This window comes from Cupressus sempervirens, chromosome 1 (genome assembly GCF_028749045.1).
Source record: "Cupressus sempervirens isolate cs-2001-9-10 chromosome 1, ASM2874904v1, whole genome shotgun sequence".
Lineage (NCBI taxonomy): Eukaryota > Viridiplantae > Streptophyta > Pinopsida > Cupressales > Cupressaceae > Cupressus > Cupressus sempervirens.
Window position 1 is genome coordinate 584820825 of NC_143118.1, and position 72089 is coordinate 584892913.

At 36.3% G+C, this 72089-nt stretch overlaps 1 protein-coding gene and 1 long non-coding RNA gene across 3 annotated transcripts; one reads left to right on the plus strand and one right to left on the minus strand.

Moving 5' to 3' along the window:
* Nucleotides 1-10816: 10816 nt before the first annotated feature.
* Nucleotides 10817-41574, plus strand: LOC149578767 (uncharacterized). 2 transcript variants are annotated; one of them, XR_016364799.1, is made up of 3 exons: nt 10817-11193; nt 40952-41203; nt 41301-41574. It is a non-coding gene; the product is annotated as an uncharacterized LOC149578767 (long non-coding RNA). The 2 variants fall into 2 exon arrangements; XR_016364800.1 differs by lacking the exon at nt 10817-11193 and adding an exon at nt 24970-25115.
* On the minus strand, nt 24372-42789 carry LOC149578768 (NADPH:quinone oxidoreductase-like). The gene is made up of 3 exons (XM_089831460.1): nt 42582-42789; nt 42309-42500; nt 24372-24976 (listed from the first exon to the last, which is right to left on the minus strand). The coding sequence occupies exons 1-3, from the start codon at nt 42787-42789 to the stop codon at nt 24675-24677; spliced, it is 702 nt and encodes a 233-aa protein (XP_089687586.1). The 3' UTR covers nt 24372-24674.
* Nucleotides 42790-72089: the final 29300 nt, after the last annotated feature.

The following is a 72089-nucleotide window of genomic DNA, read 5'->3' on the forward strand; positions in this document are numbered from 1 at the left end:
TAGAGTGCAAGATAGTGTTGGTCAATATATCTGAAGAATGAGGGAAGAGACTGACACTCTCCGAACAAAAAATATAATCTCCCTCAAATCTCATAGGAAATGGGACAACAAAAAATAAAGTGAGACTAGGTCTCAACCTCCTCGAGGTGACAAAGTTGACAGCTCCTATCCTCCCTGCCGATCTGGTGATTAGTTTGAATATGTAGTTGGTGAGATCCCACTCTAAAAGATCCCAAGGAGATGTGAAGAGCATGAGTCCAATGACGAGTGAGGTACCAAGGGCATATGATGATCTTATCTTGGATATCAAGGAAATGCTCAACATAGAAGGCCATAAGTGGGCAGAGCCCACCAAAGGGTTTCCTCCATGCCATCATAACATAATGTCTATAGATGTCAAGTCTAACATGCTTATTCAACTCCAGCTGAGGTGGAAGAAGATGGGATGGAGTGTCTAGAGAAAATTGAAAGGGGGGAAGATGATCCAAACTAGTACCAATCTAACCCAAGAGGGTAGAGACCTGGGTGTACCAACAACGAGACCTATGTCTAGAGTATGAACTCACAACCTCCATAGAGGAATAGTAAGCCAAGTAGGAATATTTGTGATGACCATCAAAGGAAAGTGAAATATCTAAAGTGATATCTCTAATTCCAAACTAGGGTGAGGAGTTACTCCCACCAAAATTGCAAATACAAAATAGGAATGATCTTGTACCTTCAAAAGTGCAACATCCCAACTCGAATTCCCAAATATGAGAAAAATAAAATTCACCATGCCCACTAACTATGATAAACTTGGCCTTATAAATGAGATCTGTGAAGTTTCATGAAGGGTTACAAACAGGTCAACATGACCAAACTTATAACTAACTAATAAAGAAAAGGGCCCCTAAATATATTACTATTAAGGCCATATGCAAAATATTTCTAATTGAACTATTATATTATCATTTTAAGTAGCCAAATTAATTAATTAAAGAATTTCTTTATAATATTATTTATTTTTTGGTGCCACTTAATCAATTAATTTTATTATGTTACTTTTATAAAATTGGCAACGCTACAAATTTTGCCACTCAAAGATTCCTTTCTCTCAATAAACCCACTATCAAACCATTTACCCACTACAAGGCTCTAGAATCTCAAACTAAAAATGAACATTGTTAGTCATATTTGTCAAAATCTTTATGTATCAACATGATTGCACACAAAAAATTTGATGTAGGTGAGATGAGTAAATCATTGTCAAGCTTCCATTGTGCCACTATGATATTAACATTGTCATGTTTAGAGTTAGAATCCCATTGAAGCCAATCATCAAACACATCAATTCTCAAATCCAAAGCTTTCGTACTATCAATCTCTTTTGGAATCTCATAACTTAGGTAGATCTTGTTATTTCCATGAGGAAACCCCTCACGTGGAGAGATTGTAATCATGTATGCCTCATTCTCCTTTGAATGATAAGCTCCATAATCAACTAATTGTAGTTATTCTTGCAAGAGATCATGGATTATATCTTCATAAATTTGATCAACCACTAGTAGAGCATGATCATTCAAAGTGTCATCAATAGAACTTGAATTTCCATCAAGTTTATTGTTGGGCTCTAGTTCGATGAAATTTGGGCAAGAACCTTCTTCCCCTTTTTAATTGTCTTGAATATTTGGATGTATTACATTTGAAGGGAAAATTTCCAACTCCTGTGTTTGTAATGTAGGCATAACTTTATCCTTTGTAGGGCTTGCATTTCTAAGTACCACATTGTTGATCTATCGATTGAAATTGATGTTGTAGATTCTATCTCCTTCAAAGGATTGACACCTCAAACTTAGGTCTATAGTCCTTTAAGGATGTGTTTATCTATCATCCACCATCAACCCAATCCTACTTGATCCTCAGAGGGAAAATCAACAACGTCAGTCTTGTATTGGTCTGAGGTGTGCATGGCATGTTTCCCTTCATTCTTTTATTTTTCGTGTACTTATGTATTTTTCCAATTTTCTTCTGTTCTCTTACTACAATCTATAATAACTTCTTTTGACTTCTTAACTCCATCAATGCATCTTCAAATCTATCATTTTGTGCCATGATTCAATCTAAATTTCTTGATGTGTTGGCAAGATCACCAACCCTAATACCACTATAATGTACTTGACAACATGGTATCCAAATTTCCATTGCACATCATGATATACCAAGGGCAAGTATCCTAGGGTATTACCTAAGGGAAGGACCTGAGTGCAAAGTATTGAGGGAAGTACTAGGGGGAAAGAAACTCAAGGGAAGTACTTGGGGGAGACACTCGAGAGAAAAGCACTCAAGAGAAGTACTTGAGGGAAAAGAACTTGAGGAAATACTAGAGAGACGTACTTGAGAACAATGTACCTAAGAGAAATTTTCAAGGAAAAAGTACTCGAGGAAAGTACTTGAGAGAAATACTTGAGGGAAACACTTGAGAGGAGAACCCAAGGGAAGTACTTGAGAGAAAGTAGATGAGGGAAATACCTGAGGGAAGTACCTAATGTAAAAGTACATTCAATACCTTTAACGGTCAACAATGATACTTGACACCCTTCGATGCACTTCCAAATACTTTGTATGACAATGTTATTTCCACTAAAGGATCCAATCATAGATAATGCCCCCATCATAAGATTATTGCAGATACAGGAATAAATCAACATAGAGTATACATGAACAACATTGAATGACCAAGAGGTAGATATTTGTAATTATATTTATACATGATAGAGATAGATCCAAAAATGAAGTACAAGGTGAAATATTTGAATCAATCTCCAATAACATCCTAGGGTGAGGAGTTTCACCAAAATTGCATATATGAAATAAGGAGGATCTTGCACCTCCAAAATTGCAAAAGTGTTGAACTCCAACTGGGATTCACAAATACAAGAAAACATCATATTCACCATATCCACTACTATGCCAAACTCAAACTTATAAATGAGCTTAGGTAAGTAAGTCAAAGGGTTACAAACAAACTGACACGACCAAACTTATAACTACAAATAAAAAATGATCGAAAAGATATTATTATTAAGTTTTAGGGCCATACAAAATTTAATTTTAATTTAACTATTATATTATTATTTTGACCCTCTTTTACTTTGTAGCTAAATTAATTAATTAAAGAAGTTCTTTATAATATTATTTATTATAGGACCACTTGATTAATTAATTTAATTAAGCCACTTTAATAAAATTGGAGACCCTTTAGATCCAATGGGTGTTAAGTGTTCTATTTATTCTCACAACAGATGGATTCGTGTGAATCACTACTCATGAAAAATGAGTCAATGAGTTTGACTCAAAACTACAGAGTTAAATCCTAATAGCAATATCACAATTTGAGTTGCTGTGGAAAAATATCTCCTACTTATCAATTCATGAGCTTAAGGGGCTTTCTAATGAATGGTTTATAAGGCACAATACTTGGTGAAGGTTTTGCGAATGGGGTTGCAAGTAGAGTGAGTCAAGCATGGAGGAAACTCCATAGCTAAATGCACTCGAGCTAGAGTAGTACTGGGATGGGTGACCTCCTGAGAAGCCTTGATGCCTCACCTAAGTATCACCTAGATCCAATAAGTTCTAAGTGTTCCATTTATTCCCATGAGGGATGGATTTGTGTGAATCACTGCCCATGCAACATGAGTCAATGAGTTTGACTAAAAAAATCTTGATAGCAATATCATAAAAATTGGAGAAACTACATTATCACCCTTGCTATGGTTGACTTAGCTCTTTTAATTGGGAAAGCATTGTTTGGTCAACCATAAAGATATTAAGTTGTATTAAAGTTCACACCCACACAAAATATTAGCAACAGCTTAAGGAGCAAGGTCTACAATCCACAAATGGGTCGAAGCCTAATTTTTTGTTGTTGAGTTAATTATAATTTTATGTTAAGCTTGAGTAATTTTGAACCCAAGACCTCTTTGATGAGAAGCTCAAAAGTTACTGTTGTGTTATAGGCTCTTGTCTAACTACAAAAAAAAAAAAGTTTATCATCAAATGTAATAATTTAAAGATATATATTATAATACAAAATAATTAAATGTATTAATAATTATAAATATATAATTACTATTATGCTTCAAAACCTTTGTTTGATAAATTGAAGATTTAAAATTGATATGATCACTTAGACATTTTTTATGAAATTCAATCAAACTTTTAAAAATACTATAAATTTATAAATAAAATAAAATAAACCATCATAATTTATATAAAACAAATTATATATATATATAGTAAAACATGTTAACACAATGATAATTTCTGAGCTTCTCATGTGAGAGTGGTTCAAATCTACCTTGCTTAACATATAATAATAATTAATTCAACAAATAATAATTTTTTAAAAAAACATGTCTTCTCTCAAATAGAGAGGAGTGAAAATATTTTAAATAAACCATCATAATTTATTTAAACTCACTTATATATATATTTTTATTTATAGTAAAACAGGTCTCAATATTTTGAGAACAATTTCAGATAGAGAGGAGTGATATGATATGATATGATAGATTTTAATGATGTCCACGAGACTAAAGTAGTCTATGGGACCCATGCAATCGCCCTCCCGAGTCAGGAGCCAAACTAGTCAGTTGCAAACCAACTCTTCTTCTCTGAATTTTGATAATCAACTCCGCTGTTCTCTTCACTTGATCTTCCTCAAATAAATAGTCGAAGTCCTTGTTCTGCAAAATTTTTGTATAATCAGATCTGATGTCGTTGTAAGCCAAGCATTCCATGACAAAGTGTTGCTCTGTCTCCACTGTTCCCATATTGCAAAATAAACATGTTCTGTCTGCCCACTCTTCCTTTGGAACTTGCCATCTACCAGTTTCACATCGCAGCTGATGTGAACTAGTTCTAATTTGTGCCATCAACATTTTTGCTTTCCAGTTAATAGGTGCCCTTATATAGGCCTTTTCATCATGACTAGAAGTGGGATTAAATTCTTTAATGTAATAAGATTTTTTCCTCCCTATGTGTCTTGTCCACAGAATATTGCAAAATTTTTCATTGACAAACTTTTTTATTTCTTTAATGTTATCCGGGCAAGCTTGGATGTTGATATCCCATTTTTGCATCCATTTGTCATTTTGTTTCATCCATGTGCTTTTTCGCCTCACAAGTTTTTCCTCTATTACCAACTTGGGCCAACGATGTGTTTCTAGACCTTGGGTTTTCTTTAAATAGCTTAGCATTCGGGTCAATGCGACGGCTTCTAATGGAAAGGAACCCACCTCCGCCAAAAGGATTTCATACAGAACTGTGGTCTTGACTTTAAGATTGCATGTGATAAAGTGTTTTTGAATTCTTTCTACTTGCCGCCATTTCTGTTTGGACATACTACCGCCCCACACTTCACATCCGTATAGAATAACCGGAGTGACCAGCAAACCAAACAGAGTTTTCATGGTCGTCCAATCCCATAATTTTGCATTCCTGCACTTGTTTTGTAAAGAGTATAACGCCTTCCAGCCCCCTTGGATTCTTTTCGATCTACAAGTATCCCAGTTGAGTTTGTTATGAAAATCGATGCCCAAGTATTTGTACTCTTCCACAATCTCAAGGGGGCTATTTTCAAACAGAAACTTGTCTTGTATGCCCCTATTCTTCTTTAGTGAGAAGATCATAATTTTGGTTTTGCTAGTGTTAACTTGCATTCCTACATCATGGCAAAAAAATTCTAGTGCTTTCAAGTGCTCTTTCAAACCTTTAGCTGTTCTAGCAAGAATTATGAGATCATCTGCATATAAGAGCAATCTTATCACGAAGTGGGCCAGCTGCACCCCCTCACCATTGGTCTTGTTTATCCACTCTTCTAACTTGTTAATATAAAGCCCGAATAGTGTGGGAGAAAGCGGACACCCTTGCTTAACCCCGATGTTGCTATCAAAATCTTCTGATAACCCTTCTGTCGTTCTGATTTTAGCTTTGACCTGCTCATATAATCTGTAAACCGCTGACGTAAGTTCTTTAGGGACATCCAGCTCTACCATTCTATCCCATAGTTTATTACGTGGCACTGTGTCGAAAGCTTTTTTAAAGTCCACGAAACAACAAAAAGCCTCGTTCCTCGGAGTGTCCCAAAATTTCTCTATCAAATGCCTGAGAGTGATGTCGTGATCTATAGTAGAGTGTTTTGGTCTAAAGCCTGCTTGCCCTTTTGCACGTTTGCCTTCTGTTTCAGCCCAGTTGCTGATTTTTTGTTCTACCAAACTACCAAATAACTTGCCAAATAGTGGATTGATCATGATGGTTCGGTAATTAGAAGGATTGTTTATATCTCCACTTTTGTGGAGTGGGATCACCACACTTGTAGTCCATTTTACAGGGAAACCCTCTCTATTGACACTGTTGAAAATCTTAGTGATGTGTGGTGTGAGGATTTCAGCACCCCATTTTAAGTATTCCGCTTGTAGCCCATCTATATCTTGCGCTTTACCAACAGCTAACCTTTTGATGCCTTGAATAATATCATTTTCACTGAATAACTCCCCTGTAGTCTCTGTTTCCATGATACTATGCTCTCTTAGATCACATTCGTAGAGAGTCTTGGCATATTCCAGCCATTTGGTTCCTGTTATGTTATTCACTATCTGAGTTTTTCTCTGCTAAAGCCCTTTCCAAAATTTCCTGGGGTTGTTTTTACCAAGATTAATCAACTCTATTCTTCTCTTGTTCACATACTCTTCTTTCTTCTTTTTAATCAGTTGATTATACTCTTTTCTACTTTCTTTGTTCATGTTCTTTTTCCAATTCCTTTTTGCCATTTTGCACTCCTCATCAAACCAAGGATTGGCCGGAAAAGTGTTCTTGGCTTCTTTTGTGGCCCTAGATCTTTTACACTCCTCCAATGCTTTAATGATAGTAAGAACAAGATTATCCTTGTCCATGAAATGTTGTTTTTCAGACTCTAGATGGTTTCCTGAAACCCTAGACAGCCGCAAAAGAGAGTCTTGAAAAGTATCATGGTTTTCTTGTGTCATTAAAACTTTGCCAGTCGGAATCATCTTCCTCTTCTGTAAAAGTTTTGGGACAATATGTTGATCTTTGAAGTGAGTAGTCACCCTTATCAAGATGGGGTTATGATCAGATTTTAACTCCATGGGGCAATCTTCTATGTCAAAGTTAATTATCTTTACGACATAGTCTTGCGAGCATATAACATAATCAACAACACTCTGTCCATTGTGTCTTTTGCATGTGATGCCTCCTGATTTAGGCCACTTTTCCATACCATTGCATATAACCATGTTGTATAGGCAGCATAAGCCTAGTAATTCAGCACCAAAATGATTAATCTTTCCCATGCTATCCTGTGAAGATCTTTCCCATTTTTGTGTCCCTTCTTCTTCGAGCCAAACTGGATCTCTGCTTTCATTGTAACTCTCCTTAAGATTGAGAGTTTGGTTGTTTGCTGTTCTAGCATTGAAATCCCCTATTAACATTATTTCCCCTAAAGAGCTAAAGGCTGTTATGTCTTTTTTTAGCGCAACAAACGGATCTTCTCGATCCAACCTATGTTTTTTATATATTTTTGAGCCTTTTGGAGCGAAGTAACATATAGCCACCCTTGTAGAAATCTGATTCTCTGTTATTTTTATCCAAATATACTGCTTGTTTACATCTTCTTTCTCTAAGTTTACAAATCTGCTCCAAGTTTCTTTTATTAGAACGGTGATGCCTCCATACCCCTTACCATTATCTATCTTTTCATTCCACAGTGATACCTTCTTATATCCTTCAAAATCTGGAACTCTACATCCATCATGCTCATGAGTCTTGGTAAGCATAATGATGTCATTATCTTTAGCTATCGGCCCTAACCCAGGTCCTCTTCTCCAAGGATAACCTCTACAGTTCCAGCTAACTATAGTTAAATGTTCCTGGGTGGGCCCGAGTTCCTATTTATTGCGTGTGATTTTGTCACTGATTTGGGCTTTGCCATCTTGTAACCACGCCCACTTGCCTTTTCCTCTTGCTGTTTTCACTTTTTCCCATTCCTTCCTCCTTTCTTCTTGCTGAGTTACGGTGAGATCATCATCAAGATATATGCGTGTGCCTCTAAGAAACTTCCTCTTGCTGAAAATGTTATTTTTATCTCCTATATTCTTCATTGTCACTCTAACATGTCTATCTTTGCCTCCTCTAATCCATTTTCCGATTCTTTGAGCTTGTATGGTTGTTCCATGCCAATCTAATTGGTCTTTAAAGAAGTCTTTAACTAAATCCGTTGTTTTCTCCTGTTCTCCATAGTCTCGTAGCCCTTTGACAACGATATTTGTTGCTTTCTCATTTCTTTCTTTTTCCTCTCTAATTTGTCTCTGAACTTGTTTTTCTATGTTGTCAATAGGAGTGTTTGCTGGCCCCTTTACTATGTTGGCCCATGATCTAACTTCTTCAATCTGTTCTCTAAGTTGATTCTCTTTTATTTCCATATTGGCCATGGCATCTTGTATATTTTTCATTTGCGAGTTTTTGTCTGCTTCTGTAGCCTCTCCTTCTCCCATAGTACTTGCTGCTGTCCTCTTTTCCCCTACTTCTTTCTTCAACAATATTAATTCATACTCTCCTTTTTCCATATTAAATTGCAATTTTTGAATTTGTTCTCTAAGTGACTTGACCTCCGCTGCCAGCTTCCAGTTATCTTTAGTAACTCTTTTCATTGTGATACTTTCTATTTGGTTCCTCTCCTCAAGTGCCCACACCCTTTCCTTCATAGCTACTAAATCATTCACAAAAATGTCTGGATACCACGTCATAGGTGTCCTTGTGGGACTGTAATTATTCGGTAGCCCATCCTCCACCATGTCTATCACCTAAGAATTATCTGGCTTCCCTTTACCGTTAATATCTCTGATATTATCAAACTGCTTAATTGTTTTAGAGATTTCAGTAGGCCTCAGACTTTGTTCTCCCTCCCTTGTGCTGTTTGGGGTTTGTGGAATCGGTTTCGGAAGTAAAGCTGCTAACTTCCCTCTTTTTGCATTTTTAAACTTTCGTATCTTTCTCCGCCTAATTATTCTTTTATATTGTTTGGCATTCACATAGATGCAGTTGCCTCCTGTGAGTGGTCCGCTGGCTTGTGATAAGCTCAAAGTGTTTGTGGGTAAATTACCATTTGTCCCTCCAAGATTGAATGAACTCGTGTGTCCGGCTGAGGGTTCTGGAATAATGAGGAAGCTCCCTTGATTCCACTTGATGATGCTGCTGTGCATTAAACTATCTCCGTATGTCAGGACCAAGCCACTATTGCCAGAGATGTCGTGTTTCGTAGCTTCTTTCAAACTAGTTTGTTGTTCTGCTGTTATGGGTGCCCTGACTATCTGATTCTCTGCCACCCTGTTACTATCAGATCCTGTGTTATGTAAGGTGGACCCATCGAGTTCTGACTATTCCTCTCTTATCTTAGGTTGATCAGTCAATAATACTTTTACAAGTATCCTATCTGCAGATGTATCTGTGATTTCCCCGTTTGTTCCGTCCATGAGGACCATATCATTCCCACCGGTGCCTTGTTTATATGTTTTTAATAGTGTTTTATTGTTGTAAACTTACCAATGCCAGGAGAAGAAACAAAGGGAGCCTGAACAGGTGCAAAATCATATGCAAGATAAAGGGAAAAGGCGTACCTGGGATCTGCCTGTCCGCCTATTGGAGGCACATATTGTTGTCTTCAAATGGAACCGAGCTGGAGCCCACTGAAAGAGAGGGACACCATATCAAGTAAAATCATCATCTGGAAGCCCGCCAATATCAAAGTCTTTAGTACTGGATGGTCCCACCGGTTGCTAAGACTACCGACCAAACCCTTAAATCTGCCCCTGCACTGATCCCGTGTCTTGTGGACCCCTCAATCAGAATGCTGGACCCCTCAAATTTGTATGTAGACCTTGTTACGTGGCAATTCCAATCCCCACAAAAATAAACAAATCGCCAGTTTGGCTCACACCCGTTCTGTTCTATTCCACGCTCACGAACCTGCAATGACGTGGAATACCTCTTACCTCTTGCTCTGAAAATGCGGATTGATCACGTGAAGAACCTCCCGTGCAAGGTATCTCGAGCATATTACTTCACCATCACAGGAAATCGATCTTCCCGTGAAAGAATCGAACCCCTAACCTGTTGACCCGCTTCGTTACCTCCTACGTTTCCTTACCTGTGGACGCTGTTTTGGACTGTAACAGCTGGAGCAAACCCAACATGCGTGGCTTAAAGGGAAACACCACCTCTACCTGTTTGATTGATATCCATTTCAATGATTTTTAGTCTTGGATAGTTCAAATTTTGATGGTCATGACTCATGGGGTCTTGGATCATTTTTAATTATTTTTAGCTGGTTGGTTTGATTGTTGACCCCATTCAATGATGCCCTACACCATTTTTCCAACCCCGGATGGCAAAAATCTCTTTTCCTCCAGATGTCATCTACTATAGTCCCCCTTCTTTCTCCCAAGCTTCCCACTACTGTCGTACTTTTTCTCCTTAGTGAATCACAATGGAAGGAGAGATGTCAACAAACAATCAGAATTCACAGAGTGAATCATAATGGAAGGAGAGACTACAATCAAACAATCAGAGTTACATATAAAATCAGTAATTTGCTTTGACAGGCAGAGTCGAGTGTCATATTTAGGTCGAAAATGGGTTAAACATCCTTAGGGAAAATTATTTCCACATCTGCTGTTCGTCACTGTTAACTTAGTACTACTTGTTTTGAATTCTGCGAGTAAAGGCAGACAACGAGAGCAGTAGTTCTTTCATCTGCTCCTTTATTTTATCATCAATAAGATTTCCATCACTGTCAAATTTTGCGGGAGGCGTGAATGCTCTGACGCGAAACTCAGGTTTGTTGATAAAATGCAAATTAAGGTAAACCCCAATTTGCCTCAAATGGTATTGAGCTAGTCCGCCGCCATATCCTCCCCCAGCACTCATAATAGGTGCAGGCTTGTCGGCCCAAGCATTGGGAGGTCTAGATGCCCAGTCAATGGCATTCTTCGATGAGCCTGCAATTATGGAGTCATATACAATAGACATTAGATTTCGGTAATTCAAACACGAAACTAGGGCACGGGAGACTGCAACTGTTGCTGAACAGATGGAACTGGATGAGGTCGAGCATAAGAAACAAAGAAGCTGCTTCAGGTATGCATATTTCATATTTATACAAATGTGTTAAAATTTTGCGTATCACAATGCAGATATTATACAGATAGTACTTCTGTTAAATGAGGAAATAGGGATTCAAAAACATGGAGAAGGGAAAAGAAAATGCTAATTAGTTTCTTTTAGCGTCCTGCTGAATCGTGGACTGCAGGCATTGGCTAAATTTTTCAGGTATTGAGATATTGCAAAGTTATCACTTAGACGTAGAGGATTCTCCCTTGATTTGACTCAGTGGTCTTTTCATATCCTTTCACCCCCACTGTACCGCTCTGCCCCATCTAGGACATCTTTTCAGTTATGCTAGTTTATTCCTTTTGCAGTCGCCGAAGAATGTGATTATCATGTGAGTTTGTAGCCCGATCGGATTAGCTGTTAACTTTCATCATCCATGATTGTTTTAACCCTCAAACCAGTGTCTGTTTTATGCAACTAGCTCTTGAGAATTGAAAGCGATCGATAACCCCATTAAACTATGCTGTAATTCGAGGCTTATGGCCTTTGATGAACCAATCAAGGTAGAAGGCGTAAGGTTAATGCTGATGAAAAGCCACAAGATTGTAATAAGGGCGGTCATTAGGGTTTTGGGAGATCACTATATCAATCGCCCAAATTGATGGAGATCAAATTGTGACATCGTGACAATGTTTGCACCCATAGCTTGCCATGTTTATTGAGATAATGATACGCTTGTGTAGCTGTGTTCTAAGATTTTCATCCTAAGTATTCAAGTTGGTCTTGAAAAAGCATTATGGAATATAAGGGAAGACTTAACCATCCCATTAGCTGCCAACTACGGGATGCTGTATATCAAAGGAGTAGAAGTCCCTACATATCCAATCATCTTCGTAGAAGATGAAGATAGTTTCTCGGCAACTCGACCCATCTTTGGAAGAAATCTGAGCTTCTTGGCCCATTACCATGGGGTCTTTGAACCAAACAATCTCAACTGGGTAGAAGATTACATAGCAGCGGACGAGTTTTTGGCAGATGAAGCAATCCAGGATCAGCGAGAGGAGCTTGAGGAAGATTTAGAGTAGTTATACCCACTAACACAGCTATATCTCTGACTAGGATTTACAAATTTAAGCTTTGTTCTTAGTTTTTAAACAATCTTTCAGTTTAAATGTCCTCCCATTTTGTTTTGTTATTAGGGAGTACAACATATTGTTTTATATCAGCGGCCACTATAAAACTTAAATTAATATATTTCAAATGCAATCATCATAGGTAAAGATATATTTCTATATAAGGATAATATGTTTGTGAAGATTGTTATTGGCTACCTACTTTCTAACCAAAGAGATAGATTTGCAGTCGAGGAAGGGTCTGACATAACAAAAAGGTAAATTGAGGAAGTTGTCATAATCTTTAGATGGATACGATATTTATGATCTTCTTTGGCAGGAACTAATGTATTTTTTGCAGTATAGCAGTGTTTTCCTTCAAACTTGTAGTTCACTGTCAGAGGTATAACTTGTTAATTATTGTTAGTTGGACAGCTGTTATTTCTGACCCGGAAATAGCAGCACTATTTATGGGTAGCTTGGACAGCTGTTCGTCCTTATCTATGAATAGCGGTTGTATTTATGGGTGGTTTGGACAGCTGTTTGTCCACTTGCCAAAAATTAGTAAATGGTTATTATTTACTAATTTTAGAGATTCCCTTTTGGACACCTTGCAACCAATTCTATTATTGGCTGTTGAGTTGTCTTAATCTTAGCCGTTGGTTTGATTTAATCTCGGTCATTGGTTTACCAACGAGAGTAGTATAAAAAGGGGTCTAGGGGGCAATATCAGTGACTGCAATAGTTTGATTTTTCACATAACTAAGCATCGGCTTCAGTAATCTCTCCTACTCATTTGTCGACATTTTTGGGTTTAGTCATTCTCTCCTCAAGAGGATCTCTCTTCAGAACAGTATGCAGTACAATATTCATCTTGTAACCTTTCTATCATTAATATTCAAAATGATAGATTTTATAGTTATATGTATTAGAGGTGTAAAGATTTCTACGGCTGAAACTTTATAAACTGGGGAATGCCCCTTTTAATCCTATTATAATACTGGACTACGGTCCCAGGCAAGACTAGAAGTTTTCTTCCTCGTTCTTTCCTACCAGTGTCCGTTTGAACAGATGCTTCTATATGCAATTTTTTAAATTATAAATATATAATTTAATGGCTTTGGCCTTTTATCAATAAAAAAAAAATAAAAAAAAAATTAAGCCACTTTAATAAATTTGGAGACCCTCTAGATCCAATGATTGCTAAGTGTTCCATTTATTCTCATGAGAGATGGATTTATGCAAATCACTACTCATGAAACACGAGTCAATGAGTTTGACTCAAAAACTATGAATTTAAATCCTTAACAATATCATAATTTGACTTGCCATGGAAAAATGTCTCCTACTTATCAATTGATGAGCTTAAGGGGCTTTCTAATGAATTCAAAAGGCACAATACTTGGCGAAGGTTTTGCGAATGGGGTTGCAAGCAGAGTTTTTGGGTGCTTCACCATTGTGAGTATCACCTAGATCTAATGAGTTTTAAGTAAATTCCATTTTTTCTCACGAGGGATGGAGGGATAGATTTGTGTGAATCAATACCCATGCAACATGAGGCCAAATGTGAATAATGAAATATGACCTAAAATATTGATAACAAATAGGTCAAAGCCTAAATTTATTATTATTATTTTTATGGCATAGGCATTCCCAATATGAAGTGGAGGAGCTGATTTTGAAAATCGATGGTTGGAAATCCAGGACGACCATCAAAGAAATCTCAGTCGTTCAACCATCATAAATGAAAATGCAGAAATTTATTCACATCTTGGGCCTAGGTGAGAGATGTCTACATCATAGCAACTTCCATCGAAGTGTTTCGCCAATTTCCCATTCCATGAAGAGCAAGTTTTCTCCTACTTCTACTCCATTCTTTCTTGGGCATCAGTTTTTTCCACTCACAGTGCTCTGCAAAACCCTCCATCTTTTGCTAAAGCTGATCTCAATCTGAGGCCCTATCATTGGCAAAGACAGCTGTGAAGAATTAACCTACTAGAGTCAAATGTGGAGAGCATGAAGAGCAAGATCGTGAAGAGAAAGATTGAAGCACAAATTGAGATTGTGGATTTCACACTCTTGGTGAGGTTGCATCTGGATGCTTTCTCGTCAAAGAAGAACAAGAGCCTCAAAACATGTCTGGCTCCAATGCTGCTTGATCTCTCTAACATGGCGTATGTAATGTCCCCATTTTAGCAGTTGACCAAGTGTGTGTGCGTTAGCCTTGTTCTACATGGTCCCGAGGGCTAACGAAGGGTTTAATGGGATCTTGGAGTGTTTTGGCCTAGTCATTTCCAGTTTGGGCCAAAATGAAGTTGATTTACTCAGTTTCAGGCATACTTACTATTTTTAGTAAGTCGGCAGGACATAGTGCAGGTCAATTTTGGTGATTGGATTCGATACTCCTCGGTGAGAGCTTTCCGATGAGCTATCACTCGCATTATTCGGAGCCCGATTGCTAATACATTTTAATGCCTGAAGTTTTATTAAAGTAACGTCTAATTTAATTGTAAAATATTAAAGTGTTACTTTAATATTTATTTTATGGTGATGTGTACCCAAGGGAGACATAAGGGATATTTTAATATATGTTTTATATTACACATCTTTATCCCACATTGCCCATATGAGTTGAGCGGACCCGTGGGAATAGAATAAAAGGAAGCATTTGTAGCTTCATTAGACAGGTTGAATATGAGAAGAAATTGGTGTGTGAGTTGCAGCTTTGTTCTTGGCATTTGAGGACGTCTATCCTCTCTTGTAACATTCTAGACGTCATTCCCTTGGGGTTTGGCCTTTGGAATTCTTTCTTATTGGCTTCATTATCAAGCAGTTTAGTTGCATTTTCGGCTACAGGCAGATTTGATATTTTGCTCATATCTTCTTCACTACTTGTCCGACGCTTATGCCGCTTGGAGGGAATGGTATTATGAAGGTAGTGGACTGATTGGAGGACAAAGTATTGTAGCAGCAAGTTCGTAAGCATGGGCTGGAGTATTATGACAATATTGCTGAAGTAATTAGTGAGTTGATAAATCTGCCATGTATTTGGTTTTATGAATTCTGAAAATAACATTTTATTAGCAGCAGTTCATTTCCACTTTGCATATTATTGTAGTTTCTTTCTTGTTTATGTTGTATGATACCAATTCCATGCACGAAACACAACAAACAAATAAACGTTTGATTTCCAGAGTTATAAGGGGTTTAAAGAAGTTGAATGCAAAGTGTTTGACATAATTCCTTTCAGCAATTTGGTTTAGTTTTTGGGACATCCAGGGGTGCCCATTACAGTGGTATCAGAGCTATAAGTCCTGCCATCCTATGGAGGTCTTATAGGGAATTTGGAACAGCTGGATAGAGGGAAAAAGTAAGTAAAAAACATAGGCTAAGCATTTATGTTTGAGCATGTGACAGGGGTCTTATAATTTCCGCGATACCAGAGCAAGACAAAATAGGATTTCAGACTTGCAAAGCAAACAGTCTAGTACATCCGTGCAGGGGGACATTGAATTCAACCATACAAACACAGAGGAGATATTCTGTGATCAGGACAATAATATGGGTGATTGAGATGACAAGAATACAGGATTAGGCAGAGGCCGAAATGCTGGTCCAGATTAGGGGGAGTACTATTCCGACAGTTACTGGATACATTAGAGCAGGGGCAGCGTATGCAGTAGGAGCAGAATAGGCGAATGGACATGATGTTGCAGCTCATGGCGAGACAGATGGGTGTCAATATTAATCCAAGTGATGCCAACAACAGAAACAATAACAACGAGGGAAACAATAACAACGGGGGAAACAATAACCATGAAGGCCAAGGCAACAACAATGGTCCTGAGAATAACATTAATGGTAATAATGGACACGGAAACAATGGGAATGAGGCTGATAACTTTAGACACGTTGCACGCCCAACATGGACTGCGAGCTCGAGACCTCTTCTACCCACTTTTCCACCCAGAGATCCGGTTCAACCAGTAAACGAACCACAGATTACCGAGTTACAGGATCAGTTCAGGAGGGACTGGGAGGCTAGTGGACCAGAGTTTCAGGCGGATATTTCTCTTAGAGATTATATGGACTTGAGGATGAGACACATGCCTAAAGCAGGAGGGAGGAATCAAAACTTTGAGCTGAGGAAGAAAGTGGGAAAACTTTCTTTACCTTATTATGATGCTTCAGGGAAGATGACTACACGAGCTTGGGTGCAAAAGGTAGATACATACTTGCAGCTAAATCCTATGCCTGAGGAGGAGGCTATCAAGTATGCGGCTATGCACTTGGATGGCGTTGCACATGAATGGTGGCATCATGGCATGGTGACTTTGGGGCATAATCATATTACATCTTATGAGGAATTCACCGAAACATTGATTGGGAGATTTGACACTAAGGATCCCGAGTTACATTTCAAGGAGCTAGCACAGTTAAAACAGTCAGGTTCTGTGGATGCTTACCTTGCCGAGTTTCAGCGCTTGTCTGTACTTGTTACTGATATCTCTCCTAGGAGATTGGTGGTGTTATTTTGTGATGGTCTTGCTGATCCATTACGAGGTTGGGTGAAGGGACATGATCCACTCACGTTAGCTGAAGCAACTAAAAAGGCACGAGATTTAGCCCCTTCAGTATACAAAGGAAAAAACCATTCAACAGATTCTTCCTACCGCAAGGACAAAGACAAAAAATCATTTCAGAAAGAGTATAGCAAACCCAAAGAAGGATCAAAAGGACTAGACAATGAAACCTTGAATGAACTTCGAAAGAAGAAGTTGTGCTTCCATTGTAGAGAGCCTTGGGACTTATCTCATAAATGTTCTCTCAAGGCTAAGGCAAATCAAATGGAGTATTTTTCAGCAGAAGAGTCAGAGTCAGAAGGGGAGGATCAACACTCCAATTCAGATGAGGGTAATACTATAGAGGAGAGCAACATTCCTAAGGATGATAGATCGTTGGCACGCTTGACAGGGGCCCAAAAGGCAATCACATTTAAGGTCAGGGGTACTATCCAGGGGCAGAAAGTGATATCTCTTATTGACACTGGGGCTACACATAACTTCATAGATGCACAGTTGGTAGCCAGGAGAGGGTTACAGACAGAGGAGCATGATGGGTTTAGAGTCATGGTGGCTAACGGTGATAAGTTATTATGCACTTGGAAGATATCTAATCTTCGCATCAGGTTTGGAGATGGCTACGAGTTGGAGGATGAGTTCTATGTTGTGGACATGGGAGATTATGATGTCATCCTCGACATGACATGGATGGCTTCACTAGTTGAGTTCACACTCAATCTAGCAAAATTGGAGATGAGATTCCAGCATGAGGGCAAAACTGTGGTACTTAGAGGGCTTTCAGATGGAGGTTGCAGAGTAGTGTCCTTGAGGAGAAAGCAGAGACTTTTTCGTCATGATGACATAGAGTGGGCGACAGAGTGCCACATTATGCCAACTTCACCAGAGCCACAAGAAAAGAGTCATCCACTAGATGTCCAGAAGATACTTGATAGACACGCTAAAGTATTTAGCGATATTCCTTATGGGGTTCCTCCTGACAGAGGGATGGAACATGTTATTGAGCTCGAGGAGGGAGCCAAACCAGTTATGATTACTCCCTATCGTCATCCTAAGAAACACAAGGATGAGATAGAGAAGGCGATTAAGGATTTGTTGGAGATGGGGCATATCAGGCCCAGTAAGAGCCCTTTTGCTTCAGCAATAGTATTGGTAAAGAAGAAGGATGGGACGATGCGCATGTGCATTGATTACAGGGCACTGAATAAGAAAACAATTAAAAACAGGTATCCCATTCCTAGGATTGATGAGCTGATTGATGAGTTGCATGGGGCATGCTTCTTCACCAAAATTGATTTGCGATCCGGATACCATCAGATCAGGATGAGAGCAAAGGACATTGAGAAAACAACCTTCCGATGTCACTATGGCCACTTTGAGTTCATGGTTATGCCATTTGGTCTAACCAATGCACCTGCTACATTTCAAAGTTGTATGAACCAGGTATTCAGGAAGCAGCTGAGGAGATTTGTCTTGATCTTCTTTGATGACATCTTGGTCTTCAGTAAGACCTGGGAGGAGCACTTACATCATCTAGAGGAGGTGTTATCTATTCTGGAGAGAGAGTCATTGTATGCCAAGGAATCTAAATGTGAGTTTGGCATGACTGAGCTCCTTTACCTGGGGCATATCATTAGTGCAGATGGCGTTCGGGTTGATCCCGAAAAGATTAGAGCTATTGTAGAATGGCCTACTCCCACAAACCTTACACAGCTTAAGGGATTCTTTGGTTTATGTGGTTTTTATAGGAGGTTTGTTAAGGGATTCTCACAGATTGCTACACCCTTGACAGATCTTACCAGGAAAGGAGCCTTCGTGTGGACAGGGGCAGCACAGAGGTGTTTTGAGCATTTCAAGCAGGTAATGTCTTCATGTCCAGTTCTAGCTCTACCGGATTTCACGAAGCCTTTTGAGCTTCATTGTGATGCATCAGGTGATGGGATTGGAGCAGTATTGATGCAGGAGAAGCATCCCATTGCATTCGAGAGTAGGAAGCTCCGAGGAGTTGAGAAAAGTTATTTTGTCTATGACCGGGAGATGTTGGCCATAATGCATGCATTGGCCAAATTTCGATCATATTTGGTAGGTGGACGTTTTGTGATCAAGACTGATCACAACAGTATTAAATACTTCATGAGCCAGCGTGATCTTAATGACCAGCAACAAAAATGGGTGACTAAATTGCAGGCTTATGACTTTGACATAGAGTTTGTCAAAGGTAAGAAAAATGTGGTGGCTGATGCCTTATCTCGGAGACCTCACTTATATGCTCTGGCAGAGATTTCAGGAGATTGGAGAGATCGGATTATAGCAAAGTATGTTGGAGATGCTTGGGCTTCTGGATTGATTTCAGGTACCATACAGGATGATCGCTATGAGGTGATAGATGGATTGATCAGAGTTCAGGATAGGGTTTATTTGATTTCGTCATCACATTTGAGAGAGGCGATACTGAAGGCATTTCATGATGCACCCACAGCTGGACATCTGGGGGTCTTCAAGACCTATAGGCAGATCCGAGAGTGGTTTTCATGGAAAGGGCTCAAGGATGATGTTCAGAGGTATGTCAGGGAGTGTGTGGTTTGTCAACAGAATAAGGGAGAACACACATTTCCTGCAGGTTTATTACAACCCTTGCCCATTCCTGATAGGAAATGGAAAAGTATTTCGATGGACTTCATCACTGGTTTACCACGAGTGCAGGGAAGGGATTGCATCTATGTGGTGGTGGACCGCTTGACGAAGTTTGCTCACTTCATTGCTATTCCGTCCACTTACACAGCAACACAGGTGGCAGATCTTTTCTTTAAAGAGATATTCAGGTTACATGGGTTGCCCAGATTCATTGTCAGCGACCGGGATAGTAAGTTTATGAGTGTTTTTTGGCAAGAGTTGTTTAGGTTGTGTGGTGCAGATCTTACACCTAGCACTAGTTATCATCCGCAAACAGATGGGCAAACAGAGATTGTGAATAAATGGGCGGAAGGATATTTGAGGAACTATGTAACTACACAACAAAAGGCTTGGATCAGATGGTTGCATATGGGAGAGTATTGTTATAACACCACTTATCATATGTCCATCAAGATGACTCCTTTCATGGCACTCTATGGTTATGAAGCACCTAGCTTCATGGATTTAGTTTTGGGGGACAATAGAGTGCCCAAAGCCAAAAACTTATTGCAGGATAGTCAGGAATCCTGAAAGTGCTCAAAGAGAATATACAACAGGCCCAGAATCAATAGAAATTGTATGCTGATCAGCACCGAATAGAGCGCAGTTTCGAGGTAGGGGATATGGTTTACTTGAGGCTACAACCATATAGACAGTCATCGCTCAAGAAGAGCGGAGCTAAAAAGTTGAAACCTAGATTTTATGGTCCCTACAGGGTGATTCACAAAGTGGGAAAAGTCGCCTATGAGCTTGAGCTTCTAGAGGGAAATCGAGTGCACAATGTGTTTCATGTGTCTAGGCTTAAGAAAGCCATTGGTCAGAGTGTAGTGCCTTCTGCAGATTTACCCCCTTTGGATGAGGAGGGGAAGCTTGTGTTAGTACCTGAGGCTATTCTGGATACCAGAGAGAGGAAGCTTAGAAATAGGATAGTGAAGGAGTATTTGGTCAGATGGAAAGATCTGCCGGAGGAAGATTCTACATGGGAGAGTGAGCAGGTTATTCAGCAGGCTGGACTGAGATTGCTTGAGGACAAGCAATTTCAAGGGGGGCGGACTGTAATGTCCCCATTTTAGCAGTTGACCAAGTGTGTGTGCGTTAGCCTTGTTCTACATGGTCCCGAGGGCTAACAAAGGGTTTAATGGGATCTTGGAGTGTTTTGGCCTAGTCATTTCCAGTTTGGGCCAAAACGAAGTTGATTTACTCAGTTTCAGGCATACTTACTATTTTTAGTAAGTCGGCAGGACACAGTGCAGGTCAATTTTGGTGATTGGATTCGATACTCCTCGGTGAGAGCTTTCTGATGAGCTATCACTCGCATTATTCGGAGTCCGATTGCTAATACATTTTAATGCCTGAAGTTTTATTAAAGTAACGTCTAATTTAATTGTAAAATATTAAAGTGTTACTTTAATATTTATTTTATGGTGATGTGTACCCAAGGGAGACATAAGGGGCATTTTAATATATGTTTTATATTACACATCTTTATCCCACATTGCCCATATGAGTTGAGCGGACCCGTGGGAATAGAATAAAAGGAAGCATTTGTAGCTTCATTAGACAGGTTGAATATGAGAAGAAATTGGTGTGTGAGTTGCAGCTTTGTTCTTGGCATTTGAGGACGTCTATCCTCTCTTGTAACATTCTAGACGTCATTCCCTTGGGGTTTGGCCTTTGGAATTCTTTCTTATTGGCTTCATTATCAGGCAGTTTAGTTGCATTTCCGGCTATAGGCAGATTTGATATTTTGCTCATATCTTCTTCACTACTTGTCCGACGCTTATGCCGCTTGGAGGGAATGGTATTATGAAGGTAGTGGACTGATTGGAGGACAAAGTATTGTAGCAGCAAGTTCGTAAGCATGGGCTGGAGTATTATGACAATATTGCTGAAGTAATTAGTGAGTTGATAAATCTGCCATGTATTTGGTTTTATGAATTCTGAAAATAACATTTTATTAGCAGCAGTTCATTTCCACTTTGCATATTATTGTAGTTTCTTTCTTGTTTATGTTGTATGATACCAATTCCATGCACGAAACACAACAAACAAATAAACGTTTGATTTCCAGAGTTATAAGGGGTTTTAAGAAGTTGAATGCAAACTGTTTGACATAATTCCTTTCAGCAATTTGGTTTAGTTTTTGGGACATCCAGGGGTGCCCATTACAGCGTAAGAAGATCTATTTCTTGTAGCCCAATTCATTGTGCAAGGATGAATTATTTGGGCAAAAAGAAAAAGAATGGAAAGAAAGCCGATTTCAATCACATAATGAGAACCCTGTTGCAAAGCTGTGATGAGCGGAGTAGAGGAAGAAGAGGAAATGGACAATAATTAAGTGGGATCATAGCTACAAAGAGTCACAATTAGTCTGACAGATCAATATTTTTTGAGGCTTGAAGCATGATTGTAACACGTGATCTAGGATAGAATTTTGTGCTCAACTCAAATGCAGCAGGTGGAAAGATGTATGATTGTGCTTAGAAAACTCCATATGAAACTCCACTCTTGATTTCTCTTATTTCCTCTCTCATTCAAAACTTCAATCTTGATTTCCCCTATTTTTGTCGTCACATTGCAATCCACAACCCCATTTTTTCCCCAAATTCAAGCAATGGCTTCAGACGATCTATTCCAATCATACATTCAAAGAACACTTCCCAAATCAGCAGATGCTCTGGAAGAGAAAGATCTGGTAGAGATGGTGAAGAAATGTGAGACCAAAGTAGCTCTGACCACCATATACTACCTCTCAAGGGACATTACAGTCCGTGTGAAGCTAGTAAAGGGTGGAGCAATCCCTCTTGTGTTAGAATGCCTGGCAGAAGCAGATAAAAACATATGCGAAAGAGGATGGGCGGCCATAGATCTCCTGTGCTCTTGCTCCGAAGGCCGAGCTGCCGCATATGAACATGCCCTGACTGTTCCTATTGTTGTGAAGAAGATTCTCAGAGTTTCAAACTTTGGCAACTAATTTTGCAATTTCTGTTCTTTGGATACTTGGCCGAAATTCATTGATTGACTCAGCTATGTTGGATGCACTTCAATCAGGAGCTTTTCAGAAGATTTTGGTGGCCATTCAGTTGGGTTGCTTTGAGAAAACTGGGAAAAAATTGACACAATTGTTCAGCCACTACAGATATGAGTGGGAATGTATAAAGACTGTCGATTTCAAGGATGTAAAGAGATCTTTCTAATTGTTTCGCCTTTGATCGCGATTGTATCTTTGTTTTGCCAGTTGAATTTCGTGTTTTTTGAATGGGAATTTGGTATCACCAACTACAAATTTATGCTGAATTCAATATAATAAATACTACGCCTTTTATTTTTGTAATATATTATTTATTTAATAGAATAAAGATAATAAATATTATAATTATAATTTTTTTAATATAATTAATATATATTTAATAAATATTTATTTTTATTTTAAATTAATAAATAATAAATAATATCTAATACTATTATATAGGAGAATATTGATACAATTATATAAATACTATGTTAGTATTATTAGAGTTTTATTTTATACTATTCATATGACATAATTTAATATTAATATTATAATAATGAAAATATTAATGATAGTATTGTTATTAATTTATTTTAAACATATAAAATATATAGATATAGAGATATCATAAGATAATAATAGAAATATTTATAGAAATTAATGTAATGATAAGTAATATTAATTATAATATAATGATACGATAATGAGATTATAATAAAAATAAAAATATAATAATGATAAGGTACATACTTCAAAATTTATATTTATTATCAACTTTCAATATTAATTTATTAAATATTTGGTTCAAAGGGAAGAGATATCTCAAAGAGATATCTAATAAAACCATCTTTCATTATATATTGTGATCAAATAGATATCTAATTGTAAATCTCTTTTTTTGGCACACTGAAAGAGAAAGTAGACAACATTTGTTTAGATAACTTGTGCATATTCTATGATCGTAGAAAGAAAAACATTGTGGGGAAAATAATTTTCTCCCACTTAATTTCATCACTTTGAATTTAGGTTAGAGCAATACCTATTATATTAAAGTTGACAATATGAATTGTCTCATTACTCTCTCCATTGAGTTGAATGCATGTTACAAAGCTTCATTACTTCTTGCCCAAAACAAATAATTGGTGGAATCCTTTTTTGTCATTAATGTATCACTAAGAACCTCACTAAGTGGATATGTAGGTAAACCATGCAACGTAGACTCATTTTTCCAGAAGTATTTGTACTGAGCTATGTTAGCTTATACATTTTGAATTTAAATTGATACAAATTTATGGTAACACCAATAGACCATTTTAACTCTAAATCAAATTATACTAAATGACTCTCACCAAAATTGATTTTATGCATAAATACAATTCTAAATCAAAATTAAGTTTTTTGAAATTGATACATTATTTAATTAGTTTAAAGTGCATTATTTCACACCTTTACTGCATAGCACACTAAATGCAATTGCTTTAGTTAATTATAATTATGTGTTAAGATTGAATAGACCTCTTTGATGAGAGACTCACAAATTAACATTGTGTTATAGACACTTGTCTAACTAAATTTTTTACTTTATCCTTTTAAAAAGTTATAAAAATCTTATATAGAAAAAAGTTTACCATCAAATGTAATAATTAAAAAATATATATAATAATTAAAAATATTAAATGTATTAATAATTATAAATATATAATTAAAATTGATAAATACATGATCACACATTTTCTATGAAATTCAATCAAACTTTTGAAAACACAATAAATTTTTAAAAATATTTTAAATAAACCATCATTATTATTTATTATTTATATAAAATCATTTCAATAGAAACTCACTTATATATATATTTTTATTTATAGTAAAACATGTCTCAATATTTTCAGAACAATTTCAAATAGAGAGGAGTGAATCATAAGGGAAGTATAGATTTCAAACAAACAATCAGATTCATAGATTGAATCATAATGGAAGGAGAGATTACAAACAAACAATCAGATTCATATGAAATCAGTAATTTGCTTTGACAGGCAGAGTCGGGTGTCATATTTTGGTAGAAAATGGATTAAACATCCTTAGGGAAAACTTTTTCCACATCTGCCGTTCGTCACTGTTAACTCAGTACTACTTGTTTTGAATTCTGCGAGTAAAGGCAGACAACGAAAGCAGCAGTTCTTTCATCTGCTTCTTTATTTTATCATCAATAAGATTTCCATCACTGTCAAATTTTGCGGGAGGCTCAAATGCTCTGACGCGAAACTCAGGTTTGTTGATAAAATGCAAATCAAGGTAAACCCCAATTTGCCTCAAATGGTATTGAGCGAGTCCGCCGCCATATCCTCCCCCAGCACTCATAATTGCTGCAGGCTTGTCGGCCCAAGCATTGGGATGTCTAGATGCCCAGTCAATGGCATTCTTCAATGGACCTGCAATAATGGAGTCATATACAATAGACATTAGATTTCGGTAAGTCAAACACGAAAATAGGGCTTGGGAGACTGCAATTGTTGCTGAACAGAAGGAACTGGATGGGGTCGAGCATAAGAAACAAAGAAACTGTTTCAGGTATGCATGTTTCATATTTATACAAATGTGTCAAAACTTTTCGTATCACAATGCAGACATTATACAGATAGTACTAAATGAGAAAATAGGGATTCAAAAAGATGCGAAAAGAAAATGCTATTTGGGTTCGTTCTAGCGTCCTGCTGAATCGTGGATTGCAGGCATTGACTAAATTTTTCATGTTCAACCCCCTGCTTGCCAAGTAATACTTTTATTGCTGTTACTCTTAATCATTGGCCTTCAATTGTTCGGTTTTTCCTGAAAAAGGAAAGCCAGAGACCAAGTATTTGTTATCAATAGTACTTAAAACCAATTCACGGTTTGCTCAAATTTTCACTTTGCATTCAATATCGTCTTAAAAGAATTGACTATCCGACATTCCCACCATTATATTATTGTATTCTCAAGGAAATGAGCCCAAAATGTGGGGGGTTACAGTAGCGTTTGTGATATATTTCTGGATATTGAGTAATAGAAAAAAAATGATATGAAAAGATGTTTTTCATTGCAGAGGGGTTGCAAACCGTAGGATGTGAGCTCACGCCCCCTCACGTTTCTTGCAACCCAGGGATCTGCAAAGAGCTGATAAATGATGCTCACTCAACTATATAGAAAGGGATTTTGGCAAAGGTCTGACATTTAAAGGAAAGTAGAAACTCCCAAGGAATGGATGGGATTAGAAAAGGGTAAGTGACGTAGTATCCCTAAGAGATTGCAATGCTATGTGCCAAACACATTTCCCAGGGAAATTGCAACTTGTAATCATCATCTGAGGACTATTATTGTACATGCCATCCGAAACATGCAAGTAACCTTGAAAGGAGGTTTCTTTGTTGACCTCTATTAACATATCTTTGTCATAAAAACCTGCATCCAAGTCACATGATACTTGATTGTGGCATTAAGCTTGGTGACACTGGAGATAATTTACATGACAGAGATTAGTGCAATTGAATCGGAGGGCAATGAAAACTCACAAGCCCATGTTGGAGATTACCTTTTGAAAGTTGGGTTTGCAGGTAAAAACATCAAATGAAGAACTTTAATTTGAATCCTCTGGAATTTGATCCTTTCTTGATACCGCTCATATAATTATAGGAAATCCTATGAGAAATATAGATTACCTCTCTTGATGAGTAAAAAAGAATTAGTGGTGTTGTTTTCATCATTTTAAGATCAGTTTGAATTATATGTCAATTTCTTTTTCCTAACCATTACTTCTTAGTTGAGGGTGATTCATTACAATGAATGCATTTGATGTAAGCTGAACTTATGATGCAAGAAAATATAGTCTATTTTTAAGAATAATATATTACGAATCTTCAATTTATGATTTTATCTTAAACACATGGATTTTACATTTAAGTTAAAGATTGATTACATATTATTTGACTTGGACAAAACTGGGATGGAATTATCTTTACATAGATGCGAAGAAAAACTGAAAATGGAGTACAGTATTGTCTTCAGCAAAGTGAAGCTTAAACTAAGATTCAAAAAGAAGAAAAGATGAGTAAACCCTACCCTTGGACCAAAAAACCTTAAAAATGAACAAAAAAGCTTTAATGTTAGAGGCTTATGTATTCATTCAAAAGAAAAATTTCATTATCTCAATAATCGTAGCATGTGGTATAATTTAATCAGCAATGAGTAGACAAGGCAACTGACATTTCAAGCAAGTAACAAGCATATATGGGTAATTTAAAAACTATGTTTTGCATTCCAATCTTCAGACCACTGGTCCAGATGGTTTAAATATTGTTCTGGAACATGGTAAAAACTTTGGGAAAGTCGTCCACCTTAATGGCCAAAAGATGTCAAGAAGAAATGGTAGAAGAAAAAAAAAAAGTAACTTTGCAAGATAATTATAAAAATTAAGAAAAGTATATCAAGGGCACAGATATATGGCGAGAATGTTAAAAGTATTTCAAGATTTGGAACTTACCATTGACAAATATGGTTTGTATTTCAATTATTATGATATAGCAATGGATGGCATAGATATTGTTCTTGGATAGACTTGGTTCAACTTAAAAACTTCTAGAATTGTCAATTTGATGTGCAAAAGTTCATGAGGTATGCGATAAGAAGAAGAAAGTGAAAGAGGTAAGGGGAAAATGCTGAAAGTCAGTCCAATAAAGCAGAAAACGTAAACTGAGTAATCATGGAACGCCACACGATATTTTCCCAAATAAATCACCATTTTTTTAAAGCTATTGTGATCGAGACATTTTGACCAATGTTTACTATCAAACAGCAATTAAAAGACATTTAAATCCTCTGAATTATATTTACTACAAATTTAACTGATTTTCCATTTTTCTACTGTTTCACTAAGTTACCGGTTCAGGATTGGTTCCAAATTTTAAGTTCAAGAACCGGTTTGCAAGTTCGTCAAGATTTTGTAAAGATGTTTAGGTTCATTTGGGTTCGTTAGTACACAAACATGTAAAAATAATTACACACACACACACACACACACACACACATATGAAGCATGAGTTAAGATTAGATTGTAGAATAGTAGCATAAACACATTTAAACAACAAAAACACCATAAACTTATAATCATAGTGATCATACCATCATATAGTTCAATCAACTTCAACATCAAAGATTCAAAACATAAAAAATACCAAGTTCAAGTATCATTGTTTCACGTTCTTTGTTGAACTAATGGAATGAAAATCTATTAACAATCTAAGTTCTTTAATCTTCATCTTCTTCTTCTTCTTCTACTTCTTCATCTTCTTCTTCTCCGATATTACTTGAGCTAAGGCCAATGGGATTAGTAGTAGAAGCAACAATGGTATTGGCATCTAAGTTATCAAAATCATCCACCCTAAGCCGAGCAGTGGAAGCATCCAAGTCCACAATCTTTGCATCCATATCCCACTTCTTTGTCTCCCCCTTCTTTGTATTCTTTAGTCTAGTGCGAAAGAAGGCACAAGTTGTAGTTTTGCCCAAAAAATATTAAATTTTTTCCCAAAAAACAACCTTCCAGCCGTCTGCGGGGCCCAGTTCACTGTGGGTTCAAACTTCTTTTGGTCTGGGGGGAGGTACCATGGTAGCTTAGCTGTTTCATGTTTTTTTTGCTGGTTGAGGGCTTTGGAAGTCCTATATTATTTGTCAAGATGCATTTTGATTTGTTTGTTTTGTGTTTTGAAACTTTTCGACAGATTCAGAAGTGGGTTAGGACAGATATTGGTGGCACTGAATTCTTGCTTCATTTTCTTGTAACTTTAGCTATATCTGGCACGTTTGCTATTAGACACAAACTGAAATAAAGCAACAGGCCTCGATTTATAGTTTTGGTTTTCTTTGTCCCATATGTACACATTCCAAATATAGGCGTTTTTCAAGCAATCTGCAGTCTTATTTGAAGAACTCAAATTGTTTCCATGGTTGCTTTCATTTGTCAATTCACTGATTTGAGCGTTAAAGACCACAAAACATTGAGTTATAAGCCTTATGATGCTGACCATTAAACATACAATTATGGTTTCAATTAGGGAGTTATCTCGTGGTCACCTTTTTAAGGGAATGAATCAATGAGGATCTCATTGATTGATAATTAACATGAGATGAAGAAAATATGTTAACAATTTTTTCTGTTGTGATGTGAATATCAGGATTTAACTGTGTGATTTTGAGTCAAACTCATTGACCCATGTTTCATGAGTAGTGATTCAACATGAATCCATCTCTCATGAGAATAAATGGAACACTTAGCACTCATTGGATCTAGGTGATGCTCACAGGGGTGAAGCACTGGGACTTCCCGTGAGGTCACCCATCCCAGTACTACTCCAGCCTGAGCGCGCTTAACTACATGATTTCCTCCATACTACACCAGCCTGAGTCTCCTACTTATCAATTTTTTTTGTTGTCAAGCATTTTGAACAGAAATAGTTCATTTGTTGTTGGTAGTTGTTCTTGGCCATTTTATTTACTGAGAGACTAGAATTTGTTATTGTCCTTTTAAAAACTATTATATTCAGTTATTATTGCTTGCTCTTGATCCTCTCTATTTACCTAGAGAAAGTAGTTTGTTATTGTCCTAAAAACTGCTTATTCACCTATAACTAGCTATTTTGACCTTAACTTGTTAATGTCCTAAGAATTGTTATATTTAACTCTTGCTTTAATTATTTTGATCATTTTAACTATTTAAACCTAATTGTTTAATTGATAAGTCACCAATAGAATCCTATAATTTTTTATTCTTAGACAGTCATCCTTTAGATGAGGTAGTTGGTGCACAAGAGAGTTTGTAGGAGCCTCAATCAACTCCTAATTCTACAACCAACCCAAACACAAGTGAAGAAACATTCTTTCTTTGCACAGTGTACTATGCCAAGATTGCAAACTTTCTAGTCTAGTTGTCGTTCTATGTCACGAAGTCTCCATCTTGGCAATGACAAATGGATGATATTGCAGCTTTAGGTCCTAGTTTCAAAGTGCTATCATATATGAGTATGCTCAATGGTGCCATATGTTAGCATTAATGCTGATGGTATTCCTATGGGGGAGTATCCTAGTAGTGCTGGAGACATGATTTAGAGGTTGTGTGTTGCATTCATGATAGAGTTTGTCATTGATGTCAACATACTGGTTATTCTGTGAAAACTGATAGAGCAGCAGGTAGAGTTTGACTTCACGCAGTTTGAGGAATGAATATCAACTTATGCACACTTGGGATTATGATCTAGAGTATGTCTAGATGCTATAGTTAAGAGCGCGTACAAAAATATGAAGACTAGACAAAGTTATGATGTATTTAGTGGAGACAACTTTCAAACTAAGTTTCTAGAAAGTGGGTACTAATGTTTTGATTGTATCTCCTAATATAAATAGAATCTGTTGAGCAAGCTTAGACAAAGGTTGAAGACATATTGAAGATGTTGTGGTCAACACACATTCAGATGATCAGTGAGTGGAAAGTTATGAAGACTGTGAGCCGTCAGATTGTTTGTAACAGTGAGAAGATGTAATATTGTAATGTAACATGTAAATGTAATATCTTTAGTTGGTCCTATATTATTATTGTAAATTGGGAAGTATCAAGACCGACACAATAATTTATTCTAGGACTTGTTACAAAGGAAAGGTCATTTCCTCGTGGTAGAGTGTGATATGCGGTCATATCTATGTATTGTATTGTGCGAGCTTACATGCAAATATTTTTTGGATCAGAGAAGTGATTGGTGCAGTTTAGGCACAGTGAGCTTACAAAGAACTATATTTGGCAAGAGAAGTTGTCGTTGGACAGTTGTTGATGTACACTTGTAATATTCAATGAGGATGGTATTGAAGTTGTTTGGACAGTGGGTCCTTTTGTCTTCCTATCAACTCCTATCAAGGTTGGCACAACTCTGAACACGGTTAGAATCTCCTAATAGGGACTCAGATGTACTGAATGTATTTCATTGACTACTAAAAGGGTCCATCCTTTCACAAGGAACATTTATATTAATACATCATCTTGTGTGTACTATCCCCATTGAGGTTTTACCTTTGATCAAGGGTTTCCCTAGTTAACAAATCTGGTGTTATTGTGTATGGTTATCTTTCTGTGGTTGTTGCATCTACTGTTTACATGTTTCATAATTCATAAGGATATTGAGAGTTGTTTTAATTGCAATACTGATTCCCCGCCTCTTAGTTATCTTGGTGGACTTTACTTTGTAACACCATATAGGATGTTGTTAACACATTAATTAGAGTGGGCAAAGACTAAATGCACCATAATATTAGATGCGTGGACAAAGCAAAAGAATCAAACTATCAAACTTCCTTGTCTTGTGATATTTTTTGAAAGAATCAAATTTGTGTAAGGATTTTTCAAATTGTTTGATGATGCAGTAATGGATGTAGAGCCACCACATATGGTTCAATTTATTATAGATAATGTTGTTTCGTGTGTTATTGTTGGAAAACTCTTCATGCACCAATAGTTCTCTATGTTTTTTTTTTTACCAATGTGCGACACATTATTTTGATCTAACCTTAGAGAACATTTGAATGGGTTATGAAGGTATTGCAAAAGACTAACACTATCACCAGGTACATCTACAATTACATCATTGTGTATGATGTGTACATTCCTAAAGGGAAAGAAACTAGTTCGACCAAGGGTGACTAGATTTGTTAGGTACTTGGATTGCAGAATCCATGCCAATAAAAAATGAATTTGAAATGAGTAGATGAAGTTTAACTTAACAAATCAAATAGATGGAGAAATAGTGTCAAAGTACATTTTCCTTGTGAGATTTTGGGATACAGTTGAACAAACTATGAAATTTTGAGGGTCATTGGTAAAAGTTTTGAGACTAGTGAATTGAGAGAAATCCCCCATGGGTGATTTGTATAATTGTAGAGAGAGGGCCAAGGAGGTGGCTGAGAGAAGGATGGAATATAACAAGGAGAAATACACACTTATGTGGGACATAGTCAATAGGAGATGGGATTAACAAATGCACTCACCTATTGTTACCCCTAGCCGCTATATGAGACAACATTGTGTTATAGGCCCTTGTATAAAGATAATAATTAGGACTTAATCAAGTGCATGAAGAAAATGCTCCCTACCTTTGTAGCATTGGTTACAATTATGATAGAGCTACCAACGTAGGAAGATCTTAAAACCAAGTTGACTCCATAAAACTTTCACCATCTCTATATTGTAGATATACAATGGTGTTAAGCTTTCAGTGAAATCCTTGAGGATGTTATCTTGGAATTGTATGCGCTTGCTAGCACAATGGTGGGAATTTTGGGGCCAAGATACCAAAATTTAATGGATGGCAATGGTCATTTTCAACCAGCCATGCAATTCATCTACTTGTGAGTGTACTTTAAGTATTTTTTTTAACATTTGAAGAAACACAACAATAGATGAACTACTTGGTCTTTGTTTTCCACAATTTCTGCCTAAAGCTCAAGATAGCTCAAGGCTAGAGTTCTAAATACATTTAAGTATAAATTGTAATATTGTTCTTTGTTTCACTTTGAATAGTCATAATTAATTTCTATATGAAAAAAGTCACATACTATTAAGGAAAACCAGTCAGTAAACTTCAACAAGATCAGTCCAGACTCCAAATTCTAAGTGCATTGCAAATGAAGATGTCCTTGACAATGGTCTCTTTAAAGAGTGCAACTGATATAGTTGTTGAGATAATGGGTGTTGCACGCATTGCATAATATTGTTATTTTATTATTTTATTTTATTATGTAATGTTGTGCCTAGATGGATGTGCAACATTTAAAGATTTCCATGGAATATTCTTGATGAGTTGTATTGTAACATTGTGATAATATTTCATGTAATTATTTAATATTGGGGAAAATAATTAAATGCCCAAAATTAAATGTGGAGTTACTGGGTTAGGTAGCACATAGTTTATGTAATACCACTTGGTGGTTTTGTGAGACTTGCTACTATATAAGCAGCCACAAGAGTAGTTGTTGTAGAGTGAGAGAGTGACAAGGAGAAGAGAAAGCCAAGAGTCGAGCGGGACAAAGCTTGACAGGTTAGCCAAGGGAGCATTTGTGAAAGTTGAAAGCATGACATGGGATGTGTGGATTCATGCTTGTTCACATAGTTTGCTCGGTTGTGGCTATGGCCATGAAGGCTTCCATGGTTGTATGACAATAGTAGTTTTGTTGAATAATACATGGTGATGGATGCTTTTGGAGGCTGAGTTTTTCCCTCAATGAGGGTTTTCCAAGGTATATCTTGTGTCACAATTTTGTGGGTATGTTGTCTATTCTCTTGCATGTGGATTTTAATTTCGTATTTATTTCAGATCTATTATGGGTTATGTGGAAACAGTTATATTCTTTAATTGTTGTCAAGTTTCCTTACAAGTGGTATCAGAGCTATGGTTTTATTATTGTAACCCTAGATTGAATCCATGGGAATGCATGAGAGGATAAAAAAAAGGGCAAGATATATGAATGATTTATTGCAGATCTGAGGACTTTGGATTTGCTGTTATGATGGGATGTTAAAATATTTGGGCATGTGAAATTGTTGGAGAAAAGAATTTTTCGGATGTTTCATTTAAAATGAGGGTTTTGGGGGGTAGCTTGCAGAAATGACCTCCTGGGCAAAAATAGACCTCACCATTGGATCCGGGTCAACATTTTTATAAATTTTGATATATAATATACCCTAGTTTGGCCATTTTCAGAGGAAATGAAAGAATTTTTTAGTTTTAGCCCATGATGGCCGTCAAATTTAATCCCGTCGGAATTTTCGTCATTGAAAAAAATAAAAAATGAAAAATCGTACTGAAAATAGTAAAAAGACTGTCTTAGTAAAACGGCCATAACTTTCTCTCAGAATATCGGATTTCAAAGTTCTTATAGGCGTTGGAAAGCTAATTCAGAGCACTACAAGATGGTGTAGGTTTAGTTCTATGATTTTGAGATTTTGTCAGGTTTTAAGAGCCCTAAAGTCAGATGTTTATTTTGAGCACGGATTAGGGCATAACTTGGGCATACGGAGTTGGATTTTGGACTTTGAATAGTCAACGGAAAGCTCTTGGAGAGATCACACATTGGTTCAGATTTGGTGCAGGTTTGGCATGATTTATTTGGTGATATATTTATTTAAACAGTTTATAGATATATTTTGACTATGGTAACATTGTGAGTTTATGGCATTGGAGATTTAAGTTTTGATGTCATTGTATACTCAGTTCATATTTTAGATTGGTCTCATGATATGGTTATCAGTGTTTGGTTTGGATATGCATGATGACTTGTTGGGTCTACAAGTTGTGCAGTGTTGTAAGCGGTCTATACTTACAGGTTGCATTTATGGCTTGGTTATGGGTTGTCTTTGCCCATTGATTTTTCATTATTGATGCATATTCAGATTGGTGGCTTGGATTTGGGTTGTCTATGCCCTAAGTCACATGATTTTTTCTTCATGTAGAAGGGATGAGATGTTGTTACCAGGTACAGTCATGGTGGAGGATTGTGGTTGACTATGCTGACAGGTTGGACATATTGAGAGCTTGATGCTCAGTTCATGGATGTGATCATGGTGTCATGGATTTTGGCATGACATGATTGGTTATACAGGTACATCCTTGATGTTCATTAGCTTGGATTTCTGATTCAGTTATGGTGGTATATCTTCTTGGTTGAGGATCATGGTTATTTGGTTTCTTTTGAGGAGCTCATGATGTGCACTTTGAGTTCTTTGGTGGCTTGATTCCTTGGTTGATTCTCATGGTTAGAAGATGGATTTTTTCATCATTATTTCATTGATAGCTTGGATACATGGTTTAGTGGAAGCTTGTGACAGTGATGGGGTGACAGTGCAGGATTAGTTCCTGGTTTGATTTGGATCTTCATATAGGAGATGGATTTTATGATGCCATAGGTGATTTGGGACCACGGTTGAGTGGGAGTTGTTGGCATTGATATATTTATTGAGTGTTTGCAGATGTTGGAGGTTTGTCTTAGATCCTGTTGCTGCAGAAGCGTCTTTGACATTTGCATGGTGCACTTGTTATCTTCATGGTGTGTGAAGATGGTTAGATCTTGAGGACTCATGGAGTTTTTGGTTATCTTCATGGTATGTGGAGATGGTTCTTCCTGGTATGTGGAGATGGTTTTCTTCATGGTGTGTGGAGATGGTTGCATCTTGAGGACTTACAAGGTTCTTGACAAAGGTGTGGTTTATGCTTTTATTTGGCATGTTATCCTTGGTATGAGGATGGTTTCATTATTATGTCATGGTATACTCTTGATACGCGTTTAGAGTTGTGACATGTTATGGTATGTTCATGTGGAGCATGTTATCTCTTTGGTTGAGATGGTTAGATCATGTTGTCATGTTTATGTTCCTGAGGCCATGGTTGGAACTTTGACATTGATCTTGGTTTAGTTTCTTGGTATTGAGTACACTGATCATAAGCTGGATACTTCATGATATTGCTATGTTGCATTTGGAGTTGGCATGGATTGATTGGTTACAGGTGTGCATGAATACTTAGAGACGGTGGTGATGCTGATTTCTCTTGGATTAGAGAAGTATTTGTTGAGACGGTTGATGGTTTCAGCAGGAAGTCCGAGGGGCAGTCACTTGATATGGACTTGAGAGGAGATTGTTCTTAGATGAGTCTTGGTTGGAGATTTGGGTATCTTGATGAGCATTCTCATTCTCCACTCTTGGTCTACTCGGCGGTTTGCTACTTGAGAGGTATAGCCCATTGTTTATCTCAATTGCATTATATTTATGCTTGTCTTTCATGGAAATGGATCTTGAGCTATGGTACATGAGTTAGTTCTGGAGGGTTCATTTGAGAGATGGTTAAGCATTGGTTATCTCCATGTGCATATGTTGTTATGCTGGTTGAGTTTCGGAGATGGTTTTATATTGGGCATTTTCCTTAGATTAAGAATGGTTATTCTTTGGTTTAGGAATGGGTTTATTGAGTTTGATCTTCTTGTGAGAGGCTTACATCCATAATTAGTTATATGGTATGGTTTGGGTGTTGTTGAGGCTTCTTGTTGGGGTTTTATGGAGGAGATCATACTTGCACAGTTTACATCTAGAGGTGTGTGTAGAAAGACATGATACAGGTTATGATTTGCATGGTTTCTCTAGTCTTGATTATCTTCCTGGATGTTCAGTTTTGACTACATTGGATTTGAGATTGGTTGGAGATTGTGATCACTGGTTTGTGCTCATGTATATCATGTGAGAGATGACATGGTTATTTCTTTATCTCTTTCCTTTGTTGGTTGTGGAGAATTTGAGAGACTATTGGAGACTTGTTATGAGAGTTGTTCTTGCAGGATATCAGTTTATGTATTGTGGATGTCCTTGATACTACATGGATTCACTTCTTTGAGATGTTGTGAGTGGATTGGTTATAGATTTGACATTATCTTTTGCAGTGGGAGCTTCTTGGTATATATGTGGCAGGTATTGTTCTTGAGGCTTGTGATTGCAGGTTACAGATTGGATATGTCAGTGATATGAGATTCACTTGCTATACCTTTGAGGTATGGATAGTTGGATGGGTTTGGCACTTTGCTGTGGGTGCTATTTCAGCTATGGATATTTTGACAACTACGGATACATGTGATTACCTTTGGATCAGGTTTTTTTTGTGCTTGGAATTTCAGTTGGTACAGGATTTTATGATCTTCTAATGCGATAGGTTGGGTGGCTTTCTCTTTGGATGGCTTCTATGTATGTCCAGTGGCAGTGGCATAATAGGAGGTGAGATCATTCATGTTCGAGATGTTGGATACTTTGATTTTGTTGCGGGTACCAGGATGGAGCACTTGGTGTATTTTGATCCATGATGGTGGATGTGCTTGGAGGGATTGTTCCTTTGTTCATTTTGTGTGGCTATGGATTGACCCCATGCAATGTATACAACAAATGGGAGATTGTTGAGATAATGGGTGTTGCACACATTGCATAATATTGTTATTTTATTATTTCATTTTATTATGTAATGTTGTGCCTAGATGGATGTGCAACATTTAAAGATTCCCATGAAATATTCTTGATGAGTTGTATTGTAACATTGTGATAATATTTCATGTAATTATTTAATATTGGGGAAAAGAATTAAATGCCCAATATTAAATGTGGAGTTAGTGGGTTAGGTAGCACATGGTTTTAGCACATGGTTTATGTAATACCACTTGGTGGTTTTGTGGGACTTGCTACTATATAAGCAGCCACAAGGGTAGTTGTTGTAGAGTGAGAGAGTGACAAAGAGAAGAGAAAGGCAAGAGTCGAGCAGGACAAAGCTTGACAGGTTAGCCAAGAGAGCATTTGTGAAGGTTGAAAGCATGGCATGGGATGTGTGGATTCATGCTTGTTCACATAGTTTGCTCGGTTGTGGCTATGGCCATGAAGGTTTCCATGGTTGTATGGCAATGGTAGTTTTGTTGAATAATACATGGTGATGGATGCTTTTGGAGGCTGAGTTTTTCCCTCAATGAGGGTTTCCCAGGGTATATCTTGTGTCACAATTTTGTGGGTATGTTGTCTATTCTCTTGCATGTGGATTTTAATTTCGTATTTATTTCAGATCTATTATGGGTTATGTGGAAACGGTTATATTCTTTATTTGTTGTCAAGTTTCCTTACAATAGTGATGTGGTTGAATGACTCAAGCGAGACTCTAATCCAAGAGCTCTGTCCTCATGAACTATAGCTCTCTATTGTAGCTCACTTCATAGCAGCACTAGTCATTGATTGTCTTTGAACTTTTGAAACTTTGTACGTATGTTTGGAGTTGACTTTCTACAAAGTAGATTGTTACTGAAGTTTTGAAAAATATTAATATCTGTTTGTCATTTACGCAGCATGCGATATGCATTATGCAATAAAGTATATTCAGTAATATGAACATAAATGAGAAAATTCATAATCCACAGTTAATGGGCTGAACGCTCATTTTTTGCTCTCTTTATCTCTAAGCTATCAAAATGACTTCAAATTCAAAAAACAGCAAGCTTTTTCACCCTATTTTGTGTTTGTCCACACTTTTTTTGAAAATCCAAATTCGAAAAAAGTCTGAATCTTCCAGTTTGCCAATTCTTTTCCCGAATGATTTTTGCTGCTATGGCTAAAAGTCTAAAACTGTTGGTAGACTGAAAATGGGATGAAGGGACACGTTTTTTAATTATTAAACACTTCTGACTGGAGCAACCAGAACGAGGGTTTTGGAAAAGGCCCTAGCCTTGTGTAGAGCACAGAATAGACAAGGCAGAAAGCTTAAAGGTGGCCAGAGAGCAACCACAGGGGGACAGTTTGTTAAAAAATAAATAAATAATAATATTAATGGTTTGAATAAATTGAATCAGATTTGAGCATCAGGACAAAACTCAGGAAAAATTGATGGAAAGATATGGATGGTTTCTCAGAAGATTCAGCTTGTTGTCTTGTTTAGGCTTTTTCCTCCTCTAATAAAGCTTAAGAGGTGGATTCTTCCATAGGTTGTGTGTACTGAACATTTCGTGATGAAGTTATGGTTAGCCGCTACCATAATAGGAAAGCTGGGTACTGAGAAGAAGGATGCTGATAACTGAAAAAAACATTCGCTCTTGGGATTGAGGGCAACTATCAGAGGGAGGGGTAGCAACCTGAATGTGTGCGTTCATCAAAGGTGTCCGCATTCCAGTTAATTTGGTCTCCCATTTAAGAATCAATAGTGGAAGAGGCTTGAATAGTGCAGGAACTATTTAAGATGCCCAATTCACTTCAATGATGGAATAGTAAGCTATCCAAGGCACATGCATGTTGGCATTAGTTCTGTCACATTCCCCACACCAACCATGTGCACAGTATATGACAATGGGAAACCTGAAAATAAAACAAACAAAAAATAAAACTGCATTTAAAAAAGATGGAATAGACAAAAGATGATGGAGAGGAATGGCATCAGGAAGTGGAACTGCAATTCCATTATGAGTAATGGTGTCCCTCTCTCTGAATTTTCGTTCATCAGATTTCATATTTCTAGATTGCATTAGCCAGTTCCATCATTGGTATTTCCCAGCTTCTGATTTCCAAATGAGCCTTTTAACATATTATTATGCTCAAGCTTTCAAAATTTTGTATTAATTGCATTAACATTTTCGCAACTTCCAATCTGCAAGATTGGATTTTTGTGAATTCCTCTTCCTCACCAGGATTTCTGGTTTAAGGATTTTAGCCTTTAAGACCCGCATCGCTGTAGTTCACCCCTTTCACTTATGAACTCTAAGCCCTAATCTGGACTTTATTAGTTTCCCTAGTTTGTTCAGGACATGGATTTTCAAATGGACATCACATCATACTCATTGGATCCCAATTTTCACCATTGATCATTCCAAATCTCAAATTCTCCAAACTGCCGTACCAGTGATTTGGCTGACTCACCATGTTCAACAGGGTTCAACTTTTAGAAATTAGGACCATATTTTTTCTTTCTACCCAATTTCAAAATCACAAACTCGCATCTAGGATTTTACCGAAAGCTCGGTTTCCTGTCAACCAGTACAAGCTGGTTTACATATTGAAAAGCTACCTTAGCGTAAAGTCACATGGGGGGCTTTGGAATCTATTTTTGTGGAGTGGGAGGTCCCATGAAACAAAACAATTAATACTACAGGATTATTTGGAATTTTTTGTTGGTAGCAGTCCCTTCTTTTTAAGAGTGCATATTTCAACAAGTGAAATTGGGATACCAACCAGTTTAGGATTTACTTTTTGCCACTTTTTATTAATTAATTAATATTTTAGATTCCCACCCGACAAGGAATAGGAAAAAATGAAGTTCATTTTTTGATTTTAGTTCTCAGCATTCTTCATGAGACCAGAAACTTCTCTGTATTTCAGAGATAATTTTTTTAAGCTGACTGCACTACTAAATGATTGGGACATCTGTTTTCTTGGAGTGGGAGATCCATGAAACTAAATAATTTAACTGTCCCTACTTTTGAGGAGTTTATATTTTAGTAGTTGGGGTTGGAAATTGTCCCACTAGCTTAGGACTTTTCGTCACCTGTTAATTAGCTAATATTTTAGATTCTTGCCAGAAAAGGAATAGAAGGAAAATGATGTTTGTTTATTATTTTTTAATTCTCAGCATTTTTCACCAGACCACAAACTTCCATAAATTCTGGAGCTTAGGAGCTTAAAAACTTACACTAAATTGCACTATAAATTAATAAGACCACCAGTTTGAAAATAGTCCTAAAAGATTTCAACAGCACCAACTAAAATCATTTAAGATGCCCCACTTCATGAGACCTTATGTAATGGGCACCTACTGGTTATAACTTCGTGAAACACTTTGCAAGCAAGCTCTGATACCACTGTAATGGGCACCTACTAGTTATAACTTCGTGAAACACTTTGCAAGCAAGCTCTGATACCACTGTAATGGACACCCAAGAATGCCCAAAAGCTGAACCAACTACTGAAATTATATTAATTCTAAAAATGTTGCAATCAAGTACAAAGAGATGTATTCCAAAGGCCAAACCCTAAGGGAATGACGTCTAAAATGTTACAATAGAGAATGAACGTCCCCTATTGCCAAAAAAGAGTGTGATTCACACATCCAAGCTCTTACCAAATGCAAGTTATAATCATCCAATACAATAACATAATGATCAGCAATGAGACTTTCAGCCTTATTTATCCTTTTCTTCATCCTTCTGGAAGGAACTAAAACATTAATTAATTGCAAGAGCTAAAAGCTTCCTCCTTCCAATAATTAATGCATACCCTAGGAATTCCTCCTTGGGAATAATTAATTAAATCACGAGAAGCTTCCATCCTTTCAATAATTAATACATATCTTAGAAACTATTAATACAAAGTCACCTTTTAATTTTTAATTGAATGACTTTAATTTTTCTTATCCTCCACTTAGATTTTGGAGAACATGAAGGCCAAAAGATGGGATCATTACACCTTATCCTCATTATCAACTAATTTGACTCTTGAGTGGTGTAAATGGGCATATATGTATAGTCAAAGCACCATTTTCCCACACACATGCATGTTACATCCCACAATATTTCTATATATAGAATATGTGCAGAGTATTTCTTATCTGTAACCTGAAGACCATGAAATGAAATTGAAATCTACCTTTCAGGTCTCCAAAAATTCTTCTTCTGAATCTTTCCTAGACTTACTTCTATTGGTAGTTAGAATTTTAGTTAAGGGATCAGTCTATATTGTACATATTTGTAAAATCAGAGGGTAGAGAAATGCACTTGGAGGGAAGAAATATAGAATTGGGCATGTGTAGTATAGAACTAAATTGTTCAACTGGTTCCTCTGCATGCAGGGTAACTATATCTGGGATCTCTCTATAGCTGCTCTTCAAGCTTCCACATCTATAGCTGTTGTCTACTGGGGTTCCGATTAGATTCTATACGTGACATGCTGTAATGGTGCAAAAGCCTTTACAAAGGATGATCCATCTTTCTATGGGCAATGAGTAATGGAAAATATAGATGGTAAGAATGCAAAGAGGGCATGGAAGGAACCAAGCTCTGTGTTACATATCACACCTTGGGACTCAACTCATTAAATCGAGGTAGGTAATAGTAAGCATCAATTCAAAGCGCCTTTTCTTTGAAGGTAACGCATGGAAGTAGCCAATTCCGTAAATAATGCAGATTTGGCTTGTACAGGGAATGGTAACTGACAAGATCCCTGGTCTGGCTTATGATCAAGTTATATGTTGCAGGATGGTTCCAAGAAGCCAGTCTCTTGATGACCGATATTATCAAACAGAGAACATTACAGAGCACCTCCCCAGGGCAACAAATAGGCTCGTTATAAACAATAAGATCAGATCCATTTCCCCAAGAAAAAGGGGAGGAAGCCATAATATGTCACCTTAACAAAAGCATGTCAACAACAATGAGCAATGAAATATTTTAAAAAATAAATTCACTTTTGGAAGACTTGATTCAGCAGAGCCATGGTTAAAACTTAAAAGTGAAGATTAAAAAACTGAGACAAGCATTAGGATGGTTTGGATGGCAAACACTCTAATACCATAGAGCTGGAAGGACAAAAATATCATGAAAATGGCTAAATAAATATCTTAAAGAGGGTATCATTATAAATCATAATAATGGAAATTGAAAATATTTTCATTTTATCTTGAAATATATTTCTATAATATAGAATTTCTTTATTGTTCTGGTAATATCGAATGACAGGAAGGAGAGCATCCACGGGAACTGGTACCATAAACGAAAGAGACTTGCAAAAACTCTTAGAAAACTTCTCATGAACATTTAAAACTCTTAGAACTGATACGGCATTATCTAAAACGATGTGTTATATAGCATTGTTGAAAAACTCCTAGAAAACAAATGGAAGGAGGAGAAATGATTTTGAAAAGTTTCCAGTCCCTCGCCAGGAGATCTAAATACGGAAAGAAGATTTGATACACAGCTAGGAATACAAACTACTGGAAACGTATTATGGGATCAAAGTTTGTGTTGGGCACTTTTACAAATAATTGAATCTTCAATTACAGACCAGCAACTTTAGTTCCTCAGAAATCTTAATAAACATAACCTAAAATATGCTCTGTTTTGCTTTCACTACTTTAAAACATCAATAAATCGAGTAAAACGTGATAAAAAAATGGGTGTTTGCTTGATGAAGTGATTGAGAAAGCTTACTAGATACAGAATAATTATTCTCAGGAGATGCAAAGAGTACGCAGTCAGCCTGCAGAACCTTGGCTCTGAGTTCCTCCACTAATGGAGGAAATCTGTTGTCTACTTCCAAGTCTGTATTTAATAATGGAAGATGCCCAATTTCCAAGATCTCAATCTCCATATGTGGTGTGTTTTCCTTCGCAATCTCAACAGCTTTACGCATGAAAACAGAATTCAATCAAATACGTAACAATGGCATCCAGGAATTTTTAATCTAAGCTTGTCTAAACTTACCAGAACGGAGTAAACCCCGATGGAAGGAAGCTTTTCTGAGAGATCCAGACAGGGCCGCCACCTTCATGACATGTTCTGGCTCTGTACTTGCCATTGTTGACATCGACATGGAGCGCCTGTAAGTGAAATTTGTTTTTTGGGTTTTATATGTGTTGGGGCATTTTATGAGGAGACGGGGAGATACATTAACAGCGCGCAACATGTTCATTGTGGGAAGTGCTACCAAGAACTTCTTTTGTTCTTTCCGTTTCAATCAACTTATATATACCGTTAAAAGCAGGACTCGGTAGCCATCTTTTCAGGCAGCTCCAAATTTGACTGTTGACCAGGGACCCTACCTATTTGGGTGTTCATTCAAGTTATTTGCCCCAGTTAAATTTTGTACCTCTTAATTATAAAAGCACACCCGAATTTCTTCTGGAAAGCATTCTTTTGACCTTTTCTTCTTTCCGAGTCTCTTCCGGAAGCATTCTTTTTTTTTTTAACTTTGTTTTTGTTAGTCCTAATGAAAACATTAGACCCTCTCAATTAATCTGAATGCTCCAAAAATTTCAGAACTGTAAGGTCAAAGTAAAAATATTTATAAAATCAAAATTTGAAGTCCCTGCTTTGCATAAGGTAGGGTACTAATGTTTCCAGTGGTGGAAACAATTGATTAATTTGCATGAGAAACAAATTGTGAAATTCAAAGGTTTTGGTAGTAATATTTTTTAAATCAAATTTTTAGATATAATTTCTTATTTTTCATTGGCCGAGAGCAATTTTTCCAAGCATTTTTTCTTTTAACACAAAAAAATAGAAAAAAGTACAATGCAGTAATTAGAGTCAAGCTGATGATTTCAGACTATTCTTTGATTTTTAATAACATTGATGGTTCGAAAGTGTTCCAAAGCCAAAAAGTTGAGTTACTATTTGGTCACCTGTCCTATGCAGATGAAAACGGTCCATTGCCGCATTGCCGAATCCAGTCATGACTAAACCACATGCTTCTCATAGCCTTCCATTGCCTCTTTTCCTTTGCATAAGGTTTTTATATTCAACACATCAAACACACCTACTATACCCATATAGCATTGAATTTTAGATTATTATTTGATATCGTTCACCAAATGCATTTATTATTATTATTATTGATACATTGTGTTATTTGAATATTTTGTTGTTGTAATGTAATTAATATAAATCTATTAATTATGTTATCATTTTATAATTATATAAATTAATTTAAATTATTAAAATTTATATTAAAAATAAAACTATAAATGTAATAGTATTTTCTATATTATATATATTTCAATAGTGTAATTTGAATAGTTTGAATTAATTAAAAAAAAAAAAAAACAAAAAAACAAAGTAATATTGTTTCAATTTGAACATTATACACATTTCATTATATTAATAATAGTAAATAGTTATAAATACTATAAATTAAACATATTGTCATAAAATATGAAATATATTTGAATTTACATAATAATCATTTTAAAAAATTCAAACTATATTTCTAAAAGATATTATTCACTACACTAATTCACTTTAATTCTATGTTCCCCCAAGTTTCTGGTACGGGGACGACGGGACAGGTTTTCGTGACGGCAATTTTGGGGGGGGGGGGGGGGGGTGGGACGGTTATATATATATATGAAAATTTTAAAATATATATTGAAATTTGCAAATATACATGTCATTCATATGAGCATGTCATTTAAACATTATAGAACCATAAGATACAACATTTGAATGCCATCTAGGAAATAATATTCGATTTTAGTACCCAATTGTGAAAATGCATATCAATATCAGTGAACATTGAACAATGAACATTAACAATTGTCAATATCATAATGTCATAATGATAAATATGATAAATCTGAAAATCAAAATCAAAATATAGCCAAAGCTATAGGCCCAAAGGGTAGAGGGCTGCCATAAAGTCATAAGTATCAATGTATCATAATCATGTTCATGTTCAACATCAAAAAAAATCATAGAAACTTGCTGCTCCTATTCTGCCTTTACTGCCTTTTAGGGCATTTGAAGGGGTGGGGACAACTTGGTCGACCAAGTTGGAAGCTTTAAAAAAAAAAATTATGTTAAAATTTTTAAATTTTATGCAAACAAAAAAGGGAGACAGCCAGAAGTACCCGGTACAGAAAGGGGACGTTTGGACGTCGCCTTTCCGTATCGGGTACTTCTAGCCGTCCTCCTTTTTCCCCTCAGTCGTCCCCAAGTTTTTGAGACGTCCCTTGCATTTTTTCACTTTTTGGGGACGGCTAGGGGACGTCCCATACCCGTCCCCTCGTGGACGTCCCCGTCCTCGACACGTCGAGTTTTAGGCCGGGTACACATCCCTGGAAAACATGAAGATAAATTATAGTCTTCATATATCAAAAATATTTGTCAACAATTTTCTTTAAAGAAATTGATCAATAAGTAATTTTATCATTGTTTCAAGTTGTTAAAAATTTTAAACCTAAAATTTTCAACAATTAGGTTTAGAAGTTTTTAACAATGTCAACAACTCAAATTGTAAAAAATATTTGCAACAATAAGAATACTTTTTTGGATAATCTGATACAAAATGTAAATTTACTATTAAAATAATAGAAAAGTTCTTAGTCTGTAAAATACATTCCCTCAAAAATGGCTAATATGGGTTAATTATCCCAGCTAATATGGGTTAATTATTCCAAAATTACGTAATTGATGAAGAATTAACATTAAAAAAAACTCTTAGCATTAGTATGAAGATATTGGACTACGATAGTTTTATAGTTTTGTCATGTTTGTAGGAGTTTGTACTATTCTTGAACTTAATGTCTAATTCAACTAGCTCTCAACATTAAAAGCACATCTTCTTTGTTTCAATTTTGTCGACTATTTTTTATATTACCTTCTAACCCTTGCACAAGGTAGAGACTTAAGCTCTCTCAGAACTCTTGTTTTTTAATTGGTCAGTTGCCATTTTCCTAGGATTAATTTTTATTTTTTAATTTAGAAAATAACTAATAAAGAACTATGAAAATAATAATGAAATAAATATATTGTCAAATTAATTATAACTTTGTACTGATTTTGACAAGTCTGTCTGATTATTATTTTACTCTATTTATGAGTGTTAAATTTGATGAATACCAATATTTTTCAATTTCAGCCAATGGACAAGTTTTCCATTTTAGCATGTGCAATGTGCTATAGCAATGACAGGTTCCATCTTCCAATGTTCCATGAATAGTCAAGGAGTTTTTTTATGATAATTCTTAAATTAAATGCCACATGGGAGAAAACAAAAAGCCGTCAAGATTTTGTTTGAAATAATTATTTGATAAAATGATTAGTGAAGGTAGAAGAAAAAATTAATTTTAGTTGTCCTTTTAAGTGTTGAATATATTCCTATGAAATTAATGACTTTAGTACTGGTGAACAACAATATTGTCTTCCTTTTTTTATCCCAACTACTTGCAACATGTTGGTGTTTGAAAATGTTACCCATTTCCAATTACCTTGATGAGAACAAAACACATCTGGGGGTAGGTAACTCCCATTTTCAACATGCCCATTCAGACACCAGGCCAACTATAAGGCTATACTCCTGCACTTTAGGCTCTGCAAAACCTAGGCAGGTGAACCTATAGATTCTTTATATGGTACCAGTTGTCAAAGCATACACTGAATCTAACATGAAGCAGATAAAACCCTTATTTCTCTTGATAACTCATGAAATAATCATCAATCTACTGTAGCTAAATGCAGATCTAAGAACCTCATAAGCTGAGTGAGGGCATTGTAATACATCTCTTCAACATGAAAGGGAAAAGCGTTTGATTAATAATGTTGATATCAGCAAGACCCAAATATGAGCAACAAAATCTAGTGATCCTATTTCTGATCAGTGCCTTATCTATTGGGCGATTAAATGAATTATAACCATACATCTTTTGGAAATCTGAGACGCATTACTACATCCAGATCCCTGATCTATCCTTCACCTTGTGAACAGACATCTGCTTCAAATTTGAATCTCATACTCAAAATATCCCACCATGAAATCTGCAAACCCTGTGATAAATACCAAGCAATTACATGGCTCTTTGATCCATATGCAAGACATTTTAACCACATACATTCCAAAACGAGATGCAACCTAATCTATGATCCTTGATCACAAACTAGAAAGATTACAGATCCATAAACAGGAGATAAGACTCAAATTGAATTTGGAAACCTTTGTTGTATTTTATTCATTCTCCTTGAAAATGAATACATGAAAGACGTACAGAAAATAACTCATAGATCACCTAACAGAAAAGAACAATTTGCATAAAACATACATGCTGCTCATACACAATATGCTGGGTGTGTGGCTTTCACAGTCTGAGCAGAGCTCCAAGAACTGGAAATAGAAAACCAACCAACAACCCTTTTCAGAGACGAAGAAAGAATAAATATGAAGAGGGCAATTCTCGGATTGAATTTGCAGTCGACAAGTGTCCCTTCAGAATTCCCTTTCAAGAAGATGAAAAAGCTTCTCTCTACCTTCTCTCTACCATCTGACTTGATCTGATTTCATCATTGCCTTGTAACTGATTTGCAAAATATCCCCTCTGAAATGATGAAACCTTTTTGGGTCACCAAAATATCTGAAACCTTATGCAATTCTGGTGAAATTGTGATTCAACTGATTTGAAAATAGTTAAAATCACCTCAAACCTCATTTTCATTTCCTTTTAACCATAATTAGGTCATTTCCATGCTAGAAAACAATTTTGAATATTGACACCTGAATTCGGTTGCAATCTGGAAACCTGAAAGAAAACCTCCTGTAGCTTGAACCAGCTACTACCTATGCAAAAATCGACTCCGAAATCGGATAGTTCGTCTTTTCCCGATTCTAGCGGTATATTGGAGTCCATATTTTGCTTACAGAAAACCCCTAGAATCTTATTTCGAAAAATGCCCCTCTGTTATAACTATCAGGTCTGCATTCCCTTTTAAATTTTAAATTTATCTAAAGTTAAAACTTTAGAATAAAATGTCCCCTTTTGCAATTTTTTAAATCTGACGTGCATCCATTATAAAAATAATAATAAAATATATATTTTTTAAAATTATTTTTCAACTGCCCTTGCCTTTGAATTAGGGGTCAACCTTTAGTTGACTAGCCTTTTTGCCACGTCGTGGCCTCTAATTGGCCGACCACTGTTCTCAGATGCCACGTTAGCACCGCAGGGACCCAGTGCCACGTGTCGAGAAAGCGCTTCCCCGCATTACTTAAATCCCTACAACTCCATATTGCAGGGATGCGTAGACCGTCGGATCTCGCCACGTGGCAAAATCTTGCGCCTTCGTCTTGATCTGCTCGTTCTCGCCATCTCATCATTCCCGAGACCCGCCGTGCCACGTGGCGCCTAAGCGCATCCCCGCATTATTTAACCTCCGTGCAACTCTTTTTGCAGAGATGCGCACGCCGTCGGATCAATCCACGTGTCGTTGTCTCCTTCAATCTTCGGTTTCGGCGCCACATCAGCGTTGATGCATTCTCGTTTAAAATTTTACTTTAGCAACCCTGGCTGACGTCATTAATCCGACTATGGGCCCCAACCTCTGAGCTTGAGCTTTCAAAAGCCGCTGCCTTTCAAGTCAACCTACATACTATGCGTAAGTGTATTTAAACACTTTGAAACCTCCCCATTGGCAAATGTGGGATATATCTTTACTGTTTTCATCTGTTAATGGCGTCTAACCTGCGACTTCTATCTTAATTCGCTTCCTTCCTTATTTGGCGTGGAGCTTCTTTGTTTGCAGGGGCAGCTTGTGCCATGGACGTCCTCCTCGGCTACCTACGTGTTGGGTTGAGCTCTTTTCTCTTGCGTGGTCCTTCACTTTTAGCAGCCTGGCTACTCTTCTTTGCGTGAGGTTTCCTTAATACTTTTTTATGATTGTGCTCTGTCTTTCTTGATGATCTGCTCTGCATGAGACTTCTTTTTGAATAGCGTGGAGCTTTCCTTCATTGAATCTACTGCTCCTCGTATCTATCCCAGGTGGGGAGCCTTCTTTCCAATCATTGGCCGACTTTTCCATGCGGCTTGATCTCCTTTACGATGGCATCCTTTTCATATGTTCTACTATGTTGCTTTGCCTTGGCAGCGTGGGGTTAGGACGACTTTGAAGTTCTATTCTTTCTTATATGGCGTTCTTTACTGGTGACGCCCCTGTTTCAATGTGCGAACTTCATTGTTATTGTGGGCGGTTTGTTCTGATACCTGCGAATTCCTCTGTTCTCAACCTGCTATGGACGTGGTTTACTATTTGACTTCTGATTTAATTGGCTGTGGATTCTCCTTTTTTATGTGTGTACTTCTTTAGTATTGCTGAACATGGCAACTCTTTGACCTGTGGCTTATTTCATGCCGCTTCCCCTGTTTTCTTTTTATGGTGTGGAGGCTCCTTTCATGTCTTTTAATTGGCATTCTCATATTTGCAGCGGTTTGGAATGTTTACTGGCTTTGAAAGCGTCTTTTGCACTTTCAATGTACTGGTTGTTCCTTCTAAGTTTGCCACTACCTTTGTTGTCTTCATGATAGCGTGGGATGACTCTCTAATTCCTCTGGTCTGCTACTTCAGAATCTTTGACTCCCTTGCACTTGTTATCTCCTATTGCACTTTCAACGTGGTGGTTGCTTCTTCAAACTTTTGCGTGAGGCTTAGTTTTTTTTTTATGTGTCTACATCTGTTTTAATAAGCCTCTTTGTTGCGTGGGTGTCTCTGCTTTCTATACTGCAGACTCAGCAAAAGACTAATGCCTCCCCTGTCCTTTGATGCAAACTATCACTCTCTTTTATATGTTCTAGTGTAGCAGTGATATTTTGAAGGAGTCTCAACATTGCGAATTCCAATCGTGCAAACAAACTTCATGGTAAACTTGTTGAAAAAGTACCCGGATGATGCTATAAAAAGACTAAACAGTCTCATTATATGACTTAGTGACATATTATATTTGACATAATCTTTACTGCCAAAATTAGCTCATACCCTCTACAAATGCAAAGATTTCGAATTGTTCCAACTAAGGTAGTGTGATAACTAATATCATTATAATCCATCTTTAAAACATCTTTGATTTGCACACAATCATCATTAATTTGATGGAATCAGTCGGGCCCCAAAATGGGTCTGGCTAAAAAAAATTCGTTTCCAAACAACTGAACTGCAAAACTGGTCCATTGACCCTCTGATACTGATTAGAATCAAGTTCGACCATTGAAAACCACTTTTTAAAACTCATTTTTTAATGTTCAGTCAATTGTCAAATATGCGTCAGGAGGTCCGTTGACTAGCTTTGAAAACTGACCAAATCAACTGATCATGTCCTGAAATTGAATACCCTGAGTCTTTGCTCTGCATTCTTGTACCCTGTTGAATCTTGTCTCATGACGAATTCGTAGTCAAAAGATATTCATTGTCAAAGTTGACCTCTCTGAATCACTGCAAATAAACAAGTCAGAAAACACTAATTTGGGCTTGGATTTGGTTCGAAAAACTAGGCAAATAGGCACTTGAGATTCTAATAATTGGGACACTGGTACTTTTTCATGAGGACAATGTACTTCTGTGATTTGGGCTCATGACGAATCACGGGGCACAAATGGCAGACGTTCAAAGTAGGCTACCTGGATTTGCAGGACATAGGACATCAGTGAAATATCATTTTTAACGAATGGAATGACCCTGGAAAAGTGTGAAGACGGATTCGTCAAGGCTTGAAAACTGACACACTTATAGTATTTTCAGAGGACAATATAGGGGAACAAACCATTCGATCTTATAAATCACGGGTTTCAAAATATGACATCACGAACATGGGTTACAATCAATCTGCAATTACTGACACCAGTTTAAACTTATAAATTGCATTTGTAATCACGCTTGAAAACTTACCAAACGGATTCTTCATAAGCTGAAACTTGGAACATAACAAGTCTCTGACGTCTACAATGCAATGCAAAAGGAATTTTAGCATTCGGGTCAACTGGTCAAAAGTTATAACACGTCAAACAGGGCTTCCCAGAAATATGAACAAAGTGCAAAAGCATGAAAACAGTAACTGACCAACATTGAGGGATTCAAAACCTAATCAAATGAACTCGAAACGACTTGAAATCTAAAACATAGGTTCTCAAGTGTGGATATTAGATACTCCCAAAGCGGTAAGTAATGACATATTTCTGGGTTCAAGATATTCAGGTGCAAACATGGCCTTCTGTCGCTGTCTGATACTTAGGGTAAAAAGTAGAAATGACAGTTTCTCAAAACATAACTTCGCCAAACAACTTGGAATCGCGGTTTAAGTTCATGGAATAGGTCGAAAGGCTGAATGAAAGGTGTTAGTAACATTGAACACCTCTAAGGTTTTACAAGTACAGCTAGGTACAAACTCACCGTCCGAAGACATTTGTAGGGCTCAATTTCTTAATGGTGCTCAAAATTGACCATGCAATTTTGAGCGCCAACAGTGGCTCTATCTGGGGATGCATGTCCCTTGCGGGCATGGCAAGGATTCAGATCTCTAGAGGAAGCAGACCATTCCCAAAAGCTTCAAAACTTCTCTCGAACAACTTTATTGAAAACAGGGAAATCTACAACTACTATGTACAAGGGATGGCCCCGGGCCACCGAAAAGTTTCAGAATTTTTTACCTCTGTCATACACTTTATTTTCATTTACATCTTCTTGAGGTAAACTGAAATTCTCAATATCATTTGTTTCACCCATCATATCAACACTTTCAATTACTTCGTTAGGCAAAACAAAACTGCTATCATCATCTTCATAGTGCATATAAAAATCAGACAAACTTTCTACACCTTGCCCACCATGAAAACATGGATCAGCATAATCGTGACAACTGATATCAAACTGAAACTGATCACTACTGACTAAATCATGAATTCTTCCAACTGGAAACACAAAGTGCTTATATTCAACTTCGTTCAACGAGTTACATGGAGTAGATTGTAACTCACCTTGTGCCTCCATAAATGAAGAGTATGTGAAATTTGATCGTTGCCTACTTGCAACCATGTTACTCATCAAATCAGATTTATCCTTTGCTGAAACCTCTTCACATTCAAACAATTGATTAGTCACCAAAATTGAAAACTCATTCTGAAAGTACTGATCCAAACTATGTTGATCACTATCATCTTCTTCATCAAACTGAAAGTCAGAATACACCTTGAACTTATCTTCACAAAACTTATCAGTGCATGAAGAAAATCTATAACCGGATTGACAACACTTACTGTTTTCCACTTCGCCATATGAAACATTAAAACAATGTTCAGCAAGATGAACATGAAAAAAATCTGAAACAACATTAAAATTTCCTTCATTAACATTCCTTGCATCCAACAAATCGTCATGTGCAACAACATTTGAGGTTCTGTTATATGCACCTCCAAAATCCAACAAAGATTGTTCGGATTCTACCTCTTTTTCTACATCAAACTTTGGGGAATTGATTTGACTGAATGAGAAAGTATTATGAGAGAAAATATGAAGATCCTTAGAGATACTTACGTGCTTTTCAAACTCACGAGCCAGCAAAACAGAAATTTCATCAGAACTCAAGAAGACTGCCTCACAAATCTTCTCATGGCTGTGATTGTCATCTAGACAACATGAAGAACTTACAACAAGAAGATCATTAGTGTAACAATCTGGAAAATCAAAATTATTACAACATTCTTTCGTATCATGGCAATCACTAGATCTACGGTTGTTACAACTTTCTTCAACTTCATATGTATTGTAACAAAATTTATCTTCTCTTTTATATCCATCTTTTTCATGCTGATTGCTGTTACCTGATTCATTAACATTTGAATCCACCTCTTCACACTCAGAAGACAAATTATCTTGCTCTACGGATTCATTATATTCATTGCTACCTTGGCTTTTAGCACATTCATTATCATTAGGAGATATTTCATGAAATCTATAATCACCACTTTCCATCTCCTCAATGAATTTTTCAGTCTGCAAAATTATTTGTAACCTTATAGGTGCTGGCCAATCGATTGAATTGGGTACTAGAACATCAAGGAAAATATTTGGCAGGGAAGATTCCTCAAGTCTACAATGAAAAGGCATCTTATTGATTACTAACTTAAGCCTTAAATAACATTGTTCGACACTTAGACCTTGAGTACTGCTACTTCAATTCTTATAAGACTGACAATCCTTTTGTAGACCAGTCTAGTCAACATAGCAATGTTATTACTCACAGTTTCTAAACTCTCAAAATTTGGCAGACTAAGCTCAGATCTGAGATTTGACTCCATGATAGAACACAATTTCTACCTCTTCTTTCTAGTGCTGAAAATCACTTGATAGAGGCACTAATTCTAACATTTGATTTCCATTAAAAGAAAACATGAAAACCAAAATACCTCAAGTGCTGATGCTGAACTTCGATTTGTTGATTTGGCATAGGTGCAAGACTGAAATTCTTTCACACCACTGATCAAACTTTGTAGAGCTGCCACCTCTTTGCAAGAGGAATAAAATAATCACTGCTGTGATCTACTTTTACACTTCAATTCTTTATAACAGTAGATTGCAAACAACACTATAAAACTTATCAAGAATTTAAAACTTGCTTTCCAAGATCTATCAACAGTCTCAGATCTTCCCATACAACTGAAAGTCCTTCAAGATTTTGCAATGAAATCAACTAGGAACAACTAGTACAGAGATTTGAGAGTCACCACTCACACTTTGTGAGAAATAAAACACAATTAGTCACTTGACAAATCTGAACCAGACTTTCAATGTAAGAAAAACTTGCAGATCATTATTATCTTGGAAAGAAAATATACTTTATAAATGAATTCTTGACTCTGAAACTTTCTCAACAGTATTTGCAAAAACTGAACTGATTGAAGATAGACCTATGACATTCATAGAACACAATTTTCATCCAGTTTCAACATGCTGTTGATTATGAATAAAGCTTAATTGGGGTGCATGATATTTGAGTAAGAGACCTGGAAAACACATCAGATAACCTACTGCTGCAAATTCTTTATGCACTTCTTTTTCTGTATTGAATCTCTTCCTTCAAATTTTCAAGGTTTCTCTTAAATCCGATTCAATACATCTCCCCAGCAGAGTCGCCATTTTGTTGGTGTTTGAAAATGTTACCCATTTCCAATTACCCTGATGAGAACAAAACACATCTAGGGGCAGCTAACTCCCATTTTCAACATGCCCATTCAGACACCAGGCCAACTATAAGGCTATACTCCTTCTGCACTTCAGGCTCTGCAAAACCTAGGTGGGTGAACCTATAAATTCTTTATATGGTACCAGTTGTTAAAGCATACACTGAATCTAACATGAAGCAGATAAAACCCTTATTTCCCCTGATAACTCATGAAATAATCATCAATCTACAGTAGCTAAATGCAGATCTAAGAACCTCATAAGCTAAGTGAGGGCATTCTAATACAGCTCTTCAACATGAAAGGGAAAAGCGTTTGATTAATAATGTTGATATCAGCAAGACCCAAATATGAGCAACAAAATCTAGTGATCCTATTTCTGATCAGTGCCTTATCTATTAGGCAATTAAATGAATTATAACCATACATCTTTTGGAAATCTGAGACGCATTACTACATCCAGATCCCTAATCTATCCTTCACCTTGTGAATAGACATCTGCTTTAGATTTGAATCTCATACTCAAAATATCCCACCATGAATTCTGCAAACCCTGTGATAAATATCAAGCAATTACATGGCTCTTTGATCCATATGCAAGACATTTTAACCACATACATTCCAAAACAAGATGCAACCTAATTTGTGATCCTTGATCACAAACTAGAAAGATTACAGATCCATAAATAGGATATAAGACTCAAATTGAATTTGGAAACCTTTGCTGTATTTTATTCATTCTCCTTGAAAACGAATACATGAAAGACGTACAGAAAATAACTCATAGATCACCTAATAGAAAATAACGATTTGCATAAAATATACATGCTGCTCATACACGATATGTTGGGTGTGTGGCTTTCATAGCCTGAGCAGAGCTCCAAGAACTGGAAATAGAAAACCAACCAACAACCCTTTTTAGAGAAGAAGAAAGAATAAATATGAAGAGGGCAATTCTCGGATTGAATTTGCAGTCGACAAGTGCCCCTTCAGAATTCCCTTTCAAGAAGATGAAAAAGCTTCTCTCTACCTTCTCTCTTCCATCTGATGTGATATGATTTCATCATTGCCTTGTAACTGATTTGCAAAATATCCCCTCTGAAATGATAAAACCTTTTTGGGTCACCAAAATATCTGAAACCTTATGCAATTCTGGTGAAATTGTGATTCAACTGATTTGAGAATAGTTAAAATTGCCTCAAACCTCATTTTCATTGCCTTTTAACTGTATTCAGGTCATTTCCATGCTAGAAAACAATTTTGAATATTGACACCTGAATTCGGTTGCAATCTGGGAACCTGAAAGAAAACCTCCTGTAGCTTGAACCAGCTACTACCTATGCAAAAATTGACTCCGAAATCGGATAGTTCATCTTTTTTCGATTTCGGCGGTATATTGGAGTCCATGTTTTGCTTACAAAAAACCCCTAGAATCTTATTTCGAAAAATGCCCCTCTGTTATAACTATCAAGTCTGCATTCCCTTTTAAATTTAAAATTTGAAAATTTTAAATTTATCTAAAGTTAAAACTTTAGAATAAAATGTCCCCTTTTGCAATTTTTTAAATCTGACGTGCATCCATTATAAAAATAATAAAAAAATATTATTATTTTTTTAGTCTTCAATTGCCCTTGCCTTTGAATTAGGGGTCAACCTTCAGTTGACCAGCCTTTCTGCCACGTGCTAGCCTCTGATTGACCGACCACTATTCTCAGATGCCACGTCAACGCCGCAGGGACCCAGTGCCACGTGTCGAGAATGCGCTTCCCCGCATTACTTAAATCCCTACAACTCCATATTGCGAGGATGCGCAGACCGTCGGATCTCGCCACGTGGCAAAATCCTGCGCCTCCGTCTTGATTTGCTTGTTCTTGCCAGGTCATCATTCTCGGGACCTGCCGTGCCATGTGGTGCCTAAGCGCATCCCCACATTATTTAACCTCCGCGCAACTCTTTTTGCGGGGATGCGCACATCATCAGATCAATCCACGTGTCGTCGTCTCCTTCAATCTCCATTTTTGGCACCACATCAGCGTTGATGCATTCTCGTTTAAAATTTTACTTTAGCAACCCTGGCTGATGTCATTAATCTGACCACGGGCCCCAACCTCTGAGCTTGAGCTTTCAAAAGCTGCTGCCTTTCAAGTCAACCTACATACTATGCGCAAGTGTATTTGAACACTTTGAAACCTCCCCATTGGCAAATGTGGGATATATCTTTACTGGTTTCATCTGTTAATGGCGTCTAACCTACGACTTCTATCTTAATTTGCTTCCTTCCTTATTTGGCGTGGAGCTTCTTTGTTTGCAGGGGCAGCTTGTGCCATGGACGTCCTCTTCGGCTACCTGCGCGTTGGGTTGGGCTCTTTTCTCTTGTGTGGTCCTTCACTTTTAGCAACCTGGCTACTCTGCTTTGTGTGAGGTTTCCTTAATACTTTTTTATAATTGTGCTCTATCTTTCCTCATGATCTGCTCTGCATGAGACTTCTTTCTGAATAGCGTGGAGCTTTCCTTCATTGAATCTACTGCTCCTCGTATCTATCCCAGGTGTGGAGCCTTCTTTCTAATCATTGGTGGGCTTTTCCATGCGGCTTGATCTCCTTTACGATGGTGTCCTTTTCATATGTTCTGCTGTGTTACTTTGCCTTGGCAGTGTGGGGTTAGGACAACTTTGAAGTTCTATTCTTTCTTATATGGCGTTCTTTACTAGTGACTCTTTTTGCGGAGATGCGCACGCCGTCGGATCAATCCACGTGTCGTTGTCTCCTTCAATCTTCGGTTTCGGCGCCACATCAGCGTTGATGCATTCTCGTTTAAAATTTTACTTTAGCAACCCTGGCTGACGTCATTAATCCGACTACGGGCCCCAACCTCTGAGCTTGAGCTTTCAAAAGCCGCTGCCTTTCAAGTCAACCTACATACTATGCGTAAGTGTATTTAAACACTTTGAAACCTCCCCATTGGCAAATGTGGGATATATCTTTACTGTTTTCATCTGTTAATGGCGTCTAACCTACGACTTCTATCTTAATTCGCTTCCTTCCTTATTTGGCGTGGAGCTTCTTTGTTTGCAGGGGCAGCTTGTGCCATGGACGTCCTCCTCGGCTACCTACGCGTTGGGTTGGGCTCTTTTCTCTTGCGTGGTCCTTCACTTTTAGCAGCCTGGCTACTCTTCTTTGCGTGAGGTTTCCTTAATACTTTTTTATGATTGTGCTCTGTCTTTCTTGATGATCTGCTCTGCATGAGACTTCTTTTTGAATAGCGTGGAGCTTTCCTTCATTGAATCTATTGCTCCTCGTATCTATCCCAGGTGGGGAGCCTTCTTTCCAATCATTGGCCGACTTTTCCATGCGGCTTGATCTCCTTTACGATGGCGTCCTTTTCATATGTTCTACTATGTTGCTTTGCCTTGGCAGCGTGGGGTTAGGACGACTTTGAAGTTCTATTCTTTCTTATATGGTGTTCTTTACTGGTGACGCCCCTGTTTCAATGCGCGAACTTCATTGTTATTGTGGGCGGTTTGTTCTGATACCTGCGAATTCCTCTGTTCTACACCTGCTATGGACGTGGTTTACTATTTGAGTTCCGATTTAATTGGCTGTGGATTCTCCTTTTTTATGTGTGGACTTCTTTAGTATTGTTGAACATGGTAGCTCTTTGACTTGCGGCTTATTTCATGCCGCTTCCCCTATTTTCTTTTTATGGCATGGAGGCTCCTTTCATGTCTTTTAACTGGCATTCTCATATTTGCAGCGGTTTGGAATGTTTATTGGCTTTGAAGGCGTCTTTTGCACTTTCAATGTATTGGTTGTTCCTTCTAAGTTTGCCACTACCTTTGTTGTCTTCATGATAGCGTGGGATGACTCTCTAATTCCTCTGGTCTACTACTTCAGAATCTCTGACTCCCTTGCACTTGTTATCTCCTATTGCACTTTCAACGTGGTGGGTGCTTCTTCAAAATTTTGCGTGAGGCTTAGTTTTTTTTTAATGTGTCTACGTCTGTTTTAATAAGCCTCTTTGTTGCGTGGGTGTCTCTGCTTTCTATACTGCATACTTAGCAAAAGACTAATGCCTCCCCTGTCCTTTGATGCAAAATATCACTCTCTTTTATATGTTCTAGTGTAGCAGTGCTATTTTGAAGGAGTCTCAGCATTGCAAATTCCAATCGTGCAAACAAACTTCATGGTAAATTTGTTGAAAAAGTACCCGGATGATGCTATAAAAAGACTAAACAGTCTCATTATATGACTTAGTGACATATTATATTTGACATAATCTTTACTGCCAAAATTAGCTCATACCCTCTACAAATGCAAAGATTTCGAATTGTGCCAACTAAGGTAGTGTGATAACTAATATCATTATAATCCATCTTTAAAACATCTTTGATTTGCACACAATCATCATTAATCTGATGGAATCAGTCGGGCCCCAAAATGGGTTTGGCTAAAAAATTTTCGTTTCCAGACAACTGAACTGCAAAACTGGTCCATTGACCCTCTGATACTGATTAGAATCAAGTTTGACCATTGAAAACCACTTTTTAAAACTCATTTTTTAATGTTTAGTCAATTGTCAAATATGTGTCAGGAGGTCCGTTGACTAGCTTTGAAAACTGACCAAATCAACTGATCATGTCCTGAAATTGAATATCCTAAGTCTTTGCTCTGCATTCTTGTACCCTATTGAATCTTGTCTCATGATGAATTCGGGGTCAAAAGATATTCATTGTCAAAGTTGACCTCTTAGAATCACCTGCAGATAAACAAGTCAAAAAACACTAAACTGGGCTTGGATTTGGTTCAGAAAACTAGGCAAATAGGCACTTGAGGTTCTGATAATTGGGACACTGGTACTTTGTCATGAGGAAAATGTACTTCTGTGATTTGGGCTCATGACGAATCACGGGGCACAAATGGCAGACGTTCAAAGTAGGCTACTTGGATTTGCAGGACATAGGACATCAGTGAAATATCATTTTTAACGAATGGAATGACCCTGGAAAAGTGTGAAGACGGATTTGTCAAGGCTTGAAAACTGACACACTTATAGTATTTTCAAAGGACAATATAGGGGAACAAACCATTCGATCTTATAAATCACGGGTTTCAAAATATGACATCACGAACAGGGGTTACAATCAATCTGCAATTACTGACACCAATTTAAACTTATAAATTGCATTTGTAATCACGCTTGAAAACTTACCAAACGGATTCGTCATAAGCTGAAACTTGGAACATAACAAGTCTCTGACGTCTACAATGCAATGCAAAAGGAATTTTAGCATTCGGGTCAACTGGTCAAAAGTTATAACACGTCAAACAGGGCTTCCCAGAAATATGAACAAAGTGCAAAAGCATGAAAACAGTAACTGACTAACTTTGAGGGATTCAAAACCTAATCAAATGAACTCAAAACGACTCGAAATCTGAAACATAGGTTCTTAGGTGTAGATATTAGATACTCCCAAAGCGGTAAGTAATGACACATTTTTGGGTTCAAGATATTTAGGTGCAAACATGGCCTTCTGTCGCTGTCTGATACTTAGGGTAAAAAGTAGAAATGACAGTTTCTCAAAACATAACTTCGCCAAACGACTTGGAATCGCAGTTTAACTTCATGGAACAGGTAGACAGACTGAATGAAAGGTGTTAGAAACATTGAACATCTCTAGGTTTTTACAAGCATAGCCAGGTACAAACTCACCGTCTAAACACATTTGTAGGGCTCAATTTCTCAATGGTGCTCAAAATTGACCATGCAATTTTGAGCGCCAACACAACATATTGTGCACGAGGCCAAATTAATAGTGCATAAACAATAGTAATGATCTATAACACAATTTTGATTTGGAAAATATTGTTAAATGCAATTCTAATCAATAAAAAATATAGACAAATATATATTTGTATACTATATCATAAATTAATTAATTTTTAATTTATATTTATCATTTCTTAAATTTTTCTACTAATTTTTTTTAATATAATGACTAATATATTTAACCAAATATCTAATATGAATAAACATTAGTCACTTAAAACTTTTATAAAAAAAATGTTATGTAAATAAAAATTATAAATAAATTTATAGCTTTTAAATAATTAAAATTTTATATAACAATTCTTATAAAATATTATAGCTCTTTTGATAATCATATTTAAAAAAATTAAAATATAAGTATTTATTTTGATTATGTCAAATTACTTTAAACATATTAATAAAAAATTTAAATATAATTCCCAAACTATTCTTTCATCACTAATTTTTTTGTTTTAAATAAAATATTTTTATATTCTAAATCACAAAGGCAGGGACTCTAGCTCTCTAAGAGCTTTTGTTCTGAGTTTCTCCTGATGTATTCTTTTTATAGTTTTGGGATCCATTCAGCTTTAAACATTCCTAAAAAATCTGAGTGGGGACTGCTCCATTTGGCAAATTTTGGTGTACAGATTAGGAGTTTTAGTAAGTAGCTACTAGGTCATCTCTCATAATCTTCTAGATAGTGAAAGTTGCTTATAAGTTATTGTGACAAAAAATCCAAGATTGGATTTGAACTAGAGATAACTTTGGCCTCGTCTAAGCTTCTTCCATAAGAATTCTTGTAAATAAATAGTTATCTTTATCTATTGAATGATCATTGATTTTGTTTAGATTATTCATTTAAATTGTATTTTTAAAAAAAAAAATTTGTTCACATAATTTAACTTTCCAAATGTTTAGCTGATGGTTATTCATTGTTGTTTTCTAAATATTACAATTTTATTTTATTTTTCTTAATTTAAAATAAATAAATTTATATAATAGTCTCCCACCAAAAGCTATGTAATGTATATCTCAAAAGAAATTTAATGATTATATCAATTATAATTTATATAATTTTTTAAAACTCATCTCATATAAAGTATATGATATCAATTTAATTTATTAATTTTAGCTAGACATTCCAAATTTGATGTTGTCTAAGTATCTTTAGTAAAGTGAATATTCAATCCATTTTTAATAGTACTATCTTTTTTTCTTTGTAAAATTGTGTAAGAAAATTAAAATTGTCTCTAATAATAATAGAGAATTAAGGGTGTACATAGAGGTTCTAGGAATTAGCAAATAAGCACAGTTTTATAACTCTATTATCAAATAGTTTTCCTTTCCTTTACAAAATTATTATATTTAATGTTTGGTGATCACAATTTAAACTTAATTTGAAGACATTAAATGAATACTTCACTACAATCTATATTCAATCTATTAATCAATAGAATGAATACTTCATTACAATGCATATTCAATATATTAATAGGCTATGTGTATGTCCGCCTAAATGTCAATAAGTTTTTCACAGAATTCAGAATTGTGTTAAAAAAATCATATTAAAATAATGTACACATGCATATTTTCTAACAAGTGCCACGTACTGGTGTGTACTTGCCATTATAGCTATAGTTAATAAAATAAATATGTAATATGTAATTATAATTAATAGAAAAAATATTTATTATATAATTAACTATTATACTTAATACTATTGTATTATATAAATAATAGATGAATTAGATTAGTGCCGCATATATAGCCTAGACTCATGTTTTCACCTCAAATTCTCATTATTATTTTTTCAGTCCACAATATTAAACTAGAATTGTAATGTTTGGTTCCATTTGGAGCGGCAAAGGCAAACTGAGCAGCGAATATTGGCGACTTGAGCAACAAATTCCCTCATTGTCCTTGGCAGTGTTGCGTTATTATTTTTGTCTCAGGCGGAGCAACGATATATTATTATTTCCAGCTTTGATTTTGGGAAAATCAACGATTAAATTTTTTCTCTTGAGTCTCTGCGGCTCTAACATTGCAATTTTGATCAAACATTGTGAATTTGGAGGTGATGAGTGGATTTGAACTATGAATTAATCAAACAGCATGATTGAAAACTAGGGTTTTTATTTTGTGCAAAGCTTTCTGATCGGATCTGCTCTTTTCAATCCGCTTTTGGTTTTCGATCGGGTCTGTGCCTAAGGCTTTGTCAAGGTGGCGACCTCCGTCAATGCCAATACTGATGGCGTATCCCTTTCTACATCCAGCATGAAAGTCTTTAATATGGCTGAGGTGAATAGTAATGGCAAGATTGCCGAGCAAGCACTAGGTATTACATTTTTGACGGCGGTTAAATCTACTCCAAGTAATGGCTTTAGTAACCCAGTCTCCCATAGCAGCGATCGACCTAAGTCTTTTCCTGAGGTTGTGGGTCGATCATCTGTCATTAACAATAGGGCAAGGTTTGAATTTGCAAGCGCGGGTAACAATGATGTCTCCGAATCCGGTAAGACCCCTTCGGCTTCTCTATCTCCTTTTGCCATTGTTCCTAATCCTGAAATGTTGGATGAAATTGTTAAGGAAAAAAATAGATTAAGAGATACTGTGATTTTTTTCTTAGCTGTTGAAATTGATAAATGTCCGCCAAGGAAATTTATGGATGAGTGGTTCCATCATTACTGGAATAAAAAACTTGGCTTGCATATTTCTTTCTGTAGGCAAATACAAAAGGGTCTATATGTGATTTTCTTTGTGAATCATGATGCTCAAACAAAGGTTCTTAAAAAACAATATTGGAATGTGGGTTCAACATCTTTAGGGCTATTGCTTGGTCACCAGAGGCCGTCCATGAGGAAGTTCTCACACTTTCAGCTCCAAGATGGATTCTGGTAAAAAACATTCCCCCTTTTTTGGGGCACTTTTTGCCACATTTGCTTGAGCCTATTGGTAAAATTATTCGAATGGATGAAACTATGAGACTCGTCCCGTATATGGATGCTAGAATTCTTATCTCTCTCTTTCCTAGTAAGGACCTTCCTACCGATATTTCTATTAACATCATTAATGATGTGTATATCTGTCCTATAGAGGTTTTGGGGGGGTTGAATGCTTGTTTTCTCTGCCGCAAAGAAGGCCACTAGGCCACCTCCGTAAGGATTGTCCGGTCATTAGGAAAAAACCTAATCCCTCCAATGATTCAGCTAATAATATGGTTAATCCTCCCGTCACCAGTAATCCTCCCCTTGAGGATGCTCTTTGTCATTCAACCCCTGATTCTTCTTCATCTCCATCGCCTCCCACCAAAAACCCTAACCCCTCTAATGTTTCAACTAATGTTGTTCCTAACATTGTTCGGCCTGAGAATGTTTCGACTAAAATTGTACCTAACCCTCTCTCTGCTATTACTATTTAGCCTGAGAACGTTTTGTGTGATACCACTCCTACTTCTGGAGGTCTTCAGATGCTCCCCAGTCTTGATTTAGCTATTGATCTTAACACAGATGATGGTTTTACTGTTGTTAGGGATAAGAAAAGAAGAAGAAGGGGAAATAGTGTCTTCATGCCTAAAAATTCTTGCCCCAATAACTCTAATAATCATCATGTTAAATTGTTAATTGGTCCTGCTTTGACTAACGCGAATACTATCAGTCAACATGTTGATATCAATTGTAAGCCCCAAACTAGTGAGCCCTCTCGAAAATTCCACCAGAAAATCTTCCAAGAGATTGGGGAGGACTATGAATTTGAAATTATTCCGGCTTCCCCCATTCCCCCGAAGTCTAACAATGGGCAGTGCATGGATGTGGATTCTCTAACGGATATCGAAGACGATGTTAACACCTACTCTTCTGCTGCCAGGCAAAGAGGAAGACCACCTGGTTCAAAAAATAAGCCATCTGTGCCTAAACTAGGGGAGTCCTCAAATAATTTTTTGGCCCTTGCTGATCAAGAGGGTATTGCGTGCTCCACCTCTAACATTTTGTCTTAATGAATTGCCTATCTTGGAATGTGAGGGGTTTAGAGTCCCCAGATAGAAAATTTGTTATCAAGCGATTGTTAAATTCTCTGCATTCTATATATTTCTTTATGATGCAGGAAGTTAAGTCCGTGGGATTCACTTTGGATTCCAATCTCAATTTTATTTGAAAAGATGCTATTAAGTTTTGCACTAACCATGAAAGAGGTAAAGGAGGAATTGCCCTGCTTATTAGTAATAAATGGGAAAAGCATATTACTAATAATGGATGTTCTCCCTGTTAGAGAGCAGTATGGGTTACTTTGTAGTTTGATGACAAGACCTTTGGGGTCTGTGCTATTTATGCTTCAAATGACCCTAAGGAAAGAATTGAGCTATGGAAATGGCTTATAGATCTCCCAGATTTTCCTTGGCTCTTCGGTGGAGATTTCAACATGATTGAATCTCAGGATGACAAGTCAGTGGGCATTCCCTTTTATTGGAAGGATAATGAAATTTTTTATTGGAATAGATTTTTAAACTCTAACTATCTTTTTGATCCTATTGTTGGTAACATGGAAACCAACCCTAGATTATGGCACACCTGGTGCAACTTTCAGTAGGGCAATGCTAGGATTTATTCTAGGCTTGACAGATTTTATGCCAATAAGTATTTTTTCTCTTGTCCTCCTGACATCTTTGGATTTATTGTTCAAGTTATTGCCACCACTCTATCTGACCATCACCCTATTTTGACTAAGGTTAATTTTAATAGTAGTCCCCTTCAACTCAAGTCTAGAAGTAGTAAATTCATCTTAAACACCAACCTCCTCATGGATGAGGATGTCCTTACTGCTATGCAGATTATTAGAGGATGAAATAAAATTAATCTTCAGCACCTATCCCATATTGATAGATGGAATACTAACCTCTCCTCCTGGAGGATCTTTTTGCAAACCATTGGGCAGAAAAAAGTTAAGGACTATAGGTTTGTTGAAAAACAATTATCTTCTAATCTGCAAGTTGCTAAGGAGAACATTCAAAATGACTCTTCCAATATGGATCTTCTTTCCAGGGTTATGGCTACCAAAGATGCTCTTAGGAAGCATCAGCAAGTTAGCATTCGAGGAGCCAGGATCAGATCTAGATCCCACTGGCTCCAATTTGGGGATAGGGGATCAAAATTCTTTTTCAACCTTCTTAAGCATAAACATATTAAAGATTCTATTGATAGACTTTCGATTGATAACTAGGACATCTCTGACCCTGAGTCTATTATTCAGGCCTTTGCTAATTATTATGAGACTCTTTTTGCTTCAGAAGACTCTCCTGAGGCTGAGTCGATTAGAGTTAATTGTAAGAAGGTTATTCCTAAAAAGCTTGATCCTAATGATATTGCTATTCTTGCTTATAATATTTCTGTTGAGGAGATTGAAGGTGCTATTAAGGCTCTTAATAATGATAGAGCCCCGGGCCCTGATGGTCTCCCGGTTGAATTCTATAAGTCCAACATTTGATGGATATGTAAGGATCTCTTTGATCTTTATTCTGAAGCCTTGAATAAAGGTACCCTGGGTCAGGATATCAATAGAGGGATTATTAAAATTCTCCCAAAAGAAGGGGATAAAACGTTTATTAAGAATTGGAGGCCTATTACCCTTCTTAATGTTTCCTACAAGATTTTGGCAAATATTATGGCTCTTAGGCTGGTTAATATTCTTCCTAAATTTGTTAATTCTACCCAAACTGGTTTCATCAAGGGTAGATATATTCTTGAGAATCTCATAACTAGCTAGGAAGCCATGGATTGGTCTAGACGCTCTCATCAAAACTCTACCATGCTCCTTTTGGATTTTGAGAAGGCCTATGACAGGATTGAATGTAGATTTATTTTTATGATGCTGGATGCTTTTGGTTTTTCTCCTTTCTTTTTTAGCACTGTGGCTATGCTTCTTAATGACGCTTCTGCTCAGGTTGAGGTCAATGGTATTCTTTCTGCTCCTTTTTCTCTTGGGAGATCCATAAGGCAAGGGTGCCCTCTGGCACCCGCCCTCTTTGTCATAGCTTCGGAAGCTCTTTATTATATCCTCCGAGATAATTCCTTATCTCTGGAGGTTAGAGGTATTTATCTGCCTAATAATGAAGAGCTCATCAATTGTCAATTTGAGAATGATATCGCTTTATTCTTTGAACTTTTAGATAATAATTTTAGGAACATACAACTTAAACTCAATCTTTTTTGTTCTATTTCTGGGGCTAAGATATCTCAAGCTAAATCAATTTGTTTAGGTTGGGTTGAGCGGCCCTCAGACTGGTTTCTCCATTACAATTTTCAATGGGGTGGTCCTAATGGGATCACTAGATATCTTGGCATCCATTTCTCGGTGGAGCCTAACCTCAAAGACATGTGGTCTTGGGTGAAAGAGAAGATTGATAAAAAGCTGAACAAATGGCATAACAGGGCGTTATCTTTGGCAGTCAAAATTCAAGTTTGCCAGAAGATACTGTCCTCATATACCATATATTATTCTTCTGCTTGGTGTTTTAATAACTATCAAATTGCTGAAATCTAGAAGTCCATCAGACAATTCCTTTGGTTTGATGGAAAAGGAAATAGAAAGATCCACTCTATTAAGTGGGCTTGGTGCCACACTGACAAGACCCTTAGGTGACTTGGGCTGAAGGATTGAAGAACTCAGGGTATAGCCTTGTCTGCCAAATGGATTTTTCAATCCATGGAGGGTGATTCTCCTTGGAAAGTGTTGGTTAGGAGCAATATTGAGAGGGGTGTTCCTAACAAAGCTAAGTCTTGGACTAGCCTCCCCTTTTGTGACCTCATTCTTGGTAATTTTACTATCATGGTTCAAGGCTCTGCGATTTTTAGGTCTATTTGGAAGGCTTGGGATCATGTTAGGAAATTCATCTCTAACAAGGAGTTTCATTCCAATATTCAACTCCATGTTGAAAGATCCATTTGGTGGAATCTCCACCTAAATAGTAAACCTTTGGCCCTTACCCAAGGGTGTTTTGCCAGACAATGGGCTAAGAAAGGTATTAAACAATTTATGGATCTCTTTGAGTATGATCAAATTATGCCTTGGGATGTGCTTAAGGATAAATATGCTATCCTAGATTCTCATAGAAGAACTTATAACATGATTGTGCAAGCATCTGTTGGTCTTCCCACTATTTGTCACATTGATTCTCTCAGGTTCCTGAAGTGCAAATGGCCTGGTGGTATCATTACTACTCTGCTCAAAGATGAGAATATTTATAAAATCATTGATTGTAATATTGATATTATTGATCATATTAATGTTGTTTGGTACTCTTCTTATGATGCTGATGCTTTGAAAAAGTATTTTGATATCTTGTGGAACCCAAGATTAGATGTTTCAAATGGTTAGTTTTGTTGGGCAAGCTGCCTATAAAGAGAGATTCTATTAATTCTATTATTTGTAATTTGTGTAGAGTTCCTGAAATTGGTAGACATATCTTTCTTGATTTTATTTTTGCTAAAGAGATATGGAACATGTTTGGCATTTTTTATCTTATTAATGTTAATATTTTTGATATTATTTCTGGTCATATTAATTGTCTTCCGAAAGATACCAATTTATTTTGGAATAAATTGTCATCTAACATTCTCTGGCAGATCTGGAAGTGCAAGAACGAGAAAAGGTATCAAGGTAAGCATAGAGATCTTACTGAGTTTTTTCGAAAACTCATTTACTTTAAAATCTTCTTGCAGGTGCAAGCTGCTATGGTGATTGAACGAGACAAAATGAGGAGGTTCCTTCATGATGGGCATGCTACTCTTTACTACTTTGAGCTTAAGCGTGGGTACCAGTGGCATAGTACTTTGGATGATCTGCATGTTTTTGAGCAAGCCTGCAATAGACTGAACAAAGAAATAAGAGAAAAAGGGAATGCCAGAAAATAAGAGTTATTTATGTTGGTGCAGATTCAAGGGCATAAAAGTATAGTTTGGATGGAAGGTCCCTTAGGCTGGACTGCCTGGGTTGACAATCACTATGATCTTCTCAGCTAGATAGTCTTGTTTTTTTTTTCTCCTTTTGTTGCTTGTATGTGTTGATACTTTCTCTTTGGGGTGAGGCTTGGCCTCCTTGTGTATATTCGTATTGATACTCTAATATTTTTTTGGTTCTGAAACTCTTATATCTAATAGTAAAAAATAATGTTTGGTTCCATTTTTATTTTTATTTTCATTTATCATTAAATGTTTCTCCTTTTTCATTAGCTATTCATATTTTCGCCAATGTTTTTTTAATTTTCCATTAAAAAATCAAAAAAAATATAATGTAGCAAGTAAGAAATAAGATTTTTTATTTTTTTTTGTAGATTTCTAATATTTTTTATAATCTTTTTTGATAGGACCAACATGTCAAAATGTCCTATAATTTGATTTGAAAATAATAATAATAAGAAAATATGTAAACAATAAATAATTGATTAAAATTTTAATATTTATTTATAATATTACTTTTATTTCATTATTTATTAATATTGAAAGCTTTAAAATATTGATATATATTATATTTTTATATTTTTAGTATATAAAAATAATTTTAAAAATATTAAAAATATTTTTATGGTTAATCATTTTTAATAATTTTAACAATAGTTTAAACTTGTTCTTTTCACATTAGGCAGACTTAGAGCTCTTGTTTTATTCTTGTACATGTGCTTAGATCAATGTGCTATAATTAGATAAGTACATAATTTTTTTATAACAAACTTGATTTAATATATTATAAGTAGGTAAATTAATTTTATAATTTGAGAAAGGGAAGTTGTTGACTCACTTTTAATAAATTACATTATAGAATTTCATATGAATACCTTTATTGTTTTATTATAAAATTGTGAAATAAAGGTGGCTTAAAGTTTAGATAAATAAATAGATTTTACAACTGTGAATTGAATTTACTTAAAAATTTCCACTACCCTTTTATAAATTTATTTTATTTCACCTCTCCTATTAATGTACCTTAATGAAACAATAATTGTTTATGTGTTCTTTTTTAATAGTTTTATAATTAATAGATTGCTATTATTTTATTATAATGTTTAATCTCTAAAAATCTTGCAATATGGAGGAGCTCCAAGAAAAGGTGTCCTATACCATCTAATGCATTGAGCTAATTATAATTGGGATAATTTATTTTTAGGAATATTTTTAATTGATAAAAAATATATAAACTTTAGAAATATTGAAGTAAGATAAAAATAATTGAATATAATTGGTTAATCTTTGCAAAATTAATTAGTTAATTGTGCAAAGTGAATGCAATAGTACTAGCCTATACTTGCAATTATCTTTATTAGATTGAACCCCATCTATGTGATGGTATATGTAATTTGTCAATTGTGACAATTTTTAATGTAATAAATTTATTTTGATAAAAATGATAGATCATTGTTAACTAGTCAAAAGAATTGATATTTTATACTACCATAAAAAAAAAAGTTTGTATTAGATAAAATTATATTAAAAAAAAATTCAATTATGTTTATATTCTACAAAATATGAAAAAGAAAAAGATGAAAATAATATAGAGTTACACACTCTGCTTTGTGAATTCAACGAAAATGATGAAAGTAGCGAAAATGACAAAAATCTTTTCAAAAAGCAATCACCCTAAATCAAGGTTTCATGCTTTTTAGCAGAAAACAAGATCCCAGCCTCCTCTGACGACCTACAACAAATATGATGCCCTTTCTCAATACAGTCATGCACAAGGATACTTCTGGGATGAAAATAAAAACAAATTTGAATCTTTTGTTTGGCAACATAATGAACAAAATAAGGAGATTCAGTACAATTAGTCCCATAATAAAGAAGATGGATGGCAAACAATGTGTAAGAGGAAAAAGTGACCACAATTCTGGCACAATCGAAACAAAAAAGGAGGAAAAATTCATGAACAAAAATCTTTCTATAGTAAAACTAGATATGTGATGGAACTAAAATTTAACCCTAACCCCAATCTAATTAAGCCAAACAAGCCTTGAGTGGTTTCTGAAGTTAATTCCACCCCCTTGGGAAGGGCTTAAGAAATTGGTTCAAAAATCAAGAGCCCCTTGGCTCCCTCGAAGTAGCATTAAGAGCGCATTTCAAGAATTAGAACTCCCAATAGGGAAAAAGAAGTATACATCCCACCACACCAAAAAAGAGATTAAATCACCTTAAATCATAATGTGGAAAACCATGCAAAGCTGAGCTTCATGGATAAGCATTCAATTGGTGAAGAAATCATAATCAACAATGCCTACAATGAAGGGAGATAGAAAGACTGTGAAAACAAGGGAACATATATGCATTGGAATGATCCGTCAAGGAAGAGAGCCAGGTTGGAGTGCATTATTTTAAAGATTTGAGGCGACAACGTAAGTAGCATTAATTTTTTGGTTGAAAAGCTCTAGTTTATTCTATGCCAAAATCCATAGGATAAAAAGGAAATCTTGAAAATAGACTTTGTTTTTTATAAGGGCCATCATGTTAAATTTTTAGCCTGGCATCCAAATTTCAATAAAGACCATATTAAAAATTCATAATCTATAATATGGATGGAAAACATAGAGGTACCATCAGAATTAATGGAAGAAACAACAATTAAAAAGATAGGTAACTCATTAGGATCAGTAATAGGTTTCGTAGATGATATTTACAAATCTAATAAAATTAGGGTTTTGGTTAAAACAAACCAAACTCAATCAATTAATAGGAAAGTAATTAAAAATAGATCTATTTATAATCTAATTTTCAGAGAGACACCAAGTACCAGAGATTATCCAACTGAAAAAGAGAGAGGAAAACATTAATATGGAAAGTAGACCAGTAAACAGAGAAGTAAATATGGACATCGGGAAGGACATTGAGGACACAATGGAATTTGGATGGAAGAAAGATATCAGCTACCAACACTCATTAATCAAATTTAAGAACTACAAAGATTGTCTATTCGAAAAGGAAGTAATCGAGGAAATGGATCAGAATATTCTCAAATTAAAGAAACTAATGCATGAAGCTATCTTGACTCAAAATGATCTAATAGACCAAAGTCTATTAGAAGAAGAACTATATCGGGAACATAAAGGGAAGAAGATAAAAATCTTAGAGATAGGGGATATCTCAGGAAATAACGAATCTCAAATGAAGGAACAAATAAAAGATAAAAAACTGAATCTTGTTTGGCAAGAAGAACAACGAACAGAGAAGAAAGATGAGTAAAACTCAGAAATCTTACAAGAAAAAGATATTCAAAAGGAAAACATAGAGCAAGAGACTATTATACCATTTGCAGACTCTACCTAGTGGAGTAACATAACAATTAGGAAAAAAGGGAGAAAGAAAAGTTATAAGTTTTGGCAAACTCCCAATAGTGGGCAGGACATGTTTGCATTAGAACCAAGAAAAACTAATGAAGATATAAGGAGCCACCCCTTTCATCAGATATAGAAGATATCTAGTGGAATATGACCAAGAGCAGTCCCATCAAAGATAAGAGTAATACAAAGGTGAAAGCATTAAGGTCTATCCAGACCACACATGAAGAGGATCAAAAAATTAGTAATCAATTGATTAAAGAAATCACCTTAGAGGAAAATTAGGTAGGGGAGGAATCAACAATTGCAGAAATGGTAGCAAAAGAACAAAATCTTGAAGGAATAGCGACAACAATAAATCAGGAAGGAATGAACACTCCAATTTGTGGGAAATCAAAACAAAAGAGGGGTAGGAAATCTCTCAAAGAACTTGGAGAAGTAGCAAGACAAATCAAGGAACAAACCAAGATTCTAGATATCTTATACAATGGGAAGGGGAAGTTCCTTCCCAACGAGCAATGAAAATCACCACTTGGAATGCTAGATGACTTAATGCCCCTAGCAAAAAATGCTTGCTAAAGCATAATTTAACCATATTTAATTCATATATTATATTAATTCAAGAAACCAAACTTAATAGAAATGAAGGAATGAAATTAAGTCAGAAATTGGGAAGATGGAAATTAGAGTTACAATATTCGTAGGGAGCTTTAGGAGGACTGGGAATTATATGGAACCCTCGGCAAATTAGGATAGAATTACTGTCCTCCCAAGCTAACTGGATGGGAGCAAGGATTAAAAGCTCTAAATTGGAACTTGAAATTATCATAATAAATGTCTACGGGCCAACTCCTACAACATACAAGTTTTAGCAGTTTGGGAAGAAATTAGTGCTTTCATTAAAAAACTGCCCCTAGAAATCATCATCATTGGAGGAGATTTTAAAGCAATCTCAAGTAAGGAAGAAAAATAGGGAGGGAGCACTCAAGCAAGCAAATCAATGGAAGACCTTAAGAATGGATTCAGAAAGATTCATTGATGGATATCAAAACAAAAAATGGTATGTTTACTTGGAATAATAGAAGAAAAGGATTTTGTTATATAGCAGAGTGTTTGGACAGATTTCTCCTCAAAGGAGAACTCAATCCAGAAAAATGGCTACTA

What these genes read in the sequence shown, in the direction of transcription:
- LOC149578768 (XM_089831460.1), bottom strand. Translation starts at nt 42,789, where the DNA reads ATGAACATGTTGCGCGCTGTTAATGTATCTCCCCGTCTCCTCATAAAA. An exon ending in TCGGGGTTTACTCCGTTCTG is followed by an intron (nt 42,501 to 42,581) that starts GTAAGTTTAGAC and finishes TCATGCGTAAAG; the next exon opens with CTGTTGAGATTGCGAAGGAA. An exon ending in GAATAATTATTCTGTATCTA is followed by an intron (nt 24,977 to 42,308) that starts GTAAGCTTTCTC and finishes CCATTATTGCAG; the next exon opens with GTCCATTGAAGAATGCCATT.